The sequence below is a fragment of the Miscanthus floridulus genome, chromosome 3 (genome assembly GCF_019320115.1).
Source record: "Miscanthus floridulus cultivar M001 chromosome 3, ASM1932011v1, whole genome shotgun sequence".
Taxonomy (NCBI): Eukaryota; Viridiplantae; Streptophyta; class Magnoliopsida; order Poales; family Poaceae; genus Miscanthus; species Miscanthus floridulus.
Genome location: NC_089582.1, coordinates 3,887,206 through 3,956,853, shown reverse-complemented (window position 1 = coordinate 3,956,853; position 69,648 = coordinate 3,887,206). Strand labels below are relative to the sequence as shown.

Sequence of the window (69,648 nt, the reverse complement as noted above, 5' to 3'; positions counted from 1 at the left end):
AGCGCGGCCACGGCGCGGTTCCAGTTGGCGCGCAGCTTGCGCATGCTGAACCCGCGCGGCTCCGTGGCATCCAGCATCCACGTCGCCACCTCGCGCCGCAGAGGCGGCTCCGCCGACCGCGCCAGGTGCGCCGCGGAGATGCGCGCCGCCGCCAGCCGCAGCGCCTCGCGGTTCACCGCCGGGATGGGCCGCTGGTGGTGCATCACCGGGAGCGCTGGTCGGCCGTACGTGTGCAGCACGTCCAGCATCGACCCGGACGTGGAGAAGCGGATGGCCAGCTCGACGTCGCCCATTCGCTTTGCGCCGGTGGGCAGCATCATGATGAGCGGGTACAGGCCACGGTACACGCGCCCGCGCTCCAGCGTGGACAGCCGTATCCTCACCTTACCCATCGGCCGCGAGCACGCCGCGGCGACGGCGTCCTTGCCGCCGCTGCCGTCTGACGGCTGCAACGGCGGTGGGTCATCGAACACGCCGACGGTGAGCACGGTGCAGGGGTCGTACACCGGCCACGTGTACTGCTCGTTCCAGGCCGGGTCGTAGCTGTCGGCGATGGTGTGCTTGGGTCCGTACTTGGCCACGGCGTACGCGTCCGTGCAGCCCTTGCCGTCGGCGGCGCGCATCGGTAGGAGGCCCTTGCATCCGACGATGCCTAGCTCCACGACGCCAAGGGGCGGGGGCCACAGCTGCCGCGCCGACGGCCGGAAGTCGCTGCACGCGTAGGACGGCTCGTCGGCGACGTTGTAGCCGCCATCGAGGCACGCGCGCACGTGCAGCCGACCTCCGTGCATGTGCATGGCCGCCTTCTTGCCGACTCTCTTCGTTGCCTCGTCGGACGGGAGGAGGTCGATCCACTTGGACGCCACCTTCTGGTCGTCGACGCGCTTCTCGACGGTGGCCAGCGATATGCTAGCCGAGCCGACGGGGAAGACCTCTTTGCTGTGGCGCACTTCGAGGGAGATGACGAGGCAGTCGTCGTCAGTGAACGGCTCGGCGGCGATGAAGAGAAGGTCCTCGTTCCACGAAGGCCCTCCGTTGCGCGCCACCGGCGTGGTGCGCGTCTTGAGCGCCTGGAAGCCCAGCGTGCCGCGCACCGCGATGCCGGCGTCGCGGGGAGGCGGCGCCGTGAGCGTGTCCTGCGCCTCGATGACGGTGAGGCGCAGGTGCCAGAGCTTAGGCGAGACGTAAACCTTGGCGCGCGACGTGGCGGCGGCCGTGGCCGTGGGCGCCGACGGGGAGTCCGCCTTCCAGGCGTCGGCGAAGGCCTCGTCGGCCTACGTGCCCGCCCACGTGGCGACCATAAGGTTGGCGCCACCGAGGCGACGCCCGCCCTCGAGCCTGTACCACTGTGTCGCGAGAGGCCCGTCCGGCGGGTCCCGCGCATGAACGTCGGCGGTGTCGAAGCAGAGGCCGCCAAGGAAGTGGAGATCATTGGCGACGGACACGTCGGCGTCGGGCGGAAGGTCCCAGACAGAGACCTCGAGTGTGGGGCCCGGCGAGTCGGTGGCCGGATCCCACACGAACGCGAAGGTCTGGTCCCACTCGAAGAAGGCGCCGCGGCGTGCCTCCCGCGTGGACGCCTGGTGGCCGCTGGCGGCCACGCGCACTTGCGGGTGCGCGCCGGCGGGCAGCCAGCGCGCGCGCACCACCCGGACGAACAGGTATGGCATCTTGTCCACCAGATCGTGCTTGCTCTGCACCATCGGCTCCTCCAGTTGGGGGGGCGGCGGCAGCTGGCGTACAGGCTGTTAGTTGATCTCCACCAATAGGCCCAATGGTCTATTGGGCCCTTGTCTCTGCTCCCTGATCGGGGGAGCCCAACCCTAATCTGGTTGGTGGACCTCTGTTGCACAGCACACATAAAAGGAAGGTGGGGATGAGGGCTCGCACTACGAGGTTCATCGGAGCCGCCACCCACTCAACAGAGAAACCCTAAAACCGATCCAAAGAGCTGCTGCTAGCGACAGGATGTGCCCCTAACAACCTCCGTCGTTCCCCTGCAGGTCTACACCGGACCGCCGTCTCGCCACCGAGCCGGAGCTACCCCTACAACGACGTCTACGCTGCTGCTGTGCAGCAACAGTGAAGGCGAGAAGGAGCTTACCCGATCCTACAGTCACAAAGGTACACACATCGATCCTAACAATGGTATCAGAGCCGGTTGCCTCTGTGTAATCCTAACCCTAACCGGGTAAAAGCAAAGAAAAGAGTGACCGGGGTGGCGGACATCACGGTCTACCGGTCATCACCGCCACCACGCGTGGGGGAAAGAAGCCACACCGTTTGACGGCACACGGCAAAAGTAAAGAACCGAACAGATCCAGTTCGGATCTAAGGAAAGATGAAGAGTGGGTTTGGATTTGGCCAAACCCTAAGACCTAACCCTAATTTTAACCCTAATCCCAAATCGGGTTAATCCCAAAAGAAGAAGGGGAAGAGGAAAGAATCCAGGTTCAACCGAACCCTAACCCTAACTCGCATGGAGAAAGGGAAAAGGGGAAAGTCATTCGGATGAACTCCAAAAGAGAAAAGAAATCAAAGAAAAGAAAGGAAAACAGAAAAGAAAGAAGAAGAGAAACAGGGGTTGGCACACGAACCCTAACCCTAGATCCATTCGGATGAACTCCGAAAAGAAAAAAGAAAGATCACAAAGACAAATCAGAAAAGATGACAGGTCGGATTCCGAACCCTAGATCTATAACCAGTTCGGAAAAGAGGAACGAGATTCAAATCCGAAAGGGGAAGGGGAAAAGAACAGGGTCGGCACACGAACCCTAACCCTAGACCTAAACCCTAATCCCCACCTATCAGATTCGGATAAGAGAAAAAGGAGATCCAAATCCGAAGGGGGAAGGGGTGGATCTACCTCGCCGGCCTTTCACCGGCGCGGGAGAAGAAAGGCCGAACTGAGGCAGCTGCTCGCCGGGCTCAGCAAAGGGGGCACCGCGGCCAGGCCGCTCAACGGCGGCGTGCTCACCCGTTGGGGAGCACGCACGCCGGCGAGGGGGCCGGCGACGGCGCCATGGCTGCCTCGCTCCACCGTCCGCTCTTTCGCCTGCTCGTCGCTTGGTTACGGCTACGCTGCGCTGAGGAGAAAAGAGAGAGAGGCGATGAGAGAGAGAGCACCGGGAAGAATGAAGCTAGAGTTTTCCCCCGGGCGCGTGGCGTCGGGGTTTTTAACCGAGCGAAATCGACGCTTGGCTGTCTGATGCTGGATGAACGACCAAGATTAAATGGGCCAACTCGCGACACAGGCGGGTGCGCGTGGCCAAATCACTTTGCCGGCCCAGGCCCAGGTTGTGGCCTGGGTGCGGTCAGGCGTCGCGCAGCCGTGTGGGCCGAGCCGGCTTTTGCCCGTCTTGGGCCGAAATAGTGAAGAAGGAGCCCGTTTCCGAATTTTTTCTTTTTCTAGAAAATTAAAAAAATGGAAATTGGCTCAAAAGAAAATATAGAAAAAGTAAATTTTCCCTGTGGGTAAAATTCAAGAAATTGATTGAAAGTTTTTTCCGCTGCTAAAGAAAAAGTACATTCTCCAGTGTTTTGAACCGACATGATATTTAACTGGAGAAAAAGAAAGTTTTTCCAGTAAATGTTTATTTTATGGAAAATTATTAATGGATTAAAGAAAATAGGAAAATCAATTTTCCCTGTGGGTAAAATTCAAGAAAAAGAAAGTTTTTCCACAGCTAAAGAAGTTGTTTATTCTCCAGTTATTTTGAACCAACGTTGTATTTAATTGGAGAAAAAGTGAGTTTTCTGCTGCTAAAGAAATTATTGATTCTCCAGTTATTTTGAACCAAAGTGGTATTTAATTAGAGAAAAAGAGATTTGTCATGGATTATGATGTTGTTATTTTCTGACCAACGTTGTTAATAACAATATCGTAATTTTAATGATTTATGCATTAATTCTACTTCTACCCAACGGTGATGTAGAATTAGTGTATAAGAACAGATGTTAATTTTAATGATTTATGCATTAATTTTATTTTTGCCCAATGGTGATGTAGAATTAGTGTGTAAGAACAATTGTGAAAGTTAACGATTTATGCATTAATTCTATTTCTGCCCAACGGTGATGTAGAATTAGTGTATAAGAATAGTTGTATGTTTTGATTTTGACCAACGTTGGAATCAAGGCATGCAAATGGTGTTATTTTTATGTTAACAAAAGTTTTGACCTGGTTTTCATCTTATCTAAGGTGGACTGGGTAGTTACCTCACCGTGTTCCACTGAGTTTATGGCACCGATGAGGAAGACAAAAGAGAATGATGCCATTTGGGTAACTAAAGAAATGGATTTTGAATCTCAAAAGATGTCATATGACTTTTGAGTATAGAAAGTGGATCACTGCCAACAAAAAATGTTTGGCTGTGATAAAGAACATGATTGAACCTACAATTGTGGGCTTAATCCTAGAATGTGACACGGTCACCGAGTACCTCGATAGAATAAAGAGTCAGTTCACTGATACTTTAAAGACATATGCTACTCAGCTGATAAAGCAGCTGGTGACAGAGTGTTACTTTGGAAATGGTGGCATAAGAGAGCTCACGATGTGTTGTCAAAATTATGGCACTATTGTTCAGGTCATATTTCGAGGGAGAGAATGGAAAGATAAGTTAAGAATGATATTCTTCCTCCATTAGAGCTCTCAGTTTTAAAACAATGCAGAGAATGCATAAAAGGAAAGTATGTAAAAAGAATTAAGAAAAGATGACAAACGAAGCGCAGGAATTCTACAGATTATTCACACAGACATCTGTGGTTAGTTTTCTATAAAGAGTGTGGATGGTAATGATTCGTTCATAATATTCATAGATGATTACTCCTATTATGACTATATTTATCCAATCAAAGAAAGAACAGAAGCATTAGATAAATTTAAGATATTAAAGGTTAAGATAGTCAGGTCTGACCGTAGGGGAGTACTACGGTCGGCATACCCTAAAAGAATAGCATAGTAGCCCAATATTCTATACCGGGTGAACCTCAGCAGAATAGAGTAGCTAAAAGAATCAATCGTACCCTAATAGATATGGTGGGTAGTATGATAAGTTACTCCACCTTACAGTTAAGCCTGTGGATGGAGACGTTAAAAACCCCATTCATATTCTCAAAAGAGTACCAAGTAAGTCGGTGCCCAAAACACCGTATGAGTTGTGAACAGAAAGAGTGCTCTCACTAAACCACTTGCGTATGTGTGGGGGAGCCCTGCTGAGACTAAAGTAGTTAACCCAAATATTGAAAAGTTATATCCTAAAATAGTAAGTTGCCATTTGTTTGGCTATATAGAAAAGTCAAAAGTTTTTCGTTTCTATTGTCTAGAGAGACATACAAAGTTTGTGAAAACGAGACACGCTGTTTTCCTAGAGGATAAAAAGATGAGGGGGAGCATGGTAGCTCGAGAAATTATCCTTGAAGTGAAGCGGGTGTATGCGCCCACTCTAATGATTTATGAGCCATTTTTCTCACTACCTGCTGTAGCTGCACCGACAGTGCTAGATACTATGGTGCCAGCACCTATTGTTATCCCACCTGTGACAACAATGAATAACGATGAGGATCCTGTTCTTCAGGATTCTATAGAACCTATTGCCACATATAAGGGGGAGCGACAACAACCTCAAACAGTAGATGTGCCAAATGTGGAGGCCCCTAGAAGGTCTCAAAGAATTAGAAAATCAGCTATTTCAGCTGATTATGAAGTGTACAACATTGAGGAATTTTAAATAGAGGATGATCCCACCTCATTTGAAGAAGCCATGAGAAGTGATCATTCATCAAAGTGGCTTGAGGCCATGGAAGATGAAATAAAATCAATGAATGCCAATAAAGTTTGGGACTTAGAAATAATTCCTAAAGGAGCTAAAACAGTAGGCTATAAATGGGTCTACAAAACAAAACTTGACTCTCAAGGAAATATAGAAACACATAAAGAGTGACTTGTGGCAAAAGGCTTTATACAAAGAGAAGAGATTGATTGCAATGAGACATTTTCTCCAGTCTCATATAAAGTTTCCTTCAGAATCATAATGGCATTAGTGGCACATTACGATTGAGAATTACATCAGATGGATGTAAAGACGGCATTTCTCAACGGAGACTTGGAGAAAAATGTTTACATGGCACAACCGAAAGGTTTTGTCATGGAAGGAAAAGAACGAATGGGATGCCGCCTAAAGAAATCCATTCATGGATTAAAACAAACTTCAAGACAGTGGTACTTGAAGTTTGATCAGACAATAAAGAATTTTGGATTTAAAGAGAATATAGATGACAATTGTATCAATACAAAGTTTAAGAATGAGAAGTTTATCTTCCTTTTTCTGTATATAGATGATATCTTACTTGCTAGTAGTGATGTTAGTCTACTACTGGAGACAAAAAAATTTGATATAAAAGATCTTGGCGGAGCCTCGTTCGTTCTAGGGATCGAGATTCACCAAGATAGAAGAAAAAAGGTATAAGGACTGTCACAAAAGACATACATGGAAAAGATCTTAAAGAAATTCAGTATGCACAAATGTAGTCTCTCACCTGCTCCTATAGTTAAGGGCGACAGATATGGGGATTTTAAATGCCCCAGAAACCAATATGAGCTCAATCAATAAAGTGAAAGTGGTTTTATATGCTTCAGCTGTCGGAAGCTTGCAACATGCTCAAGTATGTACGCGCCCTGACTTGGCATTTGTTACCGGGTTTTACTTGGCAGATTCCAGAGCAATTCTGGAACACAACACTGAAATTAGTAAAGAAAGTCTTGCATTATTTGCAAGGAACGAAAGGCCTCATGATGACATATAGAAGATCTGATTCACTCCACATGGTGGGATATTCAGATTCTGATTATGCGAGAGTGAATACATATCCAGACGTGGATTTTCTATCATCTCGCAAAGGGGAGCTATTTCATGAAAAAGCTCAAAGCAAACTGTCACTACATCGTCCACAATGTATGACAGTTTGTAGCGTGTTATGAGGCAATGGGCAGGTGAACTAACTAACGAAGTTCATACCCGGTTTGAAGGTGGTTGACGACATCTATAGACCACTAAAGTAATACTGCAATTATAATCTGGTAGTACAGGATGCTCACAACATAAGTCAAGTGGTGCTGCCAAACACATTGACATAGAGTATTATGTTGTGAAAGATAAAGTCCGGGATCAAATCATAAGTCTTGAGCATATAAGAACAGAAAGGATGCTCGTGGATCCGCTTACAAAAGGCTTACCACCCAACATGTTCAGAGGACATGGTGTTCAGAGAACATGTAGCTAGCTTGGGTTTAAAGGAAAGCCTAAAATATTTCTGAACAAAAGAAGGCCCAAAGATAAGTATCTATTTCAGAACAGAATAGTGAGTTGTAGCTGTTAAGTCTATCGATAATGGACCGTGATGATGAGACATGCTCTATGAGCTAATCTGTAATGAAATGAACAAAAGCAAATGATATGAAAGTGAAAGATGGAATGAGATAAGGGAGAAAATGTTAGTTGATCTCCACCAATAGGCCCAACGGCCTATTGGGCCCTTATCTCTACTCCCTGATCGGGAGAGCCCAACCCTAATTCGGTTGGTGGGCCCCTGTCGCACAGCACACATAAAAAGAAGGTGGGGGTGAGGGCTCGGACTACGAGGTTCAATAGAGCCGCCACCCACCTACAGAGAAACCCTAAACCGATCCAAAGAGCTGTTGCCAGCGACGGGATGTGCCCCCAACAACCCCCGTCGTTCCCCTGCAGGTCTACACCGGACCGTCGTCTCGCCACCGAGCCGGAGCTGCCTCTACAACGGCGTCTACGCTGCTGCTGTGCAGCAATAGTGAAGGCGAGAAGGAGCTTACCTGATTCTACGGTCACAGAGGTAGACACATTGATCCTAACACAGGCATCGATACCTGCCGCGGCATCGGCGTCAGCGGCGGCAGCTGGCGTACAGGCATCGATGCCTGCCGTGGCATCGGCGTCGGCATCGGCTGCGGTGGTGGGGTCGACACTAGCTCCTCTTCCGGTGGCTTCTCCTCCGATGCTGCCACTGCCTCCGCCGTCATTACGGGCGCGTCTTCCGGCGTCGCCGGTGCGGGATCAGCCTCCGGTGGCTTCTCTGTGGTGGCTCCGTCACCGGCTGATGCCTCTGCCGCCTCCGGCTGCGGCGCCGGAGCTGCTGCATCCATCGGCTCCTCGGCCTTGGGAGGCTCATCCGTGGAAGCCGTAGCAGCAGCATCGGGCGGCGGTGCTGCTGCTTCCGCCTCTGCCGCCGCTGCATCAGGAGGAGCGGCGTCGTTGCCAGCGGCGGGTGGCTCCGGCTCCGTTGGCGCGAGCGGCACGTCGACGTAGTACACCTTGAGGCCAATGTCGCCGCGGACCCAGTTGAAGCTGTTGAGGAAGCCCTTCTCTTTCTTGAGCGGAAAGTAGATGAGCGCCTCCTCGCCCCTGCGCACGAACTGGCGCGCGTCGAGGCGGACGCGGCCGAGGAAGTTGCTCCGGCGGGTAGGCCCGACGCGGAGGTCGTGCAGCACGGCCAGGCGGGCGGGAAGTCTAACTCGAGCGCCTCGTTCCACGCCGGGTTGAGGTCCCTGGCCACGGTGCGCGTCTTGCGGCGCTGCCCGTCGAAGTCGGCGCGCGCGTAGGGGCTGGACGTGCCTCCACCACCTCCACTATCAGCTTCCTCGCCGTCGCCGTCGCAGCCATCACGATTCACGACCGATCGTCGTCACCAACCACGGCGAGACACCTTGTTGGAGCTTCAGCCTTCAGCTGCATATGGAGCTAGCTATGGCGATTCGCGAGATTGGTCAGTGTGAGCGTGGTGGGTGTATAGTGTGTTAGAAGACACAAGTTATATGAACGTGAAAATGGGTATTATTATAAATAAATAATATATATTTGCTTTAGAGAGAGCGAGAGAGAATTTCTCTCTTTTTTGAACGAATTGTGAGAGAATTTCATGGCACGCGGTCACGCGGTTTATAAAAATTGGAAACGATTTAGAGGGGGAATAGTAGCTGATGCCTTGCTTCATCTTTATGGAAAAAACCTAGAGGTGCTTACCTTCATGTGCAGCTGATGATATGTTTTTATATTGTAAATTGTAATAAAGCATGTTAATCATTCATGCTACAACGACAAAGATTAGATGCGTGTAATTATTCGGACGTATATTCTTTCAGGTAATAAAACGTGTATAATAGTGTAGTGTCTTGCGTGTCCAATCACTACCAATATGTTTTAGTTCCATCGCACAAGAATAAGGTTTAGTCCTCATAGGAACAAAAGAGATCTTGGCTCTCAGGCCTTCCCTAACGCCATGCTTTTCCATGTAGCCCCAAGTGCCATGTAAGATCCGATAAAAAAAAATAGGTGCTCTACACTTGTCATAGTGGCTTGCAGAAGCTACATATGTTTGGGGAGAGAGAAGGTGGTCCATGCTAAAAAAGAAGAGAGAAAAAAATAAAGGTGAGGCATGATGAAAGGAAAAAGTTTTTTTACAAACCACAAATAGTGATAGTTTGCATTGTGTGAATAGTTATCTTAATATTTTCTAGTCTATGTGGATCACTTTATTTGTACTAGAACCACTAAGCCCTCCATTGGTGGTGCCCTCATGCAAGCAACAAACTGAGCACGGAAGCATAGACAGTAGTGAGTTTCAATAAAGATGTATGTGAAGAGTAATAGGAAAGAGAATGAAAACATTTAATAATAAAAGAAGTGTGAATACAAATAGAAGACTAACTATTGTATAACTTAGCTCTTATAACTTGACTTATAGCCAAACACTTGGGCTTTATTATTAACCTTCGTCCTGTTCGTTTGGGCTGGTTTAGCTTATAAACCATGGCTGAAAGTATCGTTGGCTGGTTTAGTGTGAGAGAAAAATATTGTTCGTTAGCTGATAAGTCATAACTTATAAGCCAAATACGATCAAGCGAACATACTGCTTGCTCTTACAAATCGTTTCTCTTCTTTATTTTCCTCTTTCCTCCCCCTCAACACCTAAATCTGATGTGGCACTCTCTACAGCCTATTTACATCAGCTTATCAATTACACCTTGCTCTAAGAGAGAATAGGGCCTTGTTTAGATGCCATCCAAATTCCAAGTTTTTTCACTCTCTCTTCATCACATCAATTTTTAGCCGCTTGCATGGAGTATTAAATGTAGGTAAAAAAAATAACTAATTACACAGTTTAGTTGGAAATCACGAGATGAATCTTTTGAGCCTAGTTGGTCCACGATTGGACAATATTTGCCAAATAAGACAAAAGTGGTATTATTCATCGGGTTTAAAAAATTTTGCAAAGTGAACAAGGCCTAGTTTAGCAAGAGTATAAATAAATATAATAAATTGTAACCCATAGATATCATCAGTACGCATGCAAAAGGTTTTGGGAGCACATGATGACATGATCCCACATATCTTCAGACTTTTACCGTTTAACGGCCATAGCGGCTTAGCCTATAGGCTTTTGACTATTGAGCAGAGCTAGACTTAAAGTACTCCGTATGTGTACACATGCACCTGGGGACCCTCAATATGACGAAGGTGGACACTGACGTGGAATCCGCGTCCTCCTTTGCGTGCGAAACGAGCTGGCACTACGTAGGACGCCTCTGTTTCAGGCTATCCTCTTCTCCATGGGGCCCATCAGGATTCGGTTCAGAAAGCAGAGACGAGCTGATGAGCTGAGTCACAAAAGGGAAGGGCGGGTGGGGGGTGATTGCATTGCAGTTGCAGCCATGGGACACATCACGATTCGGTTCAGGAAGTAGAGAGCAGCTGATGAGCTGACAGCTGAGTCACAGTAGGGGGGGGGGGGGGGGGGGGGGGGGGGGGATTGGGTGAAAACGGTCAAACTATAAGCACCATTTGCATGTCTATAGTTCTATACGCATGTTTTCAACGAATGAATCTGTTGCTTAAATTAAGAGGAATAATTAGAAAGAAAAACTACATCTCTCTGGTACGTTGGACACATGAGCATTGGATGCGTCTCACAAATGCACGATGGGTGACCATAGTTACTCCATGGCATGGATCGTCCCCACCAATTTTTTTTCCCCACAAAAGTATATAACTCCAAAACTGCACCAGGATTCAGCTATATATATATAAAGGCGAAGATAAGTTATGCCCCATGCATAGATGTCATCAGGAGAGCACATGACATATGATCCTCATCGCTAGTGCTCACTTTTAGGGCAAACAAACAAAAATATTGCCACCTTACCCAATAGCCATAGGTGGCAGGTTGATGAACAAAGCTGTACTTGCTACCATCTATATACAAGAATAATAAATGAATATAAAAAGAAACAAAGTAAATTCATGGCATGGCCAGTGACCATAGTATTTACCAAGTCCTAACCTAAGAATTAGAGAGAAGAACGTTGCACAAAATTAAGTTACAAGTAGATAAACAATTTCAAACCTATAAGATATGTTTTGAGACGGGCACAAAGAACTTGCACACGCATTGCACTGTGCAAATATTTCAGATCTTGAACCAATTGGTGAAGTAGATGACCATTGTGCAACTATGGCACAAGTATTGTGGGACTGGATCAACTTTTTTTCTCAAAAAAAGAAAGTAGAACTCGCACAAGTATGCCGCTATCTACCAAATTCTCACACTAACCAGTCAAACAGATTGAGAACAGAGAAGCATTAGGCTAGCCCCAAAGTGAGATTCCGAAATTAAAATATTGGGTGCCTGGGTGCAGACGCACCACAGTTTATGACCTCGAGATTTGGTGGGAAAAAAACATTGGCTCAAGTAAAGTGTTAAGCCAAGCCGGGTGATCTCACATAACCTATACATCCTTCTGTTATAACTAAATGAAATCACCACTGCAGAAGCCAAGGGTGCTTTCAAGTTTATTTCAGCTAAGGGTGTGTTTGAATCCAGCTGCTAAAATTTAGGAGGTGTGTCGAAAAGATGTTGCATAGGGTATTCAGATACTAATAAAAAAACAAATTACATAATCCGTCAGTACTCCACGAGACGAATTTTTAAGCATAATTAATCCATCATTAGCACATGTTTACTGTAACAAAACATTGTCAAATCATAAACTATTTAGGCTCAAGATTTGTCTCGCAAATTAGTCGCAAACTATGTAATTAGTTTCGTAATTAGTCTATATTTAATACTCCATGCATGTGTCTAAACATCCGATGGGATAGTGACTAAAATTTAAGAGGAGCAACCAAACACCCCCTAAACAAGGGAACCTATGGTGAACGAAACCAACTGTACACTTGAATGTACAATGAACCGGTAAACAGGGAGGTGACTGGTGAGACTAAGGGGATCAGTAACTCTTCCAAGAGGCCGCCGCGGCCAGCACTAGACCTGCGGCTTGACAATCCTCACGCTGCTGTAGAAGCGCTTGAAGTCTTTAATAGCCTGCTCCTCGATCTGGATAGAGCGGCTTGACAATCCTCACGCTGCTGTAGAAGCGCTTGAAGTCTTTAATAGCCTGCTCCTCGATCTGGATAGAGCGGATGGAGGATGGAGCATCAATCTCTGGCCTGAACCAGCGGTTGGGTACGTTGTCTTTCACACCACCAACCTCTGGTGATCCGTCATGGTGCGGTATAGAGAAGCCTGATGTCTGGGTTTTCGGGCTGTGGGAGATGCCATGGTGCCGTTTCTCCTGAATAAAAATCATTTGTTAGTTAGAATTTTCACAGGGGAGAATACTAAAACAGTCCTGGATGAAAATGAAAACACTACCTGCTGCATTTGTATGTCCCTGAGCGAAGGACGTGATACATTGGGTGAGGTAGCAGAAGATGACCATGGTGGTGTGCTCTTGTCACCTTCAGAAGAAGGCACCGCACGAGCAGGTGTGACAGCTATTGGGCTTGAATGTGAATCTGGAATGAATGAAGAAAGTCGCACACGCCCAGCACTATCAGGTGAGTTCTCATAGCGGTCTTTTGCCTTAGCCGAAGTAGGCTCATTTGTTTTACTCTGCTCGCTTTGGATATCTCGAAGAGAAGCAGGTCCCTTGGTTATCTTTGCACCACCCCAGGCAGGTCCTTCAGGCTTTGGTGTGATAGGCACAACAGGGGCAGGGAGGCTTGGTTTTGGGGTGTCATCGAGAGCACCACTCAGAAACAAGGACAAGCCACCTTTCCTATTCTTCTTTTTTGATGAAGTTGGTTGGGAAGGTTTCTTCTCCAATGGAGAAGCAATGTCTTTTGTGTTGCTGAAAGCGGCAGCCTCTATATGTTTGATTGGATCAGCAGCATACGCCTCCTGCTTCAATGTAGATACAGTTTTATCAGCAATTATGCTTTCTGAAGATAGCCAAATGAATCCAAGTAGCAGAATAGAAACTCAAAGCATTGTGGATGAATGCAAAGTGTAGTGTAACTAAAGATAAAAAGGTACGAGATTCCACATAGGGAGAAAAATACTTGGCCTTCCATGCAAGTAAAGCACAAAACAGGTGCTAAAAGAATAAAGCATGGGACACCCTCTCAACTTTACATCTTACTACTTGTAAGACTACAAAATAGAAGTCACAAGAAAAACAGGGATCCAAAATAATAATAATAATAATAGTAAAACAGAATAGTCACAAGAAAAACAGGGATACAAAATAATAGTAAAATAAGAGTATAAACTAATACTTTGAAATTGCTAGCTCCTACAATATAAACATCTAGGATGATATTAATAAACATGTCTGCACAAAAAAAAAAGAAAAAGAAAAAAAAGAACCTACAAAAGGCAGAAACCATATAGAATCATTGGATGAGTGCAAACACAACAGAATCTAACCTTTTCAGCAGATATATTGACTGGTAGAACTTCTTGAAGATCCATAATGGGGATTTGTTGCCCAGGCTCACTTTTCACGGACAGAGTCTGTGTAGCCTGCTTGTTCTTTCTCTTCTGTATCTTAGAAACCTCAGGTTTTCTGTTTGTCCTACCATCTGCTGGACAAGCAGAGGAAGTTGAGTATGCCTCTGAGGGAATGCCAAGTTCAGCAAGTTCACCTTCAAGGGCAGCCCTAGACTCGAGCTTCGCTAGCTGCTGATTGTCAAGCTGATGACCTGCAAGTTGTTTAGCCTCAAGAATCTCAATTTGTTGCAGCTTCTTGCGAAGTGCTCTGATCTGCTTAGAGACAGCTTGTTCAGCAGTGCAGTCTTTCTGAAGGAAGTTGTCATGACTTGACATTGCAGATGGCCTTGATGATCTCCCACATTTACGGGGCTTAGGGAATTCTCTTGCTTCATCTTCCTCTACATCACTGTCAATGACAGCAGGATAGGTAGCTGTCATTGTGGGAAGACGGCGCTGACTCCAAGGCTCCGAGGATTTCTCATCTAGCAGTTTCTCTAAGTTCACAAGAATTTCAGGATAAGCATTCATAATTGAAGGAGCTCCCACTGTGAAAATGTAATCGAGGTTGCGAATAGCTAAATCCTGCAGGATATTCAACAACAGGGTCTCAGCAACATCTATATCTATATGGAATTTCACAAGCAACAGTTGCATTGAAGAAAGATAAACACAAAACATATATTAACAGAAGGATTAGTGCTTGTAAGCTGCAGCACAACAGTGCATTATAAATTTATGCCATTACCTCGCAATGCTTCTTGAGCTCCTTGGCTTCCAAGGAATCAGCAACTTCAAGAAGTTGTATTGCGTTTTTTGGCTCCAATAAATACTCAACTGCAACCTTCTCACAGAGGCTTTTCAAGCTAGGCACACCTTTGCTCATTTCACCGCTGCTTCCTGATAAACCACTGCTGGGCTCAACATCATTAAACAGGATATCTTCATCCAACTCTTCTGTTCCACTGTTCCATTCTAACATGGATTTTATGCCTTGGCTTTTAGGTTTGGGCGGATACTCAGGATGGTATATACTTGAGAGCACAAGCATGTGTGTTTCACCGACACAAACAGATGTTGCTCGCTTAACACCATGCACCCGAGTGAAGATTGGCGTTTCATCCTTACGTTTCTTTGCATCCCACATGAAAACATCACCAGTTGATGTAGCCACAGCTGTCCAGTACTTTCCAGCCGAGATGTTCACAATATTCCTTCCACACATTGAAAATATCTGTACAGAGATGATGTTATGCAAACATGAACAAGTTCCTGCTAAGACCTTAGCAGGTAAGAAACCAAACCTGCTGGCATTTTAGATCAGGATCTGACGAAACCCAGTAGAAAAGAGCACCATCAGCTGTTAAAGCAGTACTGTGCGTTGTTCCAGCAGCCACTGAAATCACTTGAAGTCGTTCCATACGATGAAACTTTAGGTTTGTATTCCCACCCTTCTTAAGGCATCGAGCTACTACGACACGCCGTGGGGTGACAAGGCGATGGCCCCAAGTGAACACCTGAAAAAATGGATTAAATCAATATATCTGTTCAATTATCATAATGCAAGAAAAATGTGTAAAAATCAAGCTTCAAAGAATACCAACTTACCTCCCCATCAACTCCTAACACTATTGTATGATATTTTGCTGCAGATACACTTCTAAATACTTTTCCTTTCAAGTACTCCACCATTCTTGGAATACAATTTGATGCTGAGTTTGAAGTGCCATATCCTAGCTGGCCCTCCTTATTGCAACCCCAGGTGAATACTTCGCCAGTATCAGCAACTGCAGCGGAGTGCTTGTTTGCAGCAGCTACAGAAATTATCCTTTGCTTGAGCGAACTAACACGCCTTGGTGTTGGTTGGGTATCAACAGAAGGGTAACCAAGCTGACCCTCTGCATCGTTCAGAGGATTTTGTTACAGACCACAAGGGGAAAATAATATTAGTAAGGACAAAAAGGACATGAATTATGTGCCCAAGGTTCATGTTGCCTAAAAATGCATTTCAAATGCACCACACATACCTCTATTTGATCCCCAGGTAAACAATTCCCCCGTCTCTGTAGCAATCACAGTATGATGTTTGGTTGCAGCCACAACATTAACTCGTTTACGGCCTAATCCTACTGTCACTTGGCGAGGGGTAATCACAGCAGTTGTCTGGCCACTGTAACAGAATAACAGGTTTCATAAACTTACTCAACAATGAGGAAAATTTTACACAGGAAAAGAGACATTACTGCTCGATTACTTTGGCTAACAATTAAGCCAATTTAGTCTTCATTAATACTCATCACATTTGACTTTGAACAGCTTCAAGTCTTCGATGCATTTCTTTGATCACTATTTCTTTGCAAGTAATAAACAATTTAAAAGCCATTGCTGTTTGTAGTTTTTAGGGTTTGACTAAATTTCTGTGACTGGAGGGAGTAGCTAATCCATCGGTACTAACAGAAGTGGTGAGGAAACAATTTTCTGATCTGTTAAGAAACAACTCATTTTCACATCATGCAATTGCTCACCTGTGAATATCTGGATGACCAAGACGACCACCTCGACCAAATCCCCATGTGTATAGTTCGCCATCAGAACTAACTGCTACACTATGGAACTTCGATGCAGCAACTGTTTTGATATATGATCCATGCAAGGTTTCTACTTTGCATGGTAGTTTTTGCATGTGGGCATTGCCAGTTCCCAGCTGATAATTTGTCCCACTTCCCCAACTGAAGACTTCTGTTGCAACTAAAATGAAAAAAAAAGAGATAAAAACTTCCATAAAGCAAGCCAAATTGCCAAGAGGGCATCAAACTATGTAGAATTTAAGTGAACCATTTCCTGGGACAGAAGAAAGCTACCTGCATCCGGAAAATCTCCATTCGCCTGTGATACTGGACAGGAGAGAAGGTCAACAGGTGTACGGCCCTTAGTGTCCTCCAAAGTGAGGGAAGCACCAAACTGTAAAAGAACACCAGCAATACACAGGTGACCAAAATGAAGCGCTCTATGCAGGCTACTCCAGCCAGATTCTCCATCCTGCAACAGTGGAAATTTTAGTGAGAATTTACACACAAAACCTCAAGCAAGCACCAAACTAAAGAAAATTTTGATAATTAAAATGAGTTTATCCGCATGATGTTCTGTACAAAACAACATTTGTGTGTTTTTTTAATTGTTGTAGTGGCTTGATACAGCTGAGGCTGTTACTGGGATTATAACTAAAAGAAAATAATGCTCAAAGCAAAGATAAACAGAGGAAGCACCCTAAAAGGTATAGTGCATACCCTTGCATCTGGGTCAGCACCAGCATCTAGGAGTCTCCTCACAATGGGTAGATGGTTTCTCCATGTTGCAAGGTGGAGGGCACTAAGGCCAAATGCATTTCTACCATCAATGTTCCCACCACTCTTTTTCAACAAGGCCAAAGCAGATTCTACTTCAGCTATTGACCCTTGTTTGGAAACAAGGCACAGATCCTTAAGAGAGCTTCCAGGAGAAGGTTTGCGGACAGCTGATTGCTTTGATGTTCCTGGTGGAGATATCGAAGTCTCCATGAAATTTCTGGAACACACACAGTATCTACATGATTATTGAGGCAAATAAGTACTCCATCAAAATAACATTAGAAAATCATTTTTCCTAAATGTGAGAGTACCTGAAAGAGCAGGCCAACTGCTGAACTTCTTCGCACTATCTGGACTGTTTCTTACTGCTAATGTTACAGCTGATGTTGTTCTTAATAGAAGTACAGTTCTGGTGTAATTACAATCGTATATCTACCAGGAGAAATGCTTAAGTGGACATCATCTCCATTATCTAAGACAGTTTCGCTATGCTCAGAAACTACCCACATAACCTAAAATAGCATGGTGCTATAGCTTCATTTTGAGTAAAATTATTATTATTAGAGAGCCGCGAGCTACGAGGCCATTGTCATGTCAAGACTTGATGCTAAGTAGAGAACCACTATAGAGTATACATCAACCTGCATGATGAGTAAAATGGATGCAAATGAGTAAACGATATAATGTGAGAAATTATAATGCCATTAAAATAATGAATGCTCTGAATTATATGCCTGATAAACTGGAAAGTGAACTAGTTTTTAAGAAATGCAAAAACAATCAATCATACAAAATGAAATTGACATAACTCCGTTAGAGAATGCACATCCAAGTTTTAGAATCATTTTGCAACATGGAAAAATTACATTGCTGATTGTCAAGCATAAAAACAACATTTCTGATAAGAATAAGAAGTCTTTCAACAAAAGGTAAACGCCTTCGCCTTCAAGTCTTGGGATTATGCATCTTATGCAATTCTATATTTTCAATCAAAAGTTGACCTACCACAGCAAACTTATAAATATGCACCCAACTTGGATAGAGAAATAGAACTTTCCCTTGACACCGACCTGTGCTTTTGCAATCATGGTCTTATTTCGCAGAAAAGGAATCATATCTAGCGCTGATGTGAATGATAAACTAACACATCTATTATAGTATCAAGACCATGGAACAGCAGGTGGGTAAAAATCGAACATCACTAGTAACATTTCTTAGTACTAGCATCGAACATGGGAGTCAAGTCGGTAATAGTGAAAAAAAAAACAAAGGAAGAAATCAGAACAGAAACGAAAGACATACTTGTAAAATGCCCCCAACCAAATGCTAGCTACTATACACATTTTAATTGACAATACATACATGGCATGAAATTAACACAAGAAAGAATGTCTAACAAATACTACCTGAAATTAATAACGTATCATCGAATCAATTCAGGACTCAACCATCAATTCCGCATGTATAGACAATAATTATGATACACGCTGCACCATCCTTCTCAGGACGAACTGAACAAATCCGCACAAATCCCCCGAGAAAAAATAGCAAGTAATAGCACTCCAGCACGCTGCCAAACAAACTGGACGGCCGGAAGCATCCACCCATCCAGCCCCAGGAAGAAAGATTTGGTTTTGACCGCTCGCGGCAACACAGAAGATCCCCGCGAAACATCAGGAGCAAAGCAATCAAGATGGGGCTTCTTACCAGCAAAAGAAATAACCCGGATTTGCTGGATCTGAAGAGCGTGCAGAGGTTGGGGGGAAGAAAAGGAATGGCAGCCTCTGGATTGGACCTCCCCTGCACAGGCTCCTCAAGAACGCATCTTTGGCTCTTCGCCCCGGCTCTTCTCCCTACCTACCTCTCCCTCGCTAGGCTCCGTGAGGGAGGGCAGGCTTGCGTTTATCAGGGGAGGGTCGGGTACTACGGGATCTCCGGGACGGGGAATATGCCTCCGGCTCCGGGGCTCCGCCGCAGGAACTGCTATTTTTTCCTCGTGTGTGTGATCTTCTTGGGCTGGGAGTATTTTGAGGAGAGGGAGATACGGTGATTATACGTGAACGGGAATTTGAGATGATACACGGTATGTGATCGGAAAATTTTGAGGATGGGAGGAAGGAAACGAGCTTGTTGGTTGGAGTTTAGTTAGAGCAATTTTTTTTCGTTATGGCCCCCTGTTTATTGACAATTGATGTAGGTAGCCTCAGAAGAGGATGTCCACAAACATCCCAACAGAAACTTTCTTGTTCCAACTTAAATTAAGTTGTGGGTATGTTTTTTTTTTCGGACGGACTTGCTGGCGCCCGGACGTCCGATCTGGGACGCTAGCGTCGTCCGAACAGTGCCGCACAGCTACGAGCGAGCGCCCTAGCGCGTTGGGCTAGCGAGCGAGCACCCTAGCAGTGGGCCTGCACCTCCCCAGACGTCGCCTACGCCGCCCCAAACGTCACTCCCGACATCAGCTGAAACCTTATCTACTTTTGGAACATCCAGATGCAATATACAAAAAAAAGACAGATGAAATACTTGAAACAAGCTCTGCAACACTTGTGAAAACGTCTGAAAACACTTGAAAACCATTGTAAACATATACGACATCCAGATGAAAACACTTGCAAACATACGTATGAAACAATTGAAACATATGCATCCAACATGCATGTATATGCAACATCCAGATCTATTTTTGCAACATCTAGATAAAACACTTGCAACATACATCTGGAACAGATGAAACACTTAGAATATACACTTGAAACATACGTGTATAGCCATTACAACATTGCAACATCCCGATCTACTTTTGCAACATCGATATATAACATTTGCAACATACCTATAAAACACCTAAAATACTTGAAACATACTCTTACAATATGCGCTTTCAGTGCAACATCTACTTGCTACTTAGACGAATGGAGGCTCGTCGACGTGTAGCTCGACGCCAGTGCGGAGCTTGATGCCACAGAGGTTGCCAGTGCGGAGCTCATCGGCGGCGCGGATCTCGGCGGTGCAGAGCTCACTGACAACAAGCGGTTCGCCGACGGTAGTGCACGCAGAGCTCAATGACGACGCGTGGATGTCGGTGGCGTGGAGCTTGCCGACGACACGGTGCGACGCACAGAGAGGGGGTGGGTATGGTCGTGACACGCGCGGGGCGAGTGGCTGTGCGAGTTCAAGGCGATAATAAGGAGATGCATAGGCTCTAAGACATCCTCCCTCTCTCTCTTGCTTTAAATGGAGAGACGGAGGAGAGAGACGAGATGGAACCAGAGAGATAAGTCTAAGTGGCCAGATATTTGTATAGTGAAAAAAATACATGGATCACGTAAAGCCACTTAGCGACCGGCGTCCATGCGCTGATGCCCGCGGTGGAGCGTTTCCGAATTAGAATTGGCAACCAAAAGATAAGCAGCCTGTTCGTTTGCTCGTAAACGATCGTAAATTTCCAGTCAGGAACAGTGTTTTTCTCTCACCCCAAACCAGCCAGCAGTAAATAATCCACGATCGTTTACGGCCTCCCGAACATGCAGGTTTATGAAATAATACTCTAGCTAGCTAGCAACAAGAATGGGAAGCGAGAAAGAAAGCTTTCGACGTGAGGGCCTGGCCGGCCTGCAAAGGCCAAGAAGCTCCAAGAATGGTTCACCATTCGTCGTATATTCTTGAGGAGACGATGGCTTGCACGTAAACTCTTTTTGTTCACCTCAACGATCTCTAGGGCATATCTGGTATGCAGTAGCAGGACACCAAAGGCGGTGGCCACTGCCACGTGCAATCCTCTGGTTGGTCCTTTGACTCCATTTTTGCAGAAACGCGCTCTATAATCCGCATTTTGTGAACCAAGCCCCTACTAGTCCTTCCCTTCCCCAGGAAGCTTCCACGCATGACATGACGCACTGGTTTTCTTTTGGAACCTTTTGGGATTGTTTTGGATGGAGAAAAAGAAGAGGAGGGGGATGGATGGTTGAGCAAAGCCACCGTCATGAACTGGGTGAAAACCGGAAAACGATGGGAAACTCATCCTTCCCCCAAGCGCCCCCTTTCCCGGCTCCCCTTCGGACGTCGTCGCCGCCCGTGCGGCGGCGGCGGCCCCCGGTGGCCCCTAAATAAGGGTGCGACTGCAGCCCCCCTCCCCCTCAACTCCGGCCACCAGGTTCAACTCTGCGCGAGGAATCATGGGCACCCGGATGGATCCGTGCCCCCTGGGGCGATGCCGGCGGCCTGCGCCCCTATGGGGTCGCTAGCGCCTGCCACGTTGGCTGGTCTGGCCGAGGCCATTGCCTGCCTGGCCCTGGCGTGGCCGGTGCCTGCTCATGGCGGCATGTGCACCAGGCGGACGACGGTTTGCTGCGGATGCCTGCCTCGGTCATGGGGGACGCTACCTGCGGCGGCCACATCTGGGTGCCTTGGTCGGGCCTTCCCAGCCATCTAGCGCTGGCCGTTGCTGGCGTGCTGGATGGACGGTGCCTGCTTGCTGGCTGCCTGCTAGCCGACGCTGGAGGTTCTCCCCCTGCCCCCACAGTGCGGGACGACCCAGATCCGACGAACAATTGTTACTTGGGTGAAAGCTCTGCCCGGTGCCTTGCTTCGGGCCGACGGCGGTGGTACTGTCTGTGCCACTATCTTCTTGAAAGTGTAGTTGAAGCTTCTGTTCGTCGCGCGGGTTGTTGGGGGCGGCTCTAGGACGAAAGTCCTTGTGCTCTTCTTTTCAACGTTGTTGACGTCTGCGGATGTCATTCCCTTCCTTGAGGCTTCGTTGGAGCACTCCTGCCGCCATCCGCCTCTCTCGTCGGAGTTGGTCCTGGCTGTGCTGTGCCTGCATGTGCTTCAGCTCCTTCATCGCTTTGGTTTGCCCAACTCAGTTGTTTGGTGTTGCCGATGTCGCCTGGTTCTTCACAGGTTCTTCTTTGCCATCGCTGCTACCTAGGCGGATGCTTTGCCGCCGATGTCGCTCCACTCTTGCGAATGCTTTGCCGCGTGGTCTCTGGTAGATGCTTTGTCGCCGTGTTGCTTGGATTGCTATGGCGGATGCTTTGCCGCCGATGTCGCTTTGTTCTCCCCTCTTTGGCAGTTGCTTTGCTGCCGTGAGCGTGATGGCCCCTCTACTTGCGGGTATTTTGTCGCTTCGGTCGTCTTGGGCGGATGCTTTGCCGCCGTTCTTGCTAGATTCTCGATGGATACTTTGCCACCTCGGCTTCATCACCTCTGTTGGCAACCATTGCGTTGATGTATTTTCGTTTGCAGGCCTGCTTAGCTAGAGTTGTGTGGCGGAGGATCCTTTTTTCCTCCCGTCCCTTTTCTCTCTTCTTGCTTTGGTTTGTATTCTAGGTCACTTACCATTACCTTTGTGGTTTGTAATCTATGCTATGAGGGTTCTTCTGTAGCTACGTCGTGTAATTCTCTTCTTCTTAATGATAAACGGGCTATATTCCCCGTCGCGAAAAAAGAAGAAGAGGAGCAGGGATAGAGAAGGGTCGGTTGAACATGCACCTTGCGTTGGTTCTGTCTGTTCCCCAATGCAAAGGTTGGGCGAACCAGACAACAGGCATATTGTTGACACACAAAAATTCATGTAATTAAATTAATTAATCGAGATTGACATCATGACTGTGCAGTAACTGTCTTGGCTAAATCATCATGCATGATTGTGTGATGATGCCTTGGGGCCTAATTTAGCACCATCTAAAATTTAGCCATCTATTCATTAACAACCTCTTTGTAACGTAGAAATTTCATATGAGTTGTACAGGAATTCAAAATGCTTAATTTTGGACACACTAGTAGTAGCAGTACCCAAATGATGTTTTAGCGAACGGGATTTATTTAGGATAGATAAAGGGCTGTTACTCTGTTTTTCCTGTAGCTCTCAATCTGAATCTGCAATCTCCGATGGACAAGATGGACAAATTGTGGCTCCTCCAAAACGGCTCCGGCTCCTCTGTTTTTTACTGAAAAACGACTCCTCCAAAAAAACGTTTGGCAAGGCTCCTCTGGAGGAGCCGGAGCCGGAGAGGAGTCCTGCCAAACAGGTCCATATAGTAATCAGCATCCCAGGAAGAAGATTCCGTAGCGGTTATGCTTTGCTTAGAAAAAATGTGTAAATTATGGTCTTAGTAAATAACCTAGGATGCATAAGGGCTTAGAGCGGTAGGCATATGCCTAGTCTCAAGTGGTGAACACTGAACAGGTGAAGCATGCCGATCCAAAGATTTTCTTTGCTTCAAGTCATGGCGTGACAGCGTCAGAGAGTCCTCCGTTCTGATCGAGTGTGCACGTGGCCAGCTGAACTGTTGAAGCTCGGACCAGTTGGTAGTATCTTGCGTCGTTATTGTACAGAAAGACAAGGATGTAACGCAGATGTAGATGCAGTTGCAGCTAGCGCAGAATAGTTCCTCTGCAGTCCACTATACGGTGTGTGTTTGTCACTGATAGATGGGCCCACCTGCAGGTGATGAAGGCGTAGATATCGACTGTAGAGGATCTCATTTGTAAAAATTGCCAGGATGATAAACTCCCCTGGATCTGCCCGCTCTAAAGCCATATAGAGCCTTGGGCTGATAAGTTTTTTTTTTGTGAAAAATAAAGAAAGAAGAAGAACAGATCCACAGGTCAAATAGCAGAACATGGATCGATGCACATCCTGTCACGGTCAAACAAACAAGCAGAAACTAGGAAATGCTTGCATGGAACACGTAGAAAGTCAGACAACAACATGCTTACGGCATTGCTAGCAAGCAATTTGAGAAAGTACGCCACTGTTACGTCCGGCAGTACGTACAATGGTACAAGTACCGTCCGTGGAATAAGCTTGTTATTAGTTCTCATGGTAGCTGAAGTGCTGAATACGGCATTGTGCGGCCAAGGAACCGGAGAAGGTTGGTTCAATTTCTCGTTTCAGAAAACAATGTGAGAGGCGATTTCATTAAGAATTAATCCGATAATTGTTGAACATTTGATCAATTTACGACTTATATTAATCCATAAATACGACTTAAACAATAGTAACAGTACCACTAACCATACTGTAACACCACCACTACTGCAGATAGTATTTAACAGTACAGCAACCAAGTACATTAAAAACGCTAACAGAATAGCATATGAACAATAGCGCACAGTGGGATTAGATTTATACCCTAGGGTGGGACTGCCGGTACCCGCGGACAGTGAGCCACCATCTTCTCCGTCGTTGGTGTTGGTGCGGCCACCAGTCCTCCTCGTGTCCACCATGTTGCAGAGGAGGTCGCGCCGGGAGACTCCTGCAGGTGCGGTGTCGAAGCAGTGGCACGGGAAGCTCCCGTCAGGAAGCAGAAGCCCCCGAACAGGAAACTGCAGACGGGGCAGCAGTCGCACCGGGAAGGCCGGCGCTCCCCAAAAACTTGATTCCCCGCCTACCCGTGCAGGTACGCTTGACGGGGGAAGTTCCGGAGGCCTGCTACCGAAGCTTCCTGTGCGCGCAGGGAACTCCGGTCGGAAATGCAGACGAACAGCTCAGCGCTCAGATGTTGCGGAGAGGAGGAAGAGGAAGAGTCGGGTCTCGCACAGCCGGAACAGGGGCGCCCCCCCCCCTTATTATAGCCGCGCAGTTCCCCATCTGTCCGAGTTGGGTCTCGCACAGCCGGAACAGGGGCGCCCCCCCTTATTATAGCCGCGCAGTTCCCCATCTGTCCGTTAGGCCCTGTCGGGGGAATGAACCTGGACAGAGTGGTTGGGCATTAGGAGTTGGCTGCGGCGGCTAGGGTTTCGGTTGGGCCAAGCGACAAAACTAGGCCACGGCCCACGCCCGCCCGCGGCGCGGCGCGGCGCGTCGCGCGCGCGGGCGGCTCAGCTCGGCGGTGGCGGCGGCGCGCGCGTGTGGCCTCCCGGTTCTCCCTCTCAACATGTCTATATGAGAGTCCTAAGACTCACTATTTAAGTTGATAACCTTTTTAGTGAATTTTCCATATGGTACTAATCACTTTTCCACTTAACAATAATTATGGGCCTTTGAAGTTTATTTGATTAATTAGAATAAATAATGGGCCTGGCCCAAATTAATCTAACAATCCCCACCAAACTTCAGAAGTCCACAGTTAATGTCTTCAGTTCTGAGCTTGTTTGATATACCAGTGTTTTGATGGAGACTGTTAAGTTGAACATCCATCTAGAAAAGGAGTTTACACTCATTTACAACTGACCAATGGACTATGCTTTGAATTGACAGTTTTGTGCAAAGTGAGGCTCACTCGATTCTTTTACTGATACTAGGTTGCCTATAGCATCCCCTCTGGTTGGAGCATATAAGTCATACTCCTGGCCTATTCATGAGTATCTAGAGATCACCCAAATCTCATAGATTGCGACTAGCAATCGAACTCACATAGGTGTGTTCCTTTAAGATGCCCTGTAGGCCGACATCTTTGCTTCTCATTAAGCCACTCGGATCACATTGAGGTATTTACCAACCTACCATACAGATAGGAAGAGAAGTGCATTACTCAAGAGATTGACCTTTATTAAAAAGGGTCTCTTCCCTCAGTCTACCCATAGCTTGTTTCACCATCCTAATTCACGGGATCTCCGATCACATAGAACAGGTTGCCACCACGATAGAACTTCATGTGGGTCTCAGTCCCATCTCACTCGATGCACTATCTATCACATTACGCGATAGTCCCTTAGTAAATTGATCTGCCAGATTTTTAGACGTATGGACATAGTCCAAAGCTATTACTCTGGAGTTTCTCAATTTTCTGACAGATTTTAACCGCCGCTTTACATGCCTAGTGGTCTTCATGTTGTCCTTTGAACTGTTTATCTTGATAATTACTGTTTGGTTATCACAGTTCATAGAAATTGCGGGCACAGGTTTTTTCAACCACCGGCAAATCTATAAGGAGCTCACGGAGCCATTCAGCCTCAACAGTAGCGGTATCAAGTGCTGCAAGTTCTGCTTCCATTGTTGACCTTGTTAAGATGGTCTGCTTGCAAGACTTCCAGGAAACAGCGCCACCTCCAAGTGTGAATGTATATCCACTTGTGGCTTTTAACTCATCAGTATCAGATATCCAATTTGCATCACAATAGCCCTTGAGTACCTTCGGGTACCCAGTATAGTGAATGCCAAAGCTCAACGTTCCCTTTAGATAGCGCAATATTCTTTCAAGAGCACGCCAGTGATCATCTCCCGGATTTGAAACAAACCGGCTTAATTTGCTCACAGCAAATGAGATGTCAGGCCTCGTTGCACTAGCCAAGTACATTAGCGAGCCGATGATTTGGAAGTATCTCAACTGATCCCTCATTATTCTTTGGTTCTTTCTCAGGATCACGCTTGGATCATAGGGAGTGGACACGGGCTTGTAGTCACTATAACCAAAGCGACTCAGTACCTTTTCCACATAGTGAATTTGTACAAGTGTTACCCCACTATTTTCTCCCCTTAGTAGTTTGATGTTTAGTATCACATCAGTCACTCCCAAATCCTTCATGTCAAAGCTCTTTGACAGAAAGTCCTTGACTTCCTCAATCACATTGAGGCTTGTCCCAAAGATTAGTATGTCATCCACATACAAGCACAGGATTACTCCTTCTCCCCCACCATAGCGGTAGTACACACATTTGTCGGCTTCATTCGCAACAAAGCCAGCAGATGTTATAGTTTTATCAAACTTTTCATGCCATTGCTTAGATGCTTGTTTTAGGCCATACAAAGACTTCAATAATTTACACACCTTTCCTTCTTGACCTTCTACTACGAAGCCATCAGGCTGATCCATGTAGATCTCCTCATCTAGCTCCCCATTTAGGAAAGCCGTCTTAACATCCATCTGATGAACAAAAAGACCATGAGACGCAGCCAGGGCAAGCAGTACTCGGATTGTGGTCAATCGGGCCACTGGTAAATAAGTATCAAAGAAGTCCTCGCCTTCTTTCTGGGTATAACCCTTAGCCACAAGCCTTGCCTTGTACTTTTTAATCGTACCATCAGGCCTAAGCTTTTTCTTGAACACCCATTTACATCCTACAGGTTTGCACCCGTAAGGATGATCAACAATCTCCTAAGTTCCATTGGTCATAATTGAATCCATCTCACTTCGCACTGCTTCCTTCCAGTAGTCAGCGTCGGGAGAGGAAAATGCCTCAGCAATGGTGCTTGGAGTGTCATCCACGAGGTATATAGTGAAATCATCACCAAAAGACTTTACAGTCCTCTGTCTCTTACTCTTTCGAGTAGCTCCACTATTATCCTCCTCAGGATTCTCAACACATGTTTGTTCAAGATGTTCTGTTGGCGCCACGGGGGAATCAACAGGTTTTTGACTAGATGTGCTAGGTTCATTTCCTCTCATAGGAAATTCATTCTCAAAGAATGTAGCATCTCTGGACTCAATCACTACACCAACACGCATGTCAGGTACTCCAGAGCTTACAACTAGGAATCTATAGCCGATGCTGTGTAAAGCATAATCGAGGAACACACAATCTATAGTTTTTGGTCCAAGTTTGCGCTTTTTGATGATTGGCACATTCACCTTGGCCAAGCATCCCCAAGTGCGTAGGTATGAGAGAGTCAACCTTTTCTTTTCCCATTCCTCAAATGGTGTTACTTCTTTATTCTTTGTAGGAACTCTATTCAGGACATGACATGCCGTCAATATAGCCTCACCCCACCATTCGTTGGAAAGTCCCGCAGTGTCTAACATGGCGTTAACCAAATCAGTTAGAGTGTGATTCTTTCGTTCGGCAATCCCATTGGATTAGGGGGAGTATGGAGGCGTCCTCTCATGAATAATTCCATGTTCCTCGCAGAATGAATCAAACTCATGTGAAAAGTATTCTCCCCCACGATCAGACCTCAACCGTTTGATTTTTCTTTCCAATTGGTTCTCTACTTCAGCTTTATAGATTTTAAAATAATGCATTGCTTCATCCTTTGTTTTTAGCAAGTACACATAGCAAAATCTAGTGCTATCATCAATAAGAGTCATGAAATATTTCTTTCCTCCTTTAGTCAACACACCATTCATCTCGCATAGATCAGAATGAATGAGATCTAGTGGTGCCAAATTTCTCGCCTCTTTCACAGCCTTGTGAGGCTTACGAGGTTGCTTCGCTTGAACACAAGCATGACACTTAGACCCTTTGACCAGATCGATTTTAGGGATTAATTTTAAACTAGCTAAGCGCGTCATACAACCAACATTGATGTGACAGAGTCGGGAATGCCAAACATTAGACTCATCATCATTTCTCACATGGTTCACAATTTTATCACAAGAATCCATCAAAGAGAAGCGGAACAAGCCTCCGCTTTCATAGCCTTTTCCAACAAAGGTTCCATACTTGGATACAACACATTTATTGGACTCAGATACAAGTCTAAAGCCATCTCTACATAATAGAGATCCACTAACGAGATTCTTCTTGATAGAGGGGACATGCTGCACGTTCTTTAGCTGCATGATCTTTCCCGAAGTAAACTTCAGATTGATTGTACCAACACCAAGTACAGCAGCATGCGTATCGTTTCCCATCAGCAAGGAGCAACCTCTTTGTTCCTGATAAGAAGAAAACAAAGAAATATCAGAACAAACATGAATGTTAGCACCCGTGTCAACCCACCACTCAGGCGAGAGACAAACTAAAAAAACTGTAGGTAGATGATTACCGTACCCAGATCCTCCAGATTCGCTAACAACCATGTTTGCGGACTTCTTCTGCTTGTCCTTGCGGTCAGGGCACTCTTTTGCCCAATGGTCAGATGCACCGCAGACAAAGCAAAGTCCCTTTTCTTTTTCCTTGCCCTTCTTCTTAAAAGTTGCAGCTTTAGGCTTGACTGTAGGCTTGTTTTTCTTCTTCCTCTGTGCGGCATGAAAGTTCTTCTTTTGCACCAGATTGGCGCTAGAACTTTCCTCATGCGCTTTCTTGCCATGAGTGTCCTTTGCCCTAGCATTCTCCTCCACACCAAGGGTAGCAATGAGATTAGTCACACTGAACACTTGCCTCCTGTGCTTTAGAGTAGTGGCAAAGCTCGACCAAGTAGGTGGCAGCTTAGCGATGATACCGCCGGCCACAAACTTGTCAGGCAACTCACACTCATTGTTCTGGAGTTCCTTTGCCAGCATCTGTATCTCATGAGCCTGCTCTACTACAGATCGGTCATCGACCATCTTGTAGTCATAGAACTTCTCCATGATGTACAACTCAGTGCTGGCATCGGCAACACCGAACTTGGCCTCAAGTGCATCCCACATGTCCTTGCCAGTGTCCATATCCATGTACACTTGCACCATGCTTTCAGCTAATATGCTGATGAGACCCCCCTTGAACAAGTTATCTGCCTCATTGAACTTAATCTCCTCCTCGTGAGAGAAAGGAGGTTCAATGCGCTTTCCCTTGATCACGTGCTCACAACGCATACTAGTGAACCACAGCTTGGAGCGGACACGCTACACTTTATAGTTGGATCCATCATCTTTCAATGGTGGTGGTTTTAATGATGCAGCAAAACTAGCAGCCGAAAATGACCTATCAAGTTTTTGGATTGTTGAACATTTGGTCAATTTACGACTTATATTAATCCATAAATACGACTTAAACAATAGTAACAGTATCACTAACCATACTGTAACACCACCACTACTGCAGATAGTATTTAACAGTGCAGCAACCAAGTACGCTAAAAATGCTAACAGAATAGCATATGAACAATAGCGCACAGTGGGATTAGATTTATACCCTAGGGTGGGACTGCCGGTACCCGCGGATAGTGAGCCACCATCTTCTCCGTCGTTGGTGTTGGTGCGGCCACCAGTCCTCCTCGTGTCCACCATGTTGCAGAGGAGGTCACGCCGGAAGACTCCTGCAGGTGCGGTGTCGAAGCAGTGGCACGGGAAGCTTCTGCAGGTGCGGTGTCGGAGTAGTAGAACGAGACTCTCCCGTCAGGAAGCAGAAGCCCCCGAACAGGAAACTGCAGACGGGGCAGCAGTCGCACCGGGAAGGCCGGCGCTCCCCAAAAACTTGATTCCCCGCCTACCCGTGCAGGTACGCTTGACGGGGGAAGTTTCGGAGGCCTGCTACCGAAGCTTCCTGTGCGCGCAGGGAACTCCGGTCGGAGATGCAGACGAACAGCTCAGCGCTCAGATGTTGCGGAGAGGAGAAAGAGGAAGAGTCGGGTCTCGCACAGCTGGAACAGGGGCGCCCCCCCTTATTATAGCCGCGCAGTTCCCCATTTGTCCGTTAGGCCCTGTCGGGGGGAATGAACCTGGACAGGGTGGTTGGGCGTTAGGAGTTGGCTGCGGCGGCTAGGGTTTCGGTTGGGCCAAGCAACAAAACCAGGCCAAACCAAACCAGGCCACGGCCCACGCCCCCGACGCGTCGCGCGCGCGCGCGGGCGGGCGGCTCGGCTCGGTGGCGGCGGCGCGCGCGTGTGGCCTCCCGGTTCTCCCTCTCAACTTGTCTATGTGAGAGTCCTAAGACTCACTATTTAAGTTGATAACCTTTTTAGTGAATTTCCCATATGGTACTAATCACTTTTCCACTTAACAATAATTGTGGGCCTTTGAAGTTTATTTGATTAATTAGAATAAATAATGGGCCTGGCCCAAATTAATCTAACAATAATAGCCACTGTATTATTACTAGGACCTAGCTCAGGTAGCGAGCAAATAACTAGTACTTCTATGGCCATGAAAAGATATGATTCTCACTTTCGAGAAGTCAAACAATTTAAGGGTCTGTTTGGCAGGGTTTCTCCTCGCCTCCGGCTCTGGCTCCTGAGGAGGAGTCCTGCCAAACGTTTTTCTAGAGGAGTCGTTTTTCAGTAAAAAGCAGATGAGTCGGAGCCGTTTTGGAGGAGCCACAAATTGTGGCTCGTCCAAAACGGCTCTGGCTCCTCTGGAGGAGCCCCCTCAAGAGGAGCCGTGCCAAACACCCCCTAAAGTTTGACCAAAACTATATAAAAAACACTAACATTTATGGTACAAAATAAGTACCGTTAAATTAATTATAAAATATTATTTTCTTAGTAAACCTAGTTGGCTAGTTGAAGACATAAATGTTAATAATATTCATTATAAATTTGATCAAAGTTAAACTAGTTTAACTTATACAAATCCTCTTATAGTTGTATATTTTTTTTTATGAATGCAGTGGATACTTGGTATCGCTAGCATATTATATTACGGGGACAATATATGGCCGAGAGGCTTTGCTTTGCTTTCTCCAAACAAGATCTTAGTTCACCAAAGTCTAGATTGGTACCACGTGATCAGGTAATTGCACATTATGGAGAGAACCGAGAGTTCCAGCCCCTCAAATTAACCGATCCATCACATGATACTCTTCTTTTTATCTGTGTGTGAGTATATATATGTAGGAGAAAAACTCATGCAATGAAACCTCTAACTCTCTAACTTTGGCCATTAGCTTATATTACCTCCGTCCTAGAAAGGATGTAATTCTGAGTTTGGTTAAGAGTCAAACCAGTTTAAGTCCAGTTGAATTTATACAAAATAGTATACACATTTAAGACTCTAAATAACTATATAATGAAAATATAGCACATAACAAATTTAATGATCTTATACAATATGATAAGTATTAATGCCTTGTAGTCAAATTTAAGATAGTTTGATTGAGCACTATTCTAGAACTCCATCTTTTGGGACAGAATATTTGGATTGAGCATACAATGAATTACAGTATGAAAACATATCATAATTTAGTAATTTACTGTTTTCATTTTATATAAACATCGGCAGAATTTGTGTAGAGACCGTATTGACGCCTATAGCAGGGTATAGTCCTATAGACACCTTTTCTGAATTAGTAGAGGCCAGCAAATTTATATAGAACCAGACTCCTTCCTCCATAAAAAGAGTTTATTAAATATAATGTTGTATTTTTTTTACCTACTATTTTTTTGCTGCAACCGCATTGCTGATCAATGGACTTTTATTTTCTACTCCGTACAACGCAGAAGCCGCTGTCAGGGAAAAGTGCTTAGCCCTCGACAAAACACTATGGATGGATGGAGTAAACACGTTGCTTTTGATGTGGCAGCTGCTGTCGTCCGCATATTCCAAAGAGCCAGGAGAACAATCCGATTAACACGTGGCTGTCCCCAAATCCAAAAAAAAAAACATTTAAATTGATACGACAAAATATGAAAACAATTTGTCCTACCAGCCCAAATAAGCCACCACCACACACACAACAAGAGCAGGAGCGGCAGCAAAAATTCCACAAAAATATAGTAGATAGTACTATTGCACGGGAGATATGCGCGATTGATCAAGGGCCACTAAAAGATTGCCTCGTGTGTGCCATGCATGCATGCAAAAGATTTTAGTATTATTTATTTATTTCGGAGCAAGAGTGAGCACCTGCAGGAAGTTCAGTGAGGAGAGAGAGGCCTAGCTTTTGTTTGGTGTATTTGTGCTTTGCCTTTGTCATAAGGGCAAGTTTGAGTCAGGGTACTAATCCAATTTTGGATAGTATTCCGTTTTGTATTCGGTCGCTTGTAGCCAAAGATTTGGCATTGGTTTATGAGTAATGGAGATTACTTCCATGTCAAAAAAAAAGCCAAAGCATAAAAGGAATGATGCCTGCGTCATCCACCGACTCCAAGTATATATCCACGGGCTTTTGTTACGTCGGAATTGCTGGCGACCGGACGTCCGATTGGATGATCCGTCGGACGGTACCGTGGATCGGGCCGATTCGTTTCCCTAGGCTTGCACTTCGTGCCCCGCTCGTGCCTACTTTTCACGCATCCACCCGGGGGCCTGCGCGCTGTGGGGACCGTTGGTGCCCATTTCCGCTTCCCACGTGCATCCGATGTGCAACACCCGATCTACTTTTAAAACATTCAGATGCAACACTTACAACATACGTCTGAAGACAGAAGAAACACTTGAAACATGCGTCTAAAACACTTGAAATAAAAAACACTTGAAAACAATTGTTAACATACGCAACATGCAGATAGAACGTTTGCAACATATGTGTGAAACATGCAACATCGAGATAAACACACTTGCAACATACGTCTAAAAAACAGATGAAACATTGGGGACAGAGGCTTGCAACATATGTGTACAACTATTGCAACATATGCAACATCCCGATCTACTTTTGCAACATCCATATGAAACACTTGTAATATACCTCTAAAATAACTGAAACATTTGAATTCCACACTTGCAACATGCATCGTATCCCGGTGCGACCTCCTCCACCGTCTGCATCAGGGAGCCAGCGCGCCGTAGCCGTAGCAGGAGGCAAGGCCGAAGGGCTTCCACGCCATGGCCTAGCGCTTCTCCTTGCGCTGGTGGTGCCTGTCGGCATCGTCGGGCGAGGTGGGTGTGCGAAACATGAGTAGGAGCAGCAGCGGGACGGGCGCGCGGAAGAGGAGCAGGAGCAGTAGGGCGGCACGGCAAAGCAGGAGCCGGGGCTCCCGTGGTGTGGGGGTGGAAAACGCCGAGGCGCATGCGAGCAATACGAATGGGGAAACGGTTCTGATGGGGAATGAAGAAGACAACCAAACTTTTTTTTATCAAACAGCTATCGAAGGAGGCATCCAGGATAGTCGGGCCGTTGATGCCGTCGTGGCCCACGGCAACGGGGCGTCCGAACGATCAGACACCCTGACCATTTCCGTTGTCATATTTGAATTTACCCACATGATTTCGAGACTTCAACATGTTTATGGCCAATTTTCGTCAATGGTAGAAGATGTCTTTGTCGCAATGAAGCCTTAAAATTAACTTCTATCAATCTAGTTAGGCACCAGAGTCCAGCAGGACATCTGGCGACCGGTTTTGAGTTCTCAGCACCATCCAAATAGGCTAAAGCCACAAGAGGAGCACATGAGTGTTCCGTCTGGGAAGGAAGGAACGAACTCTAGACATAACAGTCAAAGCTACACACGAACTTGATCGTCCAGTCACGAAATGGATGGGGGATGTAGTAGGTTTAGCCAATTCAGTAATATACAGCCTCATATGTAGAGAGAAAAAAAACGGATTGTGAAATTGTAACGTATTGGAAGATTTTGACGAACAGAGAATACAAATCGAAGCAAAATTGGAAACCATGGAGCGAGAATGACAACTCAGTTCAAAGGATCTTTTCATTGCCAAGTGTGTACAAATTCCTCAAGCAGAACAAAAAGCTGCTTCTCCAGAGCAACTTCGTCTAACAAGCAACAGACTGCCACTACCTAGGATCTGAGCCTGCTCTGCATGCGTCATGGCCAACCAGCAGCATCTGAATCAAGAAATTGAACTAGTTGGGCCTCAAACAGCCTGAAAAGGAATTACAGGATTAACGTTAAAACAAACACGACCTAAAAACCAGCGCAACAGGGGTTTGAATCTGAATGCAACAAATGGAATTCTTAGGATAGATATAACTGATATTTCAGTGTTGTCATTTGTTAGAACAGACGAGAGATGCAGCTGACATGTGTATAATAACCCAAACACTGACCTAAAAACAGTCAAACTACAAGGTTTGATTGCAAGAAACAATATGCTATATATATTTATTTACTAATACAGGGAAAGATAATTTCCCTACTGCCAATTATCCAAACCATTACATAGTTCAACAGTACACATAGGTAGCAAGCGATAACAAAATTAACAAACCAATCTTCACGAATAGCTGGCAGCTGAAGAATTACCTCGGATTAGTCTGGTGTTCTTATCTACATCTTGATACTGAAGTAGTCGGAATCAAAATGATGCAGCCTTACATATCCATCTTCACCACCACTTGAAAAGCTAATAAGATTAAAGAAAGAAGATGTACAGAATTAGGGAAACAAACCCTTTTACTAAAAAAACAACTTCAGAACATAAGAGAAAAGTATCTACAATGCATGTTGATTGGGTACATCGGTAGCTCTCATGAATAATATTTTTTTCAACAGCAGCAATCAGAATAGCGTATATAACCAGAGTGCCTGGTTGAAATCATTGAGCTATCAGATCCCAAAGATGCATACATACAATAATAAAAAAACATTTTTAAAGGCCAGATAAATGGTAAAGCTACTGTGGGCAGAATGCAGCTCTCATAGTAAAAATGTTCATCAAACTGAGGTCAGCATAGCATATATTGCCAATGTGATTGGCTACAATCACTGAGCTACATATAAATGTAGAATGGCTGAAGAGGAGACATTCAGCCGTATACAAGGTAAAAATAAATAGCTTCAGAAATCATTGAAAACCAGATATGTCGTAGACATATGTAAAAGATAAATTATGTTTACAGAAAAAAGACTTGTCAATATAGACGTCTAAAATACTTAAGCAGACTAAGTTAAAGAAAAGTGAGATAAAATGGCAAATCAAGACTGGTTGTTACATTGCCACACAAATGGGCTTGAAAGAGTTTTTTCAGAGAAAGTAAATTTGCAAAAGGTAAATACTAATGAAAATTACACATAGCAACAAAAATCCTGCTCTCAGAAAAGCTTATGGCATCCTTGTGTGGATCAGAATAGCGTATATTACCATGATTTACCATGGCTGAATCATTGAGCATATACAGTAAAAAACACCAAATATGGACATAACCTTAGACAACAAGAAGTGGCCAATTGTTGATAATAACAACAATGACTAAAAAAAGACAAGTGCTGTCAGATAAAAAAAAAATATTACCTCCGCCCATCAGGATTAAATGCCAAAGCATTAATTGGCCCAAAATGTCCTTTAACACCACCAATTTCCTCTTGCAAAATCTAAAAGAGAGCAAGTTTTAATCAGAACAGTTCAAATATTGTAAGCATACAAAGTTAGCAATGAAGTAACACAAAAGGAGCAATAGCTTGATACTTTATTAGCTGGAAAAGAAATTACCTTGTGATAGAATTTAGCCTCGAATTTACCAGCACGGCGGTCTGTCATAGTCACATTCATTGCATCCTGACCACCTCCTAGAACCACCTAAAAACAGAAACGAAAATCTTAGGAAAATGGAACACAGATGATGGTACCACTGGGCTCAGCATCATATGTAGACCATAACCACAATGCATTTACCTATGGCTCAAAAAAAAACATGATAAATAGTGTTCTAGTGTCAATACAAAAAAAAAACCACAGCAGCTAACACAATGCATAAGCCATAGGTTAAAGGCTTACAACAACAACAACAACAACAACAAAGCCTGTCAGTCCCAAACAAGTTGGGGTAGGCTATAGTTGAAACCCACCAAGAGCCCCTAGTCACGGTTCAGGCACATCAATAGCTGCTTTCCAAGCACTCCTATTCAAACATAGATCTCTAGGTATATCCCAAGCTTTCAAATCTCTTTTTATTACCTCCTCCCATGTCAATTTTGGTCTACCTCTACCTCTCCTCACATTATTAGCTTGGCTTAGGACTCCACAATGCACTGGTGCCTTTGATGGTCTCCTTTGGACATGGCCAAACCACCTCAACCGATGTTGGACAAGCTTTTCTTCAATTGGTGCTACCCCTAGGCGGCCACGTATATCATCGTTCCTAACTCGGTCCATTCTTTTGTGACCACAAATCCATCGCAACATACGCATTTCTGTAACACTCAGTTGTGGAACATGACGAATCTTTGTAGGCCAACATTTTGCTCCATACAACATAGCCGGTCTAATCGCCATTCTATAAAACTTGCCTTTTAGCTTTTATGATACCCTCTTGTCACAAAGAACGCCAGAAGCTTGTCGCCACTTGATCCACCTTGCTTTGATTCTATGACTAACGTCCACATCAATGTCTCCATCTCTTTGTAACATCGATGCTAGATAACGAAAGGTATCCTTCTTAGGCGCTACTTGACCTTCCAAACTCACACCTCCCTCCTCCTGTGCAGCTCCGCCAAAGTCACATCTCATGTATTCGGTTTTAGTTCTGATTAATCTAAAACCTCTAGACTCAAGGGTCTGCCGCCACAACTCTAGTTTCCTATTTATTGCATCTTTTGCTGTGTACACAGCAAAAGATGCAATTGCTGACAGCACAGTTAAATATATACAAAATCATGACCTATGATTACATAAAAATGCACTAAATCAGACAAAGAGCCACTTTGCAATACCAGCTATATAACCATCCACTATACGAACTATGAAACCCAACTGCCAAACAAATTAGGTCTGGCAGTTCACACAACCTGGTCTTTATAAAAGACATGTATAAATAAGTTTGTGAAGAGGAACATACCGTATCATGAGTGGGAGAGATGTCAACAGCATTAACTGGTCTCTCTGTGACATACGTCTTGATCAGGGTCAGCGTTCTTGCATCCCATAGCTATGCATGGAAAATTGAATGTCAGGGAAACCATAAATATCTTTATGACAGTCAACTTGAACAAATGCTAACCTTCGCAGATTTATCCAAGGAGCCAGTAATGAAATGTGACCAATCTAAGGATTTTGACAAAGATGTGATGGTCTTCTGATGTCCAGATTCTTTATCAGACTCTTTCAGCAGTTGTCCAGTCTACATACAATTCAAAGAGCATCCCATGAGTGATGTGAAAAAAAGTCTCCATTGTTATGGAGAAACAATTAACTTCTTTAAATTTTAACAGTGCAGAAAAAGGCAGAGAAAGAGCAGCATGGATTTATAAAGGCACAGCAGAGTTCATTTTGAATCCCACACCCCCTTTCGGTTTCCTTATTCCCCCTTTGGGTAAATGGTGCATTAAATAAATTAGCATGACTTGTTGGATAGACTAGAGTAACACTGCAAGCAGTAATCAGAAAGGTCGAGTCCAGTTCTGCAAATACTAGTAGTACTAGCATATTAGTTGGTTGTTGTCTTAGTTCACTAAGCTGATAAAAGTAAAGTGAAATTTGGCATTATAAACTTCTAAGAATACAAATAAACATATTAACAAACTAAACTGCTATCATGACTGATCAGGAGGGAAAAAAAAACATTGCATATTATCACCACCAGATGCCCATAGCCCCATACCAACAAGCAATTGATGGGGGCATTCTTAGGGCTAGATAACCAAATTGTAACGGCCATCAGTACTATTTGCAGTCACATAAAAGCATGCTATCCTAACCTCTGAGTCCCAGATGCGAATGGTGGCATCCTCCCCGGCAGTGATGATGGTCCTGTTCAGCGGCCCCCAAACGGCCCTGTTGATCCTTCCCTTGATGCCGGTGATGACGAGTGCAGACTCCTCCGTCTCTGCATAGTGCATACACACACAGGATCTCAAGGTCAAGGGTGCAGGCTTGCCATTCAAACAAAAACAACAGAGGAGGCATAAACGAAGCGTTCTTGAGAAGGCAAAGCACTAACGATCGTCGATGTCCTCGGCGATGCGTTTGACCTGGACGGTGGGGACGTGGTCCATGAAGTTGTCGGTGGTGACGACGGCGAGCGCGTCCCCGATGGCGAACTCGACGGACCTGGCGGGCGCGTCGAAGCGGAAGCTGAAGAGCTCCTTCCCCGTGCTGACCTCCCAGAGCTTGGCGGTCTGGTCGGCGGATCCGGTGATAAGACGCGCCGAGTCGCGGGAGACGTCGCAGGTCCAGACGGCGCCGTTGTGGCCCCGGTAGGTGCCGAGGCGGTCGCCGTTGTCCGCGTACCAGACCGTGGGGGTGTGGTCCTTGGCGCAGGAGAAGAGCAGGTCCCCGTCGCGGTTGTAGCGCAGGAACGTGAGCGGGCGCTCGTGGCCCTTCATCAGGATCGGCCTCATCGTGGCGCGCTGCTGCTGGTGGTGCTCGCCGTCGCGCCGCAAGGGGAGGAGTAGGAGAGGGCGGTGGCTTGATTTGGGTTTGGATGCGTCGGCGGCGGAGAGGAAGATGGAAACCCTAGCGCGTCCAATTATAGGCCTCCTCCGCCTTGCCCTTAACAGAGAAAGAAAGAACACGGGCGTCCATGTTCCCGCCTGGCCCAGTACGAGGTGCTTTCCTGGCCCAGCAATCCATCCGGGCCGGGCCGGGCCGCGCGCGGTTTGATCCATCCTCTTCCGGGCCTTTTGCCATCGGTGAAGCATCCACGTACTGTTGGTTATTGTTAGGCTACAGAAATAAAATTACTTTGGTTATTGTTAGGCTTCAGAAATAAAATTAGAGATGAATAGGTGAATATCTAATGGGCTATGTGTCGGTGTGAAAAGTGGTCAACAAGTAAATAATTGTAGTTTTGCCGCGCGTTGTGATTGATGTGGCCTAACACTCAATGACACGAGATTTATACTGGTTCAGGCAACGTGCCCTACGTCCAGTTTTAGTCGGTCGGTGACTTTATTCCTGAGCCCAGGTGCTCAAAGTTTATTGTGGGGTTACAAACGAGTAGAAATGAGAAGGAGAATGTTAAAGGCCCGGTCGGACTCTGAACCGAATGGAAGATAGTAATGTGTGCTCTAACGTGCGCTAAGTATTGGAGCGTATGCTCTGTGTAGCTGTTGGATTCTAGAACTGTTGAGCTGTTTGAGTGCTTAGGTTGTCTAGAGTCAGAGAAAACGTCCTCAAAGAGAAGAGAGCACATCCCCTTTTATAGTTGAAGGAGATGGCTTTACAAGTCAGAGAAAGAGAGAATGGATACGTGTGCTATCTAGTTTTGTTGCCCACGCTGTTGGGTACGAGATGGTCGTCGGCGCCCACAATACTATTTATGTTAGATGCATGTGGCAGGCTTTACTGTGTTCACCTGGTACGGCAAACACCGGCGCCTACAATACTGTTTGTGCTCTGACATGTCTGGAACTGGAAGGTTGCATAGTGCCCGTCTGGCATGGCCTGGTGGCACCGTCCTGCAGGTGTGCAGGGTATGGCAGGGTACAACCCTTGGTATTGCAGTTTGACTTGAGCGCAAGCGGGCATCCCTGGTCGGTCATTCCCAGTTGGCCCTAACTGAGTCGGTCGGGGAAGAATCACGAGCAGAGGTCCGGCATATCCCCAGTCGAAAAAGAGGTCAGAGTCGGACTGTGTCCCCACCTTGGCTAGGCCTTCCGGTTAGGGACCGGATCATTGCCTCGGCCTATCATTATGTTTCTAGGCCGGCCCGGGAGACGTGCGTTGTCACAACGCCGTCTCCTGGGCCAAGTTTTTTGTAGGGAAGCGGGTTTATTGGGGACCCCGGGTTTATGAACCCGATAGGAGCCCTCGAGTCCTTTTGGGACTTGTGTGAAGTCATGAAGGGGCTGTTTATACTCGTTTCATGAGCGCACCCGGTGGGTGTAAGATCGTGGGTCGCCGTCGAACGAGATGGAGCGCCAACCCAAGCATCGGGCGCATCCGAGGGGTGGGGTGAGGCGGAGCGCCAACCCAAGGGGTCGGGCGAGGCGGAGCATTAACTCGAGGCGTCGGGCCCCAACCCAAGCATCGGGCACAACCGAGGGGTCGGGCGAGGCAGAGCGCCAACCCGAGGTGTCAGGCGAGGCGGAGCACCAACCCGAGGCATCGGGCGCCAACCCAAGCGTCGAGTGCAGCCGAGGCACAAAGCACGCCCGAGGGGTCGGGTGAGGCAGAGCGCCAACCTGAGGCGTCGGGCACCAACCTAAGGCGTTGGGCGCCAACCTAAGGCGTCGAGCGCCAACCTAAGGCGTTAGGTGCCAACCCAAGCATTAGGCGCGGCCGAGGTGCGGAGCGTGACCAAGGTGTCGGGCGAGGTGGAGCACCAACCTGAGGCGTCGGGCGCCAACCCAAGCGTCGGGCGCAGCCGAGGTGTCAGGCGAGGCGGAGTGCCATCCTGAGGTGTCGGGTGAGGTGGAGCGCTAACCCAAGGCGTCGGGCGCCAACCCAAGCATCGGGTGCGGCCGAGGGGTCGGGCGAGGCGGAGCACCAACACGAGGCGTCGGGTGCCAACCCAAGCATCGGGCGTGACCGAGGGGTAGGGTGAGGTGTAGTACCAACCTGAGGTGTCGGGCGAGGTGGAGCACCAACTCGATGTGTCGGGCACCAACCCAAGCATCGAGCGCGATCGAGGGGTTGGGCAAGACGGAGTCACCAACCCAAGTGTCGGGGCGGCCGAGGTGTCGAGCGCGGCCGAGGTGTTGGGCGAGGCGGAGTCATCAACCCAAGTGTCAGGCGCAGCTAAGGGGTCGGTTTAGTTTCGTGCTTTATCTCGTCCGTGGTTTCCACAATCAGAGGGGTTGAGCTAACGTTGCTTGCCTCGATGGCTCGAGCGACGCGCTCGGTGAGCTTAATAATAGGTACGTTCGAGTGGAATCTAGGTCCGTTGTTCATAACGGGGTCAGCATAGCCCTCATGTGGCATTCTACTGCTCCTTAACCCGCCTCCCAATAGATGCCTGAGCCATTCTAGAGATCGACTCAGGTGGCCCGCTGGCCTCCCCTCGATGGAGATTCCGTGGGCATGGCTCGAGGTTAGGATCGAACGAGAAGGTCGAGATGACCCTGTCCGCTTCAGAGCAGATCGGGTGAGGGCCGCTGGGGCTCATATGTGTTTTCTCCCCTGGCTCTATTTGACACAAGGTGGCCTCAAGCCCTTTGCGGACCGGCCTTCGAACCCCGGTCGGTCGTCGCTCATATTGAATGAGGTGACTACCGCTTCGTGACGCAACATGAAGCGTTGTGATGCATCAATTGCATATGCAATGCTTGGATGTATGGGATGAATGTATGGATGAATGTATGAATGCATACATGGGAATGAATGATCATGCACTAGAAAATAAAAAGGGGGTTTGGTAAAGTTACCTCGATGGCTCGAGTGATGGGTCTAGAGAGCTCCTATCGAATATGTCCAAAAGGGATCCATGTCCGTCGTTCATGACAGGGCTGGCATAACCCACATGGGACATCCCGCTAGTAGATAGTACTATTGCACGGGAGATATGCGCGATTGATCAAGGGCCACTAAAAGATTGCCTCGTGTGTGCCATGCATGCATGCAAAAGATTTTAGTATTATTTATTTATTTCGGAGCAAGAGTGAGCACCTGCAGGAAGTTCAGTGAGGAGAGAGAGGCCTAGCTTTTGTTTGGTGTATTTGTGCTTTGCCTTTGTCATAAGGGCAAGTTTGAGTCAGGGTACTAATCCAATTTTGGATAGTATTCCGTTTTGTATTCGGTCGCTTGTAGCCAAAGATTTGGCATTGGTTTATGAGTAATGGAGATTACTTCCATGTCAAAAAAAAAGCCAAAGCATAAAAGGAATGATGCCTGCGTCATCCACCGACTCCAAGTATATATCCACGGGCTTTTGTTACGTCGGAATTGCTGGCGACCGGACGTCCGATTGGATGATCCGTCGGACGGTACCGTGGATCGGGCCGATTCGTTTCCCTAGGCTTGCACTTCGTGCCCCGCTCGTGCCTACTTTTCACGCATCCACCCGGGGGCCTGCGCGCTGTGGGGACCGTTGGTGCCCATTTCCGCTTCCCACGTGCATCCGATGTGCAACACCCGATCTACTTTTAAAACATTCAGATGCAACACTTACAACATACGTCTGAAGACAGAAGAAACACTTGAAACATGCGTCTAAAACACTTGAAATAAAAAACACTTGAAAACAATTGTTAACATACGCAACATGCAGATAGAACGTTTGCAACATATGTGTGAAACATGCAACATCGAGATAAACACACTTGCAACATACGTCTAAAAAACAGATGAAACATTGGGGACAGAGGCTTGCAACATATGTGTACAACTATTGCAACATATGCAACATCCCGATCTACTTTTGCAACATCCATATGAAACACTTGTAATATACCTCTAAAATAACTGAAACATTTGAATTCCACACTTGCAACATGCATCGTATCCCGGTGCGACCTCCTCCACCGTCTGCATCAGGGAGCCAGCGCGCCGTAGCCGTAGCAGGAGGCAAGGCCGAAGGGCTTCCACGCCATGGCCTAGCGCTTCTCCTTGCGCTGGTGGTGCCTGTCGGCATCGTCGGGCGAGGTGGGTGTGCGAAACATGAGTAGGAGCAGCAGCGGGACGGGCGCGCGGAAGAGGAGCAGGAGCAGTAGGGCGGCACGGCAAAGCAGGAGCCGGGGCTCCCGTGGTGTGGGGGTGGAAAACGCCGAGGCGCATGCGAGCAATACGAATGGGGAAACGGTTCTGATGGGGAATGAAGAAGACAACCAAACTTTTTTTTATCAAACAGCTATCGAAGGAGGCATCCAGGATAGTCGGGCCGTTGATGCCGTCGTGGCCCACGGCAACGGGGCGTCCGAACGATCAGACACCCTGACCATTTCCGTTGTCATATTTGAATTTACCCACATGATTTCGAGACTTCAACATGTTTATGGCCAATTTTCGTCAATGGTAGAAGATGTCTTTGTCGCAATGAAGCCTTAAAATTAACTTCTATCAATCTAGTTAGGCACCAGAGTCCAGCAGGACATCTGGCGACCGGTTTTGAGTTCTCAGCACCATCCAAATAGGCTAAAGCCACAAGAGGAGCACATGAGTGTTCCGTCTGGGAAGGAAGGAACGAACTCTAGACATAACAGTCAAAGCTACACACGAACTTGATCGTCCAGTCACGAAATGGATGGGGGATGTAGTAGGTTTAGCCAATTCAGTAATATACAGCCTCATATGTAGAGAGAAAAAAAACGGATTGTGAAATTGTAACGTATTGGAAGATTTTGACGAACAGAGAATACAAATCGAAGCAAAATTGGAAACCATGGAGCGAGAATGACAACTCAGTTCAAAGGATCTTTTCATTGCCAAGTGTGTACAAATTCCTCAAGCAGAACAAAAAGCTGCTTCTCCAGAGCAACTTCGTCTAACAAGCAACAGACTGCCACTACCTAGGATCTGAGCCTGCTCTGCATGCGTCATGGCCAACCAGCAGCATCTGAATCAAGAAATTGAACTAGTTGGGCCTCAAACAGCCTGAAAAGGAATTACAGGATTAACGTTAAAACAAACACGACCTAAAAACCAGCGCAACAGGGGTTTGAATCTGAATGCAACAAATGGAATTCTTAGGATAGATATAACTGATATTTCAGTGTTGTCATTTGTTAGAACAGACGAGAGATGCAGCTGACATGTGTATAATAACCCAAACACTGACCTAAAAACAGTCAAACTACAAGGTTTGATTGCAAGAAACAATATGCTATATATATTTATTTACTAATACAGGGAAAGATAATTTCCCTACTGCCAATTATCCAAACCATTACATAGTTCAACAGTACACATAGGTAGCAAGCGATAACAAAATTAACAAACCAATCTTCACGAATAGCTGGCAGCTGAAGAATTACCTCGGATTAGTCTGGTGTTCTTATCTACATCTTGATACTGAAGTAGTCGGAATCAAAATGATGCAGCCTTACATATCCATCTTCACCACCACTTGAAAAGCTAATAAGATTAAAGAAAGAAGATGTACAGAATTAGGGAAACAAACCCTTTTACTAAAAAAACAACTTCAGAACATAAGAGAAAAGTATCTACAATGCATGTTGATTGGGTACATCGGTAGCTCTCATGAATAATATTTTTTTCAACAGCAGCAATCAGAATAGCGTATATAACCAGAGTGCCTGGTTGAAATCATTGAGCTATCAGATCCCAAAGATGCATACATACAATAATAAAAAAACATTTTTAAAGGCCAGATAAATGGTAAAGCTACTGTGGGCAGAATGCAGCTCTCATAGTAAAAATGTTCATCAAACTGAGGTCAGCATAGCATATATTGCCAATGTGATTGGCTACAATCACTGAGCTACATATAAATGTAGAATGGCTGAAGAGGAGACATTCAGCCGTATACAAGGTAAAAATAAATAGCTTCAGAAATCATTGAAAACCAGATATGTCGTAGACATATGTAAAAGATAAATTATGTTTACAGAAAAAAGACTTGTCAATATAGACGTCTAAAATACTTAAGCAGACTAAGTTAAAGAAAAGTGAGATAAAATGGCAAATCAAGACTGGTTGTTACATTGCCACACAAATGGGCTTGAAAGAGTTTTTTCAGAGAAAGTAAATTTGCAAAAGGTAAATACTAATGAAAATTACACATAGCAACAAAAATCCTGCTCTCAGAAAAGCTTATGGCATCCTTGTGTGGATCAGAATAGCGTATATTACCATGATTTACCATGGCTGAATCATTGAGCATATACAGTAAAAAACACCAAATATGGACATAACCTTAGACAACAAGAAGTGGCCAATTGTTGATAATAACAACAATGACTAAAAAAAGACAAGTGCTGTCAGATAAAAAAAAAATATTACCTCCGCCCATCAGGATTAAATGCCAAAGCATTAATTGGCCCAAAATGTCCTTTAACACCACCAATTTCCTCTTGCAAAATCTAAAAGAGAGCAAGTTTTAATCAGAACAGTTCAAATATTGTAAGCATACAAAGTTAGCAATGAAGTAACACAAAAGGAGCAATAGCTTGATACTTTATTAGCTGGAAAAGAAATTACCTTGTGATAGAATTTAGCCTCGAATTTACCAGCACGGCGGTCTGTCATAGTCACATTCATTGCATCCTGACCACCTCCTAGAACCACCTAAAAACAGAAACGAAAATCTTAGGAAAATGGAACACAGATGATGGTACCACTGGGCTCAGCATCATATGTAGACCATAACCACAATGCATTTACCTATGGCTCAAAAAAAAACATGATAAATAGTGTTCTAGTGTCAATACAAAAAAAAAACCACAGCAGCTAACACAATGCATAAGCCATAGGTTAAAGGCTTACAACAACAACAACAACAACAACAAAGCCTGTCAGTCCCAAACAAGTTGGGGTAGGCTATAGTTGAAACCCACCAAGAGCCCCTAGTCACGGTTCAGGCACATCAATAGCTGCTTTCCAAGCACTCCTATTCAAACATAGATCTCTAGGTATATCCCAAGCTTTCAAATCTCTTTTTATTACCTCCTCCCATGTCAATTTTGGTCTACCTCTACCTCTCCTCACATTATTAGCTTGGCTTAGGACTCCACAATGCACTGGTGCCTTTGATGGTCTCCTTTGGACATGGCCAAACCACCTCAACCGATGTTGGACAAGCTTTTCTTCAATTGGTGCTACCCCTAGGCGGCCACGTATATCATCGTTCCTAACTCGGTCCATTCTTTTGTGACCACAAATCCATCGCAACATACGCATTTCTGTAACACTCAGTTGTGGAACATGACGAATCTTTGTAGGCCAACATTTTGCTCCATACAACATAGCCGGTCTAATCGCCATTCTATAAAACTTGCCTTTTAGCTTTTATGATACCCTCTTGTCACAAAGAACGCCAGAAGCTTGTCGCCACTTGATCCACCTTGCTTTGATTCTATGACTAACGTCCACATCAATGTCTCCATCTCTTTGTAACATCGATGCTAGATAACGAAAGGTATCCTTCTTAGGCGCTACTTGACCTTCCAAACTCACACCTCCCTCCTCCTGTGCAGCTCCGCCAAAGTCACATCTCATGTATTCGGTTTTAGTTCTGATTAATCTAAAACCTCTAGACTCAAGGGTCTGCCGCCACAACTCTAGTTTCCTATTTATTGCATCTTTTGCTGTGTACACAGCAAAAGATGCAATTGCTGACAGCACAGTTAAATATATACAAAATCATGACCTATGATTACATAAAAATGCACTAAATCAGACAAAGAGCCACTTTGCAATACCAGCTATATAACCATCCACTATACGAACTATGAAACCCAACTGCCAAACAAATTAGGTCTGGCAGTTCACACAACCTGGTCTTTATAAAAGACATGTATAAATAAGTTTGTGAAGAGGAACATACCGTATCATGAGTGGGAGAGATGTCAACAGCATTAACTGGTCTCTCTGTGACATACGTCTTGATCAGGGTCAGCGTTCTTGCATCCCATAGCTATGCATGGAAAATTGAATGTCAGGGAAACCATAAATATCTTTATGACAGTCAACTTGAACAAATGCTAACCTTCGCAGATTTATCCAAGGAGCCAGTAATGAAATGTGACCAATCTAAGGATTTTGACAAAGATGTGATGGTCTTCTGATGTCCAGATTCTTTATCAGACTCTTTCAGCAGTTGTCCAGTCTACATACAATTCAAAGAGCATCCCATGAGTGATGTGAAAAAAAGTCTCCATTGTTATGGAGAAACAATTAACTTCTTTAAATTTTAACAGTGCAGAAAAAGGCAGAGAAAGAGCAGCATGGATTTATAAAGGCACAGCAGAGTTCATTTTGAATCCCACACCCCCTTTCGGTTTCCTTATTCCCCCTTTGGGTAAATGGTGCATTAAATAAATTAGCATGACTTGTTGGATAGACTAGAGTAACACTGCAAGCAGTAATCAGAAAGGTCGAGTCCAGTTCTGCAAATACTAGTAGTACTAGCATATTAGTTGGTTGTTGTCTTAGTTCACTAAGCTGATAAAAGTAAAGTGAAATTTGGCATTATAAACTTCTAAGAATACAAATAAACATATTAACAAACTAAACTGCTATCATGACTGATCAGGAGGGAAAAAAAAACATTGCATATTATCACCACCAGATGCCCATAGCCCCATACCAACAAGCAATTGATGGGGGCATTCTTAGGGCTAGATAACCAAATTGTAACGGCCATCAGTACTATTTGCAGTCACATAAAAGCATGCTATCCTAACCTCTGAGTCCCAGATGCGAATGGTGGCATCCTCCCCGGCAGTGATGATGGTCCTGTTCAGCGGCCCCCAAACGGCCCTGTTGATCCTTCCCTTGATGCCGGTGATGACGAGTGCAGACTCCTCCGTCTCTGCATAGTGCATACACACACAGGATCTCAAGGTCAAGGGTGCAGGCTTGCCATTCAAACAAAAACAACAGAGGAGGCATAAACGAAGCGTTCTTGAGAAGGCAAAGCACTAACGATCGTCGATGTCCTCGGCGATGCGTTTGACCTGGACGGTGGGGACGTGGTCCATGAAGTTGTCGGTGGTGACGACGGCGAGCGCGTCCCCGATGGCGAACTCGACGGACCTGGCGGGCGCGTCGAAGCGGAAGCTGAAGAGCTCCTTCCCCGTGCTGACCTCCCAGAGCTTGGCGGTCTGGTCGGCGGATCCGGTGATAAGACGCGCCGAGTCGCGGGAGACGTCGCAGGTCCAGACGGCGCCGTTGTGGCCCCGGTAGGTGCCGAGGCGGTCGCCGTTGTCCGCGTACCAGACCGTGGGGGTGTGGTCCTTGGCGCAGGAGAAGAGCAGGTCCCCGTCGCGGTTGTAGCGCAGGAACGTGAGCGGGCGCTCGTGGCCCTTCATCAGGATCGGCCTCATCGTGGCGCGCTGCTGCTGGTGGTGCTCGCCGTCGCGCCGCAAGGGGAGGAGTAGGAGAGGGCGGTGGCTTGATTTGGGTTTGGATGCGTCGGCGGCGGAGAGGAAGATGGAAACCCTAGCGCGTCCAATTATAGGCCTCCTCCGCCTTGCCCTTAACAGAGAAAGAAAGAACACGGGCGTCCATGTTCCCGCCTGGCCCAGTACGAGGTGCTTTCCTGGCCCAGCAATCCATCCGGGCCGGGCCGGGCCGCGCGCGGTTTGATCCATCCTCTTCCGGGCCTTTTGCCATCGGTGAAGCATCCACGTACTGTTGGTTATTGTTAGGCTACAGAAATAAAATTACTTTGGTTATTGTTAGGCTTCAGAAATAAAATTAGAGATGAATAGGTGAATATCTAATGGGCTATGTGTCGGTGTGAAAAGTGGTCAACAAGTAAATAATTGTAGTTTTGCCGCGCGTTGTGATTGATGTGGCCTAACACTCAATGACACGAGATTTATACTGGTTCAGGCAACGTGCCCTACGTCCAGTTTTAGTCGGTCGGTGACTTTATTCCTGAGCCCAGGTGCTCAAAGTTTATTGTGGGGTTACAAACGAGTAGAAATGAGAAGGAGAATGTTAAAGGCCCGGTCGGACTCTGAACCGAATGGAAGATAGTAATGTGTGCTCTAACGTGCGCTAAGTATTGGAGCGTATGCTCTGTGTAGCTGTTGGATTCTAGAACTGTTGAGCTGTTTGAGTGCTTAGGTTGTCTAGAGTCAGAGAAAACGTCCTCAAAGAGAAGAGAGCACATCCCCTTTTATAGTTGAAGGAGATGGCTTTACAAGTCAGAGAAAGAGAGAATGGATACGTGTGCTATCTAGTTTTGTTGCCCACGCTGTTGGGTACGAGATGGTCGTCGGCGCCCACAATACTATTTATGTTAGATGCATGTGGCAGGCTTTACTGTGTTCACCTGGTACGGCAAACACCGGCGCCTACAATACTGTTTGTGCTCTGACATGTCTGGAACTGGAAGGTTGCATAGTGCCCGTCTGGCATGGCCTGGTGGCACCGTCCTGCAGGTGTGCAGGGTATGGCAGGGTACAACCCTTGGTATTGCAGTTTGACTTGAGCGCAAGCGGGCATCCCTGGTCGGTCATTCCCAGTTGGCCCTAACTGAGTCGGTCGGGGAAGAATCACGAGCAGAGGTCCGGCATATCCCCAGTCGAAAAAGAGGTCAGAGTCGGACTGTGTCCCCACCTTGGCTAGGCCTTCCGGTTAGGGACCGGATCATTGCCTCGGCCTATCATTATGTTTCTAGGCCGGCCCGGGAGACGTGCGTTGTCACAACGCCGTCTCCTGGGCCAAGTTTTTTGTAGGGAAGCGGGTTTATTGGGGACCCCGGGTTTATGAACCCGATAGGAGCCCTCGAGTCCTTTTGGGACTTGTGTGAAGTCATGAAGGGGCTGTTTATACTCGTTTCATGAGCGCACCCGGTGGGTGTAAGATCGTGGGTCGCCGTCGAACGAGATGGAGCGCCAACCCAAGCATCGGGCGCATCCGAGGGGTGGGGTGAGGCGGAGCGCCAACCCAAGGGGTCGGGCGAGGCGGAGCATTAACTCGAGGCGTCGGGCCCCAACCCAAGCATCGGGCACAACCGAGGGGTCGGGCGAGGCAGAGCGCCAACCCGAGGTGTCAGGCGAGGCGGAGCACCAACCCGAGGCATCGGGCGCCAACCCAAGCGTCGAGTGCAGCCGAGGCACAAAGCACGCCCGAGGGGTCGGGTGAGGCAGAGCGCCAACCTGAGGCGTCGGGCACCAACCTAAGGCGTTGGGCGCCAACCTAAGGCGTCGAGCGCCAACCTAAGGCGTTAGGTGCCAACCCAAGCATTAGGCGCGGCCGAGGTGCGGAGCGTGACCAAGGTGTCGGGCGAGGTGGAGCACCAACCTGAGGCGTCGGGCGCCAACCCAAGCGTCGGGCGCAGCCGAGGTGTCAGGCGAGGCGGAGTGCCATCCTGAGGTGTCGGGTGAGGTGGAGCGCTAACCCAAGGCGTCGGGCGCCAACCCAAGCATCGGGTGCGGCCGAGGGGTCGGGCGAGGCGGAGCACCAACACGAGGCGTCGGGTGCCAACCCAAGCATCGGGCGTGACCGAGGGGTAGGGTGAGGTGTAGTACCAACCTGAGGTGTCGGGCGAGGTGGAGCACCAACTCGATGTGTCGGGCACCAACCCAAGCATCGAGCGCGATCGAGGGGTTGGGCAAGACGGAGTCACCAACCCAAGTGTCGGGGCGGCCGAGGTGTCGAGCGCGGCCGAGGTGTTGGGCGAGGCGGAGTCATCAACCCAAGTGTCAGGCGCAGCTAAGGGGTCGGTTTAGTTTCGTGCTTTATCTCGTCCGTGGTTTCCACAATCAGAGGGGTTGAGCTAACGTTGCTTGCCTCGATGGCTCGAGCGACGCGCTCGGTGAGCTTAATAATAGGTACGTTCGAGTGGAATCTAGGTCCGTTGTTCATAACGGGGTCAGCATAGCCCTCATGTGGCATTCTACTGCTCCTTAACCCGCCTCCCAATAGATGCCTGAGCCATTCTAGAGATCGACTCAGGTGGCCCGCTGGCCTCCCCTCGATGGAGATTCCGTGGGCATGGCTCGAGGTTAGGATCGAACGAGAAGGTCGAGATGACCCTGTCCGCTTCAGAGCAGATCGGGTGAGGGCCGCTGGGGCTCATATGTGTTTTCTCCCCTGGCTCTATTTGACACAAGGTGGCCTCAAGCCCTTTGCGGACCGGCCTTCGAACCCCGGTCGGTCGTCGCTCATATTGAATGAGGTGACTACCGCTTCGTGACGCAACATGAAGCGTTGTGATGCATCAATTGCATATGCAATGCTTGGATGTATGGGATGAATGTATGGATGAATGTATGAATGCATACATGGGAATGAATGATCATGCACTAGAAAATAAAAAGGGGGTTTGGTAAAGTTACCTCGATGGCTCGAGTGATGGGTCTAGAGAGCTCCTATCGAATATGTCCAAAAGGGATCCATGTCCGTCGTTCATGACAGGGCTGGCATAACCCACATGGGACATCCCGCTGCTCCTTACCTATTGCCCAGCAGCCGCCCGAGCCATCCGATCGACTCAGGTGACCCTTTGGCCTCTCCTCAATGGAGATTCCATTGGTGGGCCCTTCCAAACACTGCCTGGGAAGATGGAGGGTTGTTTGTGTGCGGTTGCACCTTGTTTTCTGCGCCCGGGTTATGGTAGTGGTAGGCCCTGCCTAGGCCACATCCTGTTAACTAGGTGACATTTCGTTGGGCAGGGTGCGTCCCATTAGCCAGGGCATGTCCCACCACATGCCTCTCCATCTTAAATAGGGGAATGGAGAGGATTTTCCTCCCATTCTTTCGCCTTTCTCCAACTGCTGCCTCTTCTCCTTCCTCCTTTTCACCAAGCTCATTCGTGCGTCGTGGCGGTTTCTAGGAGAGAGGAGGGTAAAGCGAGGAGAGGAGAACTCTCAGATTCATTCACAAATTCAAGGCATGATGTTGAACTAGAGGCCTTCCAGCATGGATGAAGAGGTGCTAGCCGCCTTTACCGAGAAGGGGCTGCTCCCGTCGAAGGAGGTGGCGCATTGGAGGACTCCTATGCCGAGGGAGGTTGTTCCGCACCCCAAGCCGACTAGGTCGTATCCTTTCTCACCTTCCATGAGCGTGGGCTCCTCAACGAGTGGGGTCTGGAGTTGTAGCACCTCAACCCGACTGGGGTACTACACATCGCCGGCTTCGTCACCGTCTGCGAGGCCATCCTTGGGATGGAGCTGCATGTGGACTTCTTCTGGTAGGTCTTCAATGGGCGAGCCTTGTTTGAGGGGAAGCCACCTAGAATTATGCCGGTTGGGGGATTTGCTTTGTAGAAGAAACCAGAGCCGTCGGCCCCCTACCCTATGTACTCCCCCTATGACTCCAATCGGGGGTGGCACGGTGAGTGGTTCTACATCAGGAACCCGACGGAGGCGCCATTCCCAACATTTACCAGAAGAAGGCCAGAAAGGAGGGAGAGTTGGTCATGGGGTCCCGCCGGTCGGTAGAACAAATTGGAGGTTATTGAGATGGAGCTTTAGAGGCTTGTGCAGCATGGCCTCGATGGGTTGTGGGTCTTCCATACCTTCTTCCACCATCGGGTCACCCCATTGGCGGAGAGAAGGCGGCCGATGTGGGAGTACTCTAGCCCGATGGATCCTGACCGTGCGTCACTGGATGGGCTGCCGAAGGATGAAGGTTGGGAGTCGACTCGATCGGGTGCTACAGTTGAGGGATAAAGACTCCCTCGAAGGGATGCACGGACCTCTTCATGCCATGAAGCTGTCCAATTTGGTATGCTTCTTTCCTATGACCTTATCCTCCTTGTTTTTGATGTTGTGATTGATTTTGAGTTGCTCGTTCCAAAGGGACTCGTGGGCTATAAATCCCAGCCACATCTTTCGAGGGGGTGAAGGGCGTAGCTCGGCAAGCTGCCTAGAGGGAGGCGACACTTGCTAAGAAGAAAAAACTAAGAAGGCTCGGAGGAGGTTCAAAAAGGAGAAGGAGATCAGCTAGCAGGTCTAGGAGGCGAGAGCCGGAGCGATGTGGAGGCAAAGCTCGAGTCGGAGGAGCCCATGAAGATGGGTGGCAACACGAGTGCCTCCGAGGACGAAGGAGACAGGGGCGCTGTCGTGACCTTGGTGGAGCACCGTGAGCCCGCGGTTGTATCCGTCGGTGGCGGGCATGATATGGAGACACGCTACGACGTTCTTGAGTCAAGGAAGCGTGCTGTGAGTGAAGACACTGCCCTCGATTGAGAGGCGAAGTGGGCGCAGTCGCCACTCCATTTGGAGGCATTGTCGGCTTCGCGCCCCCTGCTCTAAGAGTGGTGGACCACACCAGTCAGTCAGGGGGACGTGATCGTTCTCCTATGTCATCAGGGTCGACACATGTGCATGACCCCCAATGGGGAGATGCCCCGCTAGTTGCTCTGGTGATTTCGCCACAAGCTAGCGGTCGCGGCCGTTCATGGGCCGATCAGGGACTGGCCAGGTCGGCTTCTTCCTCGATCAATACGAGGGGGCATGGGTCATGACCCATGAGCGGTCCTCGTTCGGTCGGCTTGTCACGAGCCGGTCGGGGCTTCAAGGCTCTACCACTGTCGTCTAGGTATGCATTCATACTCCCTCCTATTTTCATAGCTGAGTTTTTGAGTGTGACTAACCTGTGCTTGTTTGATTGCAGCCAAGGGTTGGCAGGACTAGGAATCTCCCCACCTCCCATGCAAGAAGAGCGGAGACCTAGGCTACAGTGGGTCATGATGTGCGGTAGAGGAAGTAGGCTTGCGGTAGTGCGACCTTCCTTACTAGGGGTGCGTCTTCCTGGCCGGTCATGAGTACGGAGGCAGCGGCAGCGACGGCAGTGATGGTGGCGATCCTGATGGTGATGATGGAGGTTGAGTTGGAGGTGACTCTCGTAGTCCCTCCCCCAACAGCTATGGAGGTGGAGAGGAGGGAAACAGGGCTCCCTGCCTCGCCCGACAGAGGAGCGCACGATTCGCCCACCTAGTCAGAGCTAGAGGAGTCCGGAGGAGCCACGACCATACTAGAGGTAGTGGATCCACCGGCGGGCCATGGAGGCCTAGTGGTGGATATCCCCTTCACTACTGAGGAAGACACCAGGGTGGAGCCACCGGCCATCCCATAGTCCCGGGAGCTGGTGATGATCTGGTCGTCGCATGATATTGCGATGGCTGGATCTTCTAGTGGGTTAGGGGCAACCACGAGCTAGTGTTTCCTTGCCCCGACAAGGTAGAGGTGATGCTCTAGCACTTGCTCAGGGAAAGAGGACTATCGATGGAGTCCGATCTCGCCCTTACCAAGGTGAGGCTCAAGGAGGCCTTGGAGAGGGTTGAGCTTGTCCATTAGGCCATGATAGTCAACCTGCCACGCATTGCAGAGGTAAGTTCTCTATGTTTTTGGTGTTGTCCTTGACTCCTTGGCCTTTCAATGGTTGTCTTAGCATGTCTGCTTCTTGCCTCACATGATTTAGAGATGATGTCGATCCGTAAATTCCGATTTCTTCGGGAGGAGCACGGTCGGATGGAGTAGGAAGCAATGGCATTGTAGTGGGTCAATGAGCTCAGGCACCAGCTATACTCTGCCCGTCATGAGTCCTAAGATCGAGCGGCCGAAGCGACGCGAGCATGAGCGATAGAACTACTTGTGGTTGAGCGGGCGATCGCTGTCGAGCGGGAACTCGACGTGGCAAAGGTCCACCTAATAGAGACTGAGACGGTGCTTCAGAAGTCCTTGGAGGCTCTGGAGGCAGAGTAGAAGGCTCGGTCTGATGCTGAACAAGAAGTGGTTGCACTCTGAGGGTAGATGCTCGGGGTAGAGGAGTTGAATGCTCGACTACTCGAGAGGGTGACCCAGTAAGAGGAAGGGCTCTCCATTCTCGAAAGCACCCGCCTTGGTATTTATCTGTTCTACCTTCGGTTGATGCCTTGATTTTTCCTTTCCTTTGCTTCTGAATTTGTTGTCTTTTCTAGAGCTTGGTGGAAAGATCGACTCTCTAGAGCAAGAGCTGGAGACGGCCAAAGTAGCGGTCGGTTAGGGCACAGAGGCACTCGCTCAGTCCCTTGAGGAGCGGCGTGCTCTTGAGGGAGAGCTCAACCAGATTCATAATGTTGTGTAGGTGGTCATCTCCGAGGTGTTTGGGTCGGGGCCAAGCACCAGTACGCCCGCCGTCCAGCTGGCGGAGGTCCCGAATGAAGTTTGGGTGCTCATCTTTGATGGCATGTTCTATGGGATTTCAGAGGTGCTGACCTCAGTGGCAACCCATCACCCCAATCTAGACTTTGTGGCCATCTATAGAGGATACGTTGACGTGTGGAGTACAAATGAAATCCATGCGCTGGGGGAGAGTTTGGTGCCACATGCGCAGATGGTCGCCGAGCAGGTCACCGCGTGGTGGGTGATGGAGGCTCACCATTCGAGCATGGCTCAAGACATGTGCCAGGAAGAGGGAGTGGAGACCAGGTCAGAGGCGAGCGTCATCTGGCCCCCAACAGAGCCGAATGTCGTCCCGACTGGAAGTGAGCTGCCTTTGTCCTCATCGACCATACCGTCAACCGATGCCGCCGGGGGGCCATAGTAGAGTTTAGAGTATAAATAGTCAGTTCATGTAAAAAGATGAGTTCGTGGGGAATTCCCCGTGTGAATAGTTTTACATTCGTGAATATTCTAAGTTTGTTTTATGATGAAATCACTCGTGAGGGGGAGCTTGTCCCATCCACCCTTGTTTTTACCCTTGTGTAGCTTAGTTTCTTGTCCTTGCTTTTTCGCACCTACCCGTTGACCCATAGGTGCAACCTTAAGAACCTAGGCGTGGCCCGCGAGGCCTAGCTACTCATAACCATAGGTCATGGCAGGGTGTGATCGATCGAAAGGTTAAAACGTAAGTTACATAGGGTAATCGAAGGAACAGAATGCCCTTTCGTTTGGGCTATGCCCTTTTGTTTGGGTGAAAAGTATTACTATATGATAGTAAAAAAGGAGGGTGGTACCACACCCCCGTGGAGCACCTGAGCGACCTAGGCCAAGAGTGCTCAGGCTAGGGCACTGTAGGAGCAAACGTTGAATGGAAAGAAACTGTAAGACTGAGTTTTAGGGGAAGAAATGACATAACCGTTCAATGTTCCATGTGTTGGAGAGAACGTTGCCGTTGTCGTCCCTCAACTGGTAGGCGCCCAGTCAGAGTACCTCGGTCATCGTGTAGGGTCCTTTCCATGGTGGAGAGAGCTTATGTCTATCCTTGGTGGACTAGGTCCTCTTGAGTATGAGATCACCGACATCGAGGATCCTCCCCCTGATTTTTCTTTCATGGTACCTGCGGAGAGTTTGCTGGTAGATAGCGGAGCGAATGATGGTCATCTCATGAGCCTCTTCGAGAAGGTCGACCACGTCCTGCTGAGCCTCTGTGACTCAGTCTTGGTCAAAGGCCTTAACTCTTAGGCCCCTGTGATCGAGGTCGGAGGGTAACACTGCTTCAGCTTCGTAGGCCAGGAAGAAAGGTGTGAACCCCGTGGATCGGTTTGGGGTCGTTCTTAGGCTCTAGAGGATCGTTGGGACCTTTGCAACCCATCGCCTATCATACTTATTGAGTCGGTCGAAGATGCAGGGTTTGAGTCCTTGGAGGACCATGCCATTGGCCTGCTTGACCTAACTGTTAGTACACGGGTGTTCGACCAAGGCCCAATCGATCCTGATGCCGTATCCATCACATAAGTCCAGGAATTTCTTCTCGGTGAAGTTTGTTCTATGGTCGGTGATGATACAGTTTGGAATGCCAAACCGATAGAAGATGTCGAGGAAGGACTTGACCACCTCTTCCGAGCAGATATTGGTGATGGGCTTCGCCTCCATCCACTTGGCGAACTTGTCCACCGCTACAATTAGGTGAGTGAAGCCGCCCAAGGCCTTTTTGAGGGGTCCAACCATGTTGAGGTCCTAGATCGCGAATGGCCAGGTGATGGGGATAGTCTTAAGCTCTTGCGTTGGTAGATGAGTTTGCTGAGCATAGAATTGGCATCCTTCACACCCGCGGACAACCTTCTCTATGTCTCGTAGCGCAGCGGGCCAGTAAAAACCTTGGCAAAAGGCTTTCCCTACCAGTGACCTTAGGGCTACATGATGTCCACAGATTCTAGCATGGATTTCGATGAGGAGCTATTTCCCTTGGTCGGTCGAGATGCACTTCATGAGTACTCCCGACGGACTCTGCTTGTAAAGTTTGTCATCGATGGCGACGAATGTCTTGACGCATCGAGCGATTCATCGCACTTTAGTCCTTTCCAGTGGGAGAACCTCCTCAAGGATGTAGGCGAGCAGTGGCTCTCTCTAGTCGGCCTGATCGAGTGCCACAACGGTGACGTCGGCGGGTGACATTGCCATGGAAGTGCCAAGGTCAGAGCCCTCGAGTACTTGGTTGGGGTTAGGGCACGTTGGGAGGTCGGAGCCCTCGAGTGCCAAATTGGTGTTGGAGTGCATCTAGATTGGATCCTTCGGAACTTGGGCAGATGGCTCGTGGAGATCGTTGGTGAAGACCCCATCTAGAGATGGAACCCGCCTGGCAGCCAATTTTGTGAGGAAATCAGTGGCATCATTGTCCTTTTGGGGACATGATGCAGTTCGATCCCTCGAAACTTGTCCTTGAGCTTACGCACCTCCTGGCAATATGCTGCCATAAGAGGGCTTTTGGAGGAGGACTCCTTCATGACTTGGTTGACGATCAACTTCGAGTCGCCATAGACATATAGTCACGTGGCACCGAGCTCGACGGTGATGCACATTCTGTTGATGAGGGCCTCGTACTCCGCGGCATTGTTTGAGGCTGATAAATGGAGACGGATCGTGTAGCGGAGCCTACTCCCATTCAAGGAGATTAGAACCACTCTAGCCTTCGAGCCAGGTGCCATTACCGACCCATCGAAGTACATCATCTAGTACTCGGGGGTGATCTCCGGGGTCACGAGCTGAACTTCCGTCCATTCGGCGATGAAGTCGGTGAGAGCCTGAGACTTAATAGCAGTGCGAAGGATATACCTGATGTCATGGCCCATGAGCTCGAGAGCCCACTTGGAGATCCGTCCCATGGCGTCGTGGTTGCGGATGATTTCTCCCAGCAGGTATGAAGTGACGACCATGACTTCATTGTCGGTGAAGTAGTGCAGGACCTTCCATGATGAGGACATGGCACCTTCGGATATGAACAATGATTATAAGGTGCGCTCGTTCCTACATTTGCATAGTGGCTTTGGTTATAATTCACTTGGTTCCACATATACATGTCACTATTTGATTGTAGGTTCAAATGTGTTTCATAATGGAAGTTCATCAAAGTTGAACTTTTGGTTCGTCGACAGCCCGATAGTGTCTCATTGGAAGGCCATAACTCATCCATCCGGAGTGAGATCGAGGTCAATAAGCACTTGATGGAAAGCTTGTTTGATAATCTTTCAAATAGATCTGGTTCCATCTCAATATCACATCGGCAAGGCCTCCAAATCACTAATATATTCTGTCGCTATTTCTGGCGGGAGCTACACTGTCGTCATGGGCTTGTTAGACATCCTTGGGACCTAGGCCCAAGTTGGAGCATGCCCTAAGAAGATGAAGAATGCCTAAGAGATGGCCTTGGACGTCCTCCTCCTTGGCCACCACCTTACGAGGCCAGCAAGGACGTCCAAGCCAATCCAGAGGCCCAGTCCAATCCGAGTTCGAGTCTGCCTTAGCCGTCAGGACCAGTCTAAAATAAAATGGACGCCCAGGACGCATCCGAACTTCGTTTTGATGATCCACATATGGATGGAAAGATAATTTCATAAGAAAACCAATGGAAGTGGTCCCACATCAAAATTCCATCAGAATCAATAGGAATCGTCGAAACAAGTTGATATCCAGAATCTGTCACGGCGCTGCGTCGTCGTCTTTTGGGCCGTTGGGCCTTGTAACGTGTTGGGACACCTTTAGTACGTGAAGAGGGATCCTTGGACATCCCTTAGGCTATATAATCAGTAGCCACCACCTACATTAGGTTTTGGGTTTTGCTTAGATTATTCTATCAAGAACAGTTTCGCCGTTCATCGGTTTGTGAGACCCCAACTCGTGAGATTAATCATTCATCTGCAATTTGGTTGTTTTCTTTCTTGTTCTTGCCTGTGTTCTTCGTTGCGCATGCAGGGATTAGACTTCTTGGCAAGGTCAACCTAGTCCGTGACTTGGTTGATAACCACAGGAGCTGTGGTGCTAAGATTGCAGGGTTCGATCTTTCGATCTGAAGCTGAATCGGTGTGTCATTCTCCGCCACAGCGATAGTTACCATCAGTTGATGGAAGGTCGAGATCCTCGTCTCCATTAAGTGGTAATCAGAGCTTCAGGTATACCGTCAAGTTCGCATCTTACCCTTAGTTCGAGTGTTTTTGCTTTTATCCCATAGTCCAATGCCATATTTGTTTCCTATTCTATAACCATCCGCGCCATAGCCTTTGCATGATTAAGTTTCAGAGTCCGCTTTGTTGAGTTTGTGTCCTAGGTCAAAGTCTTGTTGCTGGTTTAGATTGTGTTCTTTTCTATTTTGTGTTGATACCTCCACCTGCCGCTATTCTGTACCACCATCGGTTTGCATCTTGTGTCCACTAAATCCCTGATTCGAGCAGCTTCCTTAAAACAGTCATAACTTTTGCATCCGAACTCGAAACGGGAAAAATTTTATATCTACGGAGAACACCTAAAAATTTTAGATCTATTTCATCCCAGCGTTGGTGGGTTCGCAAAAATTAGATTTGCGAAATTTGATTAGGAAAATTGAGTTTCTGGGCCCACAAGTTTTGGTATGCTTTTTAGCACAGTCCTAATTTTCTATAGGCCACATCTTTTATTCAATTGAGCTCAAATTTTTTGTGGTTTATTCTTGTGTGCTTCTTGCCGAGAAAAAAATATCAAAAGAGCAAAAGCAAGAAAAAAAGATTGGACAAAAAATAAAAGAAAAAAATAGTAAAAGAGAATAGAAGATATCGAAAAGGAGCACATAAGGAACACTCAATAGCTCTATTGTTTGTGATACCTTTTGCCTTGTTCACATCCGTTGCTACCTTTGATATTTGTTTCCTTTCATCCTTGTTTCCTCTCTTGTTTATCACAACTGGTGATAGGAACACGTATAGGCCAGCAACTAGGACAAGCGCTCTAGACATTTATTTAATATTGCTGTCTGTCACTGACTTGTGTGCCACAAATATATATTTGTTCTTTTTCGTGCCTCCCAAGCTCCACATATACTTCAGATCGGTACAGAAAAAGACCCTTGCAATCTTAGTGTCACACCCTCACAGGTATCACGAACCAGCCACCGGTTGTACCATCCACTGCTTTGCGTTGGTAAGAACATTGTAAGAACTTGATAAGACATGTGAGAGTATGATTCCACTGACCAATAAATAGTTGATAGGGCATTTATTTTGATTGCTAACAATGCCAAACAACGAGTTTCTTTTTAAGTGTGAAATGCAGGACATCATGGACCGACTGACTACAAGGATGGATGAAATAATTGCAAAAGCGATCACTAGAGCATGCACACAACCTTCCTCCTCCGCTGCTACAACAACGTCATCACCGTCACCTCCCGCATGTACTACAGAGTTTGCACAGCGCGTGCTCAGTTCTCAAATGGAGAAGGCAGAGCAAAACCAGTTCAACAACTTGTTCCAAACATACTTTGTTGTGAAGGAACGACGTTGTCGTGTTATGATTGATGGTGAGACTTGCAACAACCTTGCAAGCTTAGAGATGGTTGAGAAGCTTGGTCTGACCACACAGCCACATCCACATCCATATTACATGTAATGGGTAAATTCTTGGGATAAGATAAAGGTAACTGAAATTGCTCGTATTGAGTTTTCAATTGGTCTTTATAAGGACAGCGCAGAATTTGACATAGTACATATACAAGCATGTCAATTATTGCTAGGCAAGCCATGGATATCTGAAAATAATGTTTTGCACAACACAACTACTAATAAATATTTGCTCAGATATAATGGTAGAAAAATTACTTTTATACCTATGACTGCTACTAAAATTTTTAGAGAAGATCTCATGAGAGCAGAGAGAAAAAAATGAGCCTTTTAGAAAAGAATGGGCTATTTCAGATGTTACAATACCGTCATCTAAATCTGAATTTTTACAAAATGGAGATAGTGCTTTGCCTCTTGTTGGAACTAATATTTTGCAGCATGTATCCCAAAAAGAGGACAAGGTGACTGAGAAAGAACAGGTAAATGTATCAGGTAAGAGCTCTCTTGATGTGCTGATTTTTTCCACCAATGATGCTAATAATTCTATACTAAAATCTTCTATTGATTTACCTTTGACACATGGTGAATGTTCTACTGATCTTTGTGATAGAGAAGAGTTGTGTGATAGTGATATGATTATTAATGTGCCACAACCAGTGAATGAGAATGATTCTTTTGTTTTGGAACCAAATACTTGTGCTAAAAATAAACAATTGCTTCCAATTGCCACTGAACAAGATGAACTAAAATCGTTGTCTTCTCTAAATACTTTGGGGTATATTGAGTTTGAGACACTATGTGCTCTGAGTAGTTTGGAGGAGAAATTTAATTGTGCAGGAGTGCCATGGTTATATAGATGTACATGTCACTTTATTGGCAAATATAATTGTAAAGGAGAGTATATGGTGCATCGTGTCTATATTTGTTCAACTCTGAAATCTCCTTTCATTGTGCAAAAATATGATCAACTAGAGGACACCAATAGCGATAATGTTGTCATGTCGAAATCCCCAAGTTTTGTAATGAGGCAACAGGTTAAATTTCAAGAAGGGGAGCAATGTTGGCTACTACCAACAACTTGTCCACCACCTAAGCTCAAACCGAGGATGGTTTGTTGTCAAGAAGGGGAGGATGATGAGGACATGGCACATTCGGATATGAACAATGATTATAAGGTGCGCTCGTCCCTACATTTGCATAGTGGCTTTGGTTATAATTCACTTGGTTCCACATGTATATGTCACTATTTGATTGTAGGTTCAAATGTGTTTCATAATGGAAGTTCATCAAAGTTGAACTTTCGGTTCATCGGCAGCCCGACAGTGCCTCATTGGGAAGGCCATAACTCATCCATCTAGAGTGAGATCGAGGTCAATGAGCACTTGATGGAAAGCTTGTTTGATAAGCTTTCAAATAGATCAGCTTCCATCTCAATATCACGTCGGCAAGGTCTCTAAATCACCAATATATTCTGTCGCTATTTCTGGCGAGAGCTACACTGTCGTCATGGGCTTGTTAGACATCCTTGGGACCTAGGCCCAAGTTGGAGCATGCCCCAAGAAGACGGAGAACACCTAAGAGATGGCCTTGGACGTCCTCCTCCTTGGCCACCTCCTTAGGAGGCCAGCAAGGACGTCCAAGCCAAGTCAGAGGCCCAGTCCAATCCGAGTTCGAGTCTGCCTCAGCCGTCAGGACCAGTCTAAAATAAAATGGACGCCCAGGACGCATCCGAACTCCGTTTTGATGATCCACATATGGATGGAAAGATAATTTCATAAGAAAACCAATGGAAGTGGTCCCACATCAAAATTCCATCAGAATCAATAGGAATCGTCGAAACAAGTTGACATCCAGAATCTGTCACGGCGCTGCGTCGTCGTCTTTTGGGCCGTTGGGCCTTGTAACGTGTTGGGACACCTTTAGTACGTGAAGAGGGATCCTTGGACATCCCTTAGGCTATATAATCAGTAGCCACCACCTACATTAGGTTTTGGGTTTTGCTTAGATTATTCTATCAAGAACAGTTTCGCCGTTCATCGATTTGTGAGACCCCAACTCCTGAGATTAATCATTCATCTACAATTTGGTTGTTTTCTTTCTTGTTCTTGCCTGTGTTCTTCGTTGCGCATGCAGGGATTAGACTTCTTGGCAAGGTCAACCTGGTCCGTGACTTGGTTGATAACCACAGGAGCTGTGGCGCTAAGATTGCAGGGTTCGATCTTTCGATCTGAAGCCGGATCGGTGTGTCATTCTCCGCCACAGCGATAGTTACCATCACCTGACGGAAGGTCGGGATCCCCGTCTCCATTAAGTGGTAATCAGAGCTTTAGGTATACTGTCAAGTTCACATCTTACCCTTAGTTTGAGTGTTTTTGCTTTTATCCCATAGTCCAATGCCATATTTGTTTCCTATTCTATAACCATCCGCGCCATAGCCTTTGCATGATTAAGTTTCAGAGTCCGCTTTGTTGAGTTTGTGTCCTAGGTCAAAGTCTTGTTGCTGGTTTAGATTGTGTTCTTTTCTAGTTTGTGTTGATACCTCCACCCGCCGCTATTCTGTATCACCATCGGTTTGCATCTTGTGTCCACTAAATCCCTGATTCGAGCAGCTTCCTTAAAACAGTCATAACTTTTGCATCCGAACTCGAAACGGGAAAAAATTTATATCTATGGAGAACGCCTGAAAATTTTAGATCTATTTCATCCCAGCGTTGGTGGGTTCGCAAAAATTAGATTTGCGAAATTCGATTAGGAAAATTGAGTTTCTGGGCCCACAAGTTTTGGTATACTTTTTAGCACAGTCCTAATTTTCTATAGGCCACATCTTTTATTCAATTGAGCTCAAATTTTTTGTGGTTTATTCTTGTGTGCTCCTTGACGAGAAAAAAATATCAAAAGAGCAAAAGCAAGAAAAAAAAGATTGGACAAAAAATAAAAGAAAAAAATAGTAAAAGAGAATAGAAGATATCGAAAAGGAGCACATAAGGAACACTCAATAGCTCTATTATTTGTGATACCTTTTGCCTTGTTCACATCCGTTGCTACCTTTGATATTTGTTTCCTTTCATCCTTGTTTCCTCTCTTGTTTATCACAACTGGTGATAGGAACACGTATAGGCCAGCAACTAGGACAAGCGCTCTGGACATTTATTTAATATTGCTGTCTGTCACTGACTTGTGTGCCACATATATATATTTGTTCTTTTTCGTGCCTCCCATGCTCCACGTATACTTCAGATCGGTACGGAAAAAGACCCTTGCAATCTTAGTGTCACACCCTCACAGGTATCACGAACCAGCCACCGGTTGTACCATCCACTGCTTTGCGTTGGTAAGAACATTGTAAGAACTTGGTAAGACATGTGAGAGTATGATTCCACTGACCAATAAATAGTTGATAGGGCATTTATTTTGATTGCTAACAATGCCAAACAACGAGTTTCTTTTTAAGTGTGAAATGCAGGACATCATGGACCGACTGACTACAAGGATGGATGAAATAATTGCAAAAGCGATCACTAGAGCATGCACACAACCTTCCTCCTCCGCTGCTACAACAACGTCATCACCGTCACCTCCCACATGTACTACAGAGTTTGCACAGCGCGTGCTCAGTTCTCAAATGGAGAAGGCAGAGCAAAACCAGTTCAACAACTTGTTCCAAACATACTTTGTTGTGAAGGAACGACGTTGTCGTGTTATGATTGATGGTGAGACTTGCAACAACCTTGCAAGCTTAGAGATGGTTGAGAAGCTTGGTCTGACCACACAGCCACATCCACATCCATATTACATGTAATGGGTAAATTCTTGGGATAAGATAAAGGTAACTGAAATTGCTCGTATTGAGTTTTCAATTGGTCTTTATAAGGACAGCGCAGAATTTGACATAGTACATATACAAGCATGTCAATTATTGCTAGGCAAGCCATGGATATCTGAAAATAATGTTTTGCACAACACAACTACTAATAAATATTTGCTCAGATATAATGGTAGAAAAATTACTTTTATACCTATGACTGCTACTAAAATTTTTAGAGAAGATCTCATGAGAGCAGAGAGAAAAAAATGAGCCTTTTAGAAAAGAATGGGCTATTTCAGATGTTACAATACCGTCATCTAAATCTGAATTTTTACAAAATGGAGATAGTGCTTTGCCTCTTGTTGGAACTAATATTTTGCAGCATGTATCCCAAAAAGAGGACAAGGTGACTGAGAAAGAACAGGTAAATGTATCAGGTAAGAGCTCTCTTGATGTGCTGATTTTTTCCACCAATGATGCTAATAATTCTATACTAAAATCTTCTATTGATTTACCTTTGACACATGGTGAATGTTCTACTGATCTTTGTGATAGAGAAGAGTTGTGTGATAGTGATATGATTATTAATGTGCCACAACCAGTGAATGAGAATGATTCTTTTGTTTTGGAACCAAATACTTGTGCTAAAAATAAACAATTGCTTCCAATTGCCACTGAACAAGATGAACTAAAATCGTTGTCTTCTCTAAATACTTTGGGGTATATTGAGTTTGAGACACTATGTGCTCTGAGTAGTTTGGAGGAGAAATTTAATTGTGCAGGAGTGCCATGGTTATATAGATGTACATGTCACTTTATTGGCAAATATAATTGTAAAGGAGAGTATATGGTGCATCGTGTCTATATTTGTTCAACTCTGAAATCTCCTTTCATTGTGCAAAAATATGATCAACTAGAGGGCACAAATAGCGATAATGTTGTCATGTCGAAATCCCCAAGTTTTGTAATGAGACAACAGGTTAAATTTCAAGAAGGGGAGCAATGTTGGCTACTACCAACAACTTGTCCACCACCTAAGCTCAAACCGAGGATGGTTTGTTCTCAAGAAGGGGAGGATGATGAGGACATGGCACATTCGGATATGAACAATGATTATAAGGTGCGCTCGTTCCTACATTTGCATAGTGGCTTTGGTTATAATTCACTTGGTTCCACATGTACATGTCACTATTTGATTGTAGGTTCAAATGTGTTTCATAATGGAAGTTCATCAAAGTTGAACTTTCCAAATGTGTTTCATAATGGAAGTTTATCAAAGTTGAACTTTCGGTTCGTCGGCAGCCCGACAGTGCCTCATTGGGAAGGCCATAACTCATCCATCTAGAGTGAGATCGAGGTCAATGAGCACTTGATGGAAAGCTTGTTTGATAAGCTTTCAAATAGATCAGCTTCCATCTCAATATCACGTCGGCAAGGCCTCTAAATCACCAATATATTCTGTCGCTATTTCTGGCGAGAGCTACACTGTCGTCATGGGCTTGTTAGACATCCTTGGGACCTAGGCCCAAGTTGGAGCATGCCCCAAGAAGACGGAGAACACCTAAGAGATGGCCTTGGACGTCCTCCTCCTTGGCCACCTCCTTAGGAGGCCAGCAAGGACGTCCAAGCCAAGTCAAAGGCCCAGTCCAATCCGAGTTCAAGTCTGCCTCAGCCGTCAGGACCAGTCTAAAATAAAACGGACGCCCAGGACACATCCGAACTCTGTTTTGATGATCCACATATGGATGGAAAGATAATTTCATAAGAAAACCAATGGAAGTGGTCCCACATCAAAATTCCATCAGAATCAATGGGAATCGTCGAAACAAGTTGACATCCAGAATCTGTCACGGCGCTGCGTCGTCGTCTTTTGGGCCGTTGGGCCTTGTAACGTGTTGGGACACCTTTAGTACGTGAAGAGGGATCCTTGGACATCCCTTAGGCTATATAATCAGTAGCCACCACCTACATTAGGTTTTGGGTTTTGCTTAGATTATTCTATCAAGAACAGTTTCGCCGTTCATCGGTTTGTGAGACCCCAACTCGTGAGATTAATCATTCATCTGCAATTTGGTTGTTTTCTTTCTTGTTCTTGCCTGTGTTCTTCGTTGCGCATGCAGGGATTAGACTTCTTGGCAAGGTCAACCTGGTCCATGACTTGGTTGGTAACCAGAGGAGCTGTGATGCTAAGATTGCAGGGTTCGATCTTTCGATCTGAAGCCGGATCGGTGTGTCATTCTCCGCCACAGCGATAGTTACCATCACCTGACGGAAGGTCGGGATCCCCGTCTCCATTAAGTGGTAATCAGAGCTTTAGGTATACCGTCAAGTTCGCATCTTACCCTTAGTTTGAGTGTTTTTGCTTTTATCCCATAGTCCAATGCCATATTTGTTTTCTATTCTATAACCATCCGCGCCATAGCCTTTGCATGATTAAGTTTCAGAGTCCGCTTTGTTGAGTTTGTGTCCTAGGTCAAAGTCTTGTTGCTGGTTTAAATTATGTTCTTTTCTAGTTTGTGTTGATACCTCCACCCGCCGCTATTCTGTATCACCATCGGTTTGCATCTTGTGTCTACTAAATCCCTGATTCGAGCAGCTTCCTTAAAACAGTCATAACTTTTGCATCCGAACTCGAAACGGGGAAAAATTTATATCTATGGAGAACGCCTGAAAATTTTAGATCTATTTCATCCCAGCGTTGGTGGGTTCGCAAAAATTAGATTTAAGAAATTCGATTAGAAAAATTGAGTTTCTGGGCCCACAAGTTTTGGTATACTTTTTGGCACAATCCTAATTTTCTATAGGCCACATCTTTTATTCAATTGAGCTCAATTTTTTTGTGGTTTATTCTTGTGTGCTCCTTGCTGAGAAAAAAATATCAAAAGAGCAAAAGCAAGAAAAAAAAGATTGGACAAAAAATAAAAGAAAAAAATAGTAAAAGAGAATAGAAGATATCGAAAAGGAGCACATAAGGAACACTCAATAGCTCTATTATTTGTGATACCTTTTGCCTTGTTCACATCCGTTGCTACCTTTGATACTTGTTTCCTTTCATCCTTGTTTCCTCTCTTGTTTATCACAACTGGTGATAGGAACACATATAGGCCAGCAACTAGGACAAGCGCTCTGGACATTTATTTAATATTGCTGTCTGTCACTGACTTGTGTGCCACATATATATATTTGTTCTTTTTCGTGCCTCCCATGCTCCACATATACTTCAGATCGGTACAGAAAAAGACCCTTGCAATCTTAGTGTCACATCCTCACAGGTATCACGAACCAGCCACCGGTTGTACCATCTACTGCTTTGCGTTGGTAAGAACATTGTAAGAACTTGGTAAGACGTGTGAGAGTGTGATTCCACTGACCAATAAATAGTTGATAGGGCATTTATTTTGATTGCTAACAATGCCAAACAACGAGTTTCTTTTTAAGTGTGAAATGTAGGACATCATGGACCGACTGACTACAAGGATGGATGAAATAATTGCAAAAGCGGTCACTAGAGCGTGCACACAACCTTCCTCCTCCGCTGCTACAACAACGTCATCGCCGTCACCGCCCGCATGTACTACAGAGTTTGCACAGCGCGTGCTCAGTTCTCAAATGGAGAAGGCAGAGCAAAACCAGTTCAATAACTTGTTCCAAACATACTTTGTTGTGAAGGAACGACGTTGTCGTGTTATGATTGATGGTGAGACTTGCAACAACCTTGCAATCTTAGAGATGGTTGAGAAGCTTGGTCTGACCACACAGCCACATCCACATCCATATTACATGCAATGGGTAAATTCTTGGGATAAGATAAAGGTAACTGAAATTGCTCGTATTGAGTTTTCAATTGGTCTTTATAAGGACAGCACAGAATTTGATATAGTACCTATGCAAGCATGTCAATTATTGCTAGGCAAGCCATGGATATCTGAAAATAATGTTTTGCACAACATAACTACTAATAAATATTTGCTCAGATATAATGATAGAAAAATTACTTTTATACCTATGACTGCTACTAAAATTTTAAGAGAAGATCTCACAAGAGCAGAGAGAAGAAAAAATGAGCCTTTTAGAAAAGAATGGGCTATTTCAGATGTTACAATACCGTCATCTAAATCTGAATTTTTACAAAATGGAGATAGTGCTTTGCCTCTTGTTGGAACTAATATTTTGCAGCATGTATCCCAAAAAGAGGACAAGGTGACTGAGAAAGAACAGGTAAATGTATCAGGTAAGAGCTCTCTTGATGTGCTGATTTTTTCCACCAATGATGCTAATAATTCTATACTAAAATCTTCTATTGATTTACCTTTGACACATGGCGAATGTTCTATTGATCTTTGTGGTAGAGAAGAGTTGTGTGATAGTGATATGATTATTAATGTGCCGCAACCAGTGAATGAGAATGATTCTTTTGTTTTGGAACCAAATACTTGTGCTAAAAATAAACAATTGCTTCCAATTGCCACTGAACAAGGAAGATATCAAGACAAAAAATAGTGGAAATCAAAATGAAGTTGTTCATGGAGTCCGTCTTACCTGCCACCATGGCGGCGGACTTGGCCAACCACGCCCGAGCAGCACTGGCCTCTTCCTTGATGGCACGAAGGGTGGCTTGAGAGGCCCCGAGGCAGATCTTAAGCTGACCATTTTCTCAAGTTGTGTCGGAATAACGGTCCTGGGCTGCCCTCCACTCCTAGAGGAAACGCCATGCGTTGTTGCCATTGTAGGAATCAAAGGAGTCCAACGACGAATCTGGTGTAGAGGCAGCATCAGATGAAGCATTGGAGGGCTCGCCGGCCCTAGGATGAAGTGGATGAAGGCTGTCATTCAAGACGAACCTATAAACAAGTTAGAAAAGTTCATTGCCATGAGCAGAAGATATCAATCTCACCTCATACGGTGGAGGTGCTGGCTCATTGATAGGTTCTCCTCTAGAACCTCCTCCGCCACGCGCTTGCCCCAGTTGTCCTCACCAGCCATAGGGCTTGGTTGGATCTACGAAGGGGAGGAAGAAAATCT

At 46.4% G+C, this 69,648-nt stretch overlaps 3 protein-coding genes, 6 non-coding genes and 1 pseudogene across 13 annotated transcripts; all 10 read right to left on the bottom strand.

Annotated features, from left to right (window-relative positions):
• Positions 1-8,700, bottom strand: part of LOC136542994 (multiple C2 domain and transmembrane region protein 16-like) — a 9,213-nt pseudogene extending 513 nt beyond the window's left edge.
• Positions 8,701-11,998: 3,298 nt separating this feature from the next.
• On the bottom strand, positions 11,999-19,317 carry LOC136541266 (uncharacterized). Of its 5 annotated transcripts, XM_066533077.1 has the most exons (13): positions 18,918-19,317; positions 17,522-17,851; positions 17,151-17,427; positions 16,725-16,902; positions 16,389-16,611; positions 15,891-16,033; positions 15,472-15,761; positions 15,168-15,380; positions 14,612-15,097; positions 13,801-14,448; positions 12,745-13,275; positions 12,488-12,664; positions 11,999-12,414 (listed from the first exon to the last, which is right to left on the bottom strand). In XM_066533077.1, exons 3-13 carry the CDS (start codon positions 17,418-17,420, stop codon positions 12,355-12,357), a joined length of 3,219 nt encoding a protein of 1,072 aa, XP_066389174.1. In that variant the 5' UTR covers positions 17,421-17,427; positions 17,522-17,851; positions 18,918-19,317; the 3' UTR covers positions 11,999-12,354. The 5 variants fall into 5 exon arrangements, with proteins under 5 accessions (XP_066389174.1, XP_066389171.1, XP_066389170.1 ...); XM_066533074.1 differs by having other exon boundaries at positions 11,999-12,664; positions 17,151-17,445; XM_066533073.1 differs by having other exon boundaries at positions 11,999-12,664.
• Positions 19,318-34,283: 14,966 nt separating this feature from the next.
• LOC136544800 (eukaryotic translation initiation factor 3 subunit I-like) lies at positions 34,284-39,037 on the bottom strand. The gene is made up of 8 exons (XM_066536868.1): positions 38,517-39,037; positions 38,275-38,402; positions 37,578-37,697; positions 37,416-37,505; positions 36,071-36,157; positions 35,873-35,952; positions 34,885-34,984; positions 34,284-34,504 (listed from the first exon to the last, which is right to left on the bottom strand). The coding sequence occupies exons 1-7, from the start codon at positions 38,914-38,916 to the stop codon at positions 34,909-34,911; spliced, it is 981 nt and encodes a 326-aa protein (XP_066392965.1). The 5' UTR covers positions 38,917-39,037; the 3' UTR covers positions 34,284-34,504; positions 34,885-34,908.
• On the bottom strand, positions 35,104-35,186 carry LOC136547741 (small nucleolar RNA U54). Its single transcript, XR_010781700.1, has one exon. It is a non-coding gene; the product is annotated as a small nucleolar RNA U54 (small nucleolar RNA).
• Positions 35,273-35,353, bottom strand: LOC136547738 (small nucleolar RNA U54). The gene has a single exon (XR_010781697.1). It is a non-coding gene; the product is annotated as a small nucleolar RNA U54 (small nucleolar RNA).
• On the bottom strand, positions 35,669-35,752 carry LOC136547746 (small nucleolar RNA U54). Its single transcript, XR_010781704.1, has one exon. It is a non-coding gene; the product is annotated as a small nucleolar RNA U54 (small nucleolar RNA).
• Positions 39,038-43,826: 4,789 nt separating the features above from the next.
• Positions 43,827-48,580, bottom strand: LOC136544799 (eukaryotic translation initiation factor 3 subunit I-like). The gene is made up of 8 exons (XM_066536866.1): positions 48,060-48,580; positions 47,818-47,945; positions 47,121-47,240; positions 46,959-47,048; positions 45,614-45,700; positions 45,416-45,495; positions 44,428-44,527; positions 43,827-44,047 (listed from the first exon to the last, which is right to left on the bottom strand). The coding sequence occupies exons 1-7, from the start codon at positions 48,457-48,459 to the stop codon at positions 44,452-44,454; spliced, it is 981 nt and encodes a 326-aa protein (XP_066392963.1). The 5' UTR covers positions 48,460-48,580; the 3' UTR covers positions 43,827-44,047; positions 44,428-44,451.
• LOC136547740 (small nucleolar RNA U54) lies at positions 44,647-44,729 on the bottom strand. Its single transcript, XR_010781699.1, has one exon. It is a non-coding gene; the product is annotated as a small nucleolar RNA U54 (small nucleolar RNA).
• Positions 44,816-44,896, bottom strand: LOC136547737 (small nucleolar RNA U54). The gene has a single exon (XR_010781696.1). It is a non-coding gene; the product is annotated as a small nucleolar RNA U54 (small nucleolar RNA).
• Positions 45,212-45,295, bottom strand: LOC136547744 (small nucleolar RNA U54). The gene has a single exon (XR_010781702.1). It is a non-coding gene; the product is annotated as a small nucleolar RNA U54 (small nucleolar RNA).
• Positions 48,581-69,648: the final 21,068 nt, after the last annotated feature.

What these genes read in the sequence shown, in the direction of transcription:
- LOC136541266 (XM_066533074.1), bottom strand. Translation starts at nt 17,420, where the DNA reads ATGGAGACTTCGATATCTCCACCAGGAACATCAAAGCAATCAGCTGTC. An exon ending in TGGAGATTTTCCGGATGCAG is followed by an intron (nt 16,612 to 16,724) that starts GTAGCTTTCTTC and finishes TTTTCATTTTAG; the next exon opens with TTGCAACAGAAGTCTTCAGT. An exon ending in AGCTCAAGAAGCATTGCGAG is followed by an intron (nt 14,449 to 14,611) that starts GTAATGGCATAA and finishes AATATCCTGCAG; the next exon opens with GATTTAGCTATTCGCAACCT.
- LOC136544800 (XM_066536868.1), bottom strand. Translation starts at nt 38,916, where the DNA reads ATGAGGCCGATCCTGATGAAGGGCCACGAGCGCCCGCTCACGTTCCTG. An exon ending in CGCCGAGGACATCGACGATC is followed by an intron (nt 38,403 to 38,516) that starts GTTAGTGCTTTG and finishes TGCACTATGCAG; the next exon opens with AGACGGAGGAGTCTGCACTC. An exon ending in CCTTGGATAAATCTGCGAAG is followed by an intron (nt 37,506 to 37,577) that starts GTTAGCATTTGT and finishes TTCCATGCATAG; the next exon opens with CTATGGGATGCAAGAACGCT.
- LOC136544799 (XM_066536866.1), bottom strand. Translation starts at nt 48,459, where the DNA reads ATGAGGCCGATCCTGATGAAGGGCCACGAGCGCCCGCTCACGTTCCTG. An exon ending in TCTCTCCCACTCATGATACG is followed by an intron (nt 45,701 to 46,958) that starts GTATGTTCCTCT and finishes TTCTGTTTTTAG; the next exon opens with GTGGTTCTAGGAGGTGGTCA. An exon ending in TTTAATCCTGATGGGCGGAG is followed by an intron (nt 44,528 to 45,415) that starts GTAATATTTTTT and finishes TAATCTTATTAG; the next exon opens with CTTTTCAAGTGGTGGTGAAG.